Genomic DNA, 72,089 nt, shown 5'->3' on the forward strand with positions numbered 1-72,089 from the left:
TTTGAGAAACAGTTTAAGAAAGTGCATTGTTAAGTGCAGATCATGCGTTGGTCTGGATAATAGCAACGTTATTCTACAAACAGCGCACGACATGATCCGTTTGCAAGGATAATTGTTCCTACCTGTGAGTCTTTCAGAAATACTGAGTTCTATATGTTTATTTTTAGTTTGGATGTTTTTCTTCATTCCTTTCCCATTTAAAAGGTTAAGAGTCCCTTATTTTTTTTTGGTGTTATTTATGGATGACATATTTAGACTTTCAACTATAGGAAGAACAAGTAAAGGTTTATTCCATGCTGAAAAGAAACACAGCGTTTTGGATGTGGAGCCTCTCTACCTGTTCGACTTCCAGCTGCGTGCTGTGGATACAACATAAAGACAACACTGGTGCTGTTTCACCTCTGCAGTCCAAAGACATACAAAGGTTGCTTCTGGGAAAATTGACCATGGTGTTTGACCTGTGATGGACAGGTGTCCTGTCCAGGGTGTTTGAGTGTGTCCTGTGATGGACTGGTGTCTCGTCCAGGGGGTGTGTGTGTCCTATGATGGACTGGTGTCCTGTCCAGGGTGTGTGAGTGTGTGTGTGTCCTGTGATGGACTGGTGTCCTGTCCAGGGTGTTTGAGTGTGTCCTGTGATGGACTGGTGTCTCGTTCAGGGTGTGTGTGTGTCCTGTGATGGACTAGTGTCCTGTCCAGGGTGTGTGAGTGTGTGTGTCCTGTGATGGACTGCTGTCCTGTCCAGGGTGTGTGTGTCTGTGTGTGTCCTGTGATGGACTGCTGTCCTGTCCAGGGTGTTTGAGTGTGTCCTGTGATGGACTGGTGTCTCGTCCAGGGGGTGTGTGTGTCCTGTGATGGACTGGTGTCCTGTCCAGGGTGTGTGTGAGTCTGTGTGTGTCCTGTGATGGACAGGTGTCCTGTCCAGGGTGTGTGAGTGTGTGTGTGTGTCCTGTGATGGACTGCTGTCCTGTCCAGGGTGTGTGTGTCTGTGTGTGTGTCCTGTGATGGACTGCTGTCCTGTCCAGGGTGTGTGTGTGTTTGACCTGTAGTGGACTGTTGTCCTGTCCAGGGTGTGTGAGTGTGTGTGTCCTGTGATTGACTGCTGTCCTGTCCCAGGTGTATCCTGCTTCGCACTTGTTGCTTGCTGGGATAGACCCCAGTTTCCCAACGACCCTGTACTGGATAAAGGGTTAGAAAACGAATGGGTGGATATTTGCCCTTGCGGTTCTTGGCATTTGTAAAAGGCTGTTGTTTGCAAGCCTATTGACCAGTTTCTTCTGCGGATTTGTGTGTTGAAATAACTCCTGCATGGCACGATAGATAAAAGTAGATCTTCTGGGCTTTTTGGCGGGACAGGGGCATCCTGACCTTATCACTTTGGATTGACATTTTTATTCAGCTTCTCTATGGATGAGGGCAAACACCCACCTGTGCTACCATCTTCAGCAGCATAAAGAAAGTCGCAATAAAAAAAGACATGAATAATCACATCAATTAAATACAATTGTGGACACAAACTATTGTATAACCCTGTGTCACAGATCAGTTTTGAAAGTATCGATTCATAATATAAAGTTTAGAGAAACCTAGACACATATACAGCTGATATAGGAAAAAAATACTGTAATGTTAGTATAATTTTCATTTATTTATCATCAGTATACATATCGGTATAAAGTCAATGTAGTCTCCAGGGGATATTGCATACTCCTTAATACTCCAGTGTTTGACATTAGCTTGCCTGGCTGAGGAACCGAGAGCACTGACCGAAGATCAGCACTGTCACAACCCACCTCCTTCATGAGGAATGAACCAGGGAGCCAGCTCCAAGGGTGAAGTTGAGGTGCTAGGTTTTCAGCCAGGGGGCTATTATGTTAAACACTGTGAAGCGTTAAAGACAGTCACACAACCTTTACTGCAATCAATAAAGTATCTATTTAGATTCTCATCTTAAGCATCACGCCTTTTGGGTCAACATCTTTATTACACTTTTAGACACAAGTTATCAGACGAACTTAGGACCTCCCATTTACTTTCACTTGTAGTTGTTAGCAAGGGTCTGACAGCTCAGTTCATCACTCCTTATTCCTAGTCCTTATGAACGATTTATAACGAAAATAATTTAATAATAAATATATAAATAATGAAATTTGTTTTAGAAAATAGAAACTGCACATAAAATGAATATTTTATTTCGTAGCGCTAAAATGAGATGAACAGCTGAAATTGCTAGGACTCGTGTGCACGCATGAAGCTAAAATGGGAGATTTCCAGAGTCTCAGTCAGATGTCCGGATCGAGTTTGTCTCGCACGTTGCTCTGAGAACGCGTGACCTGTTTCGATCGCTAGGGCCCTGTTGCCCAGGCTGTGTGTGACATTTTTGGGTTCTCTGAAGGCTCACCCTTGGGCAGTGTACGAAAACAAATTCTAGATCAGCTCTGGCATTTCTCAGTGTAGCACAGAATACTGATCTATAATAGACACTGATTTATAAAAGAAGTGACGACATTTCCTGACAGTCCAGTTCCTAACCTTGTGAAAGGAGGAAACCTGTCCTTCACAACTCGGAACGTTGCGTCTCTAGGAACAATCACACATAAACAATTAATCATTACAATTTTGCAAATTAATAACACAATTAAAGCTGGGGAAACTAGGTAACACAATTTCAAAGAAATCCCATAAAGAGAAAGCACATAAACTATGCAGCTGCATGTCTCACAGCAAAAACTATTGATATTGATATAGGATTCGAGATTAGAGCTTGTGTGTCTGGATCAAGTAATGCTGTTTTTCGGACAGATACTCCGGGTGTTTGGACGAGAATAGTGTTCCAGTCCTGCTGGACAGTCCTGGTCATGTAGTGACGTCCATCAGGCTGGAGCTCAGTTGCCTCTGGAGACCCACTACCCTGTGGACAGGACACACATTGAATCACCCTGCGGTATGGATCTGGCACTGCACACCCTGGACTGCCAGAGCTGGACATCCTACTGTCTCACACACACACACACATCCTGGACTGCCAGAGCTGGACATCTTACTGTCTCACACACACACACACCCTGGACTGCCAGAGCTGGACATCTTACTGTCTCACACACACACACACACACACACACACACCTTGGGCTGCCTGGGCTCATCATGGGAAATTTGGCCAGGACACTGGGGTAACACCCCTACTCTTTTCGAGAAACGCCCTGGGATTTTTAACGACCACAGAGAGTCAGGACCTCGGTTTTACGTCTCATCCGAAGGACGGCGCCTGTTTACAGTCCAGTGTCCCCCATCACTATACTGGGGCATTAGGACCCACACGGACCGCAGGGTGAGAGCGCCCCCTGCTGGCCCCACTCACACCTCTCCCAGCAGCAGCCTTAGTTTACCCCCAGGAGGTCTCCCCTCCAGGTACTGACCAGGCTCACACCTGCTGTGCTCCAGTGGGGGGGGGGGGGATGGGGGGGGGCTGCCAGCTGGGGGAGCTGCAGGGTGATATGGCAGGAATGGCTAAGCGTGACTCCGGCCTGCTCGATCCCTTCTGTGTCACTCGTCCAGGGCAGGGGGCGCCTACGTCACTCAGTTCCACCTGGCCCAGAGGGGAGGATCTTCGCTAGACCCCCGTCTCACCTCCTCCTCCTCCTCCTCCTCCTCCTCCTCGGCTGTCCTCCTGCTGGTGGAAAACCAGCCCATCCGACTGCTCCCTCCAGCGCAGGCTGGTGTTCCCCATGGACACGGGCCGGAAGAGCTCGGTGCGTATCTGAAATAACAGCAGCGGGGGGTTGGAGTCCGAGCCCGGGTGCGGACGCGGTCCTGTTTTCCTACCGAGGCCGCATTTCCCTAAAGAACGTCCTGCAGCCCAGAAAAGTCTGTGGACAATAGCGACAGCGGGGATGCCCAGGAACAGAGGTGTAAACCTGTTCACATTGCCAGTCAGAGCCCTGAAACTAGTTCTATCAGCATTGTCTCCACATGACGGAGGGTGTTCATGCATAGCTGGGGCTTTGTAGCTTCACCAGTAAAGTAGTCGTAATCGTAGATTGCTTACAGTTATATAGCGCTTTTCTGGACACTCCACTCAAAGCGCTTTACAGGTCATGGGGAATCCCACTTCCACCACCAATGTGCAGCCCCCCCACCTGGATGATGCGCCAGTCTGCTTTACAGGTCATGGGGAATCCCACTCCCCCCACCAATGTGCAGCCCCCACCTGGATGATGCGACAGGTGGCTCTCAGTGGGGAGGAGAGCAGAGGGATGAAGCCAGTTCAGAGAGGGGGATTATGATGAGGAGGTCGTAATTGGTAAGGGCCAATGGGAAATGGGTCCATCCAACTGAGAATTGAAATTGGAAACCCGTGGAATGATTCTGATTGGTGCATCAACAGTCTCCTCTATAATTGATTTAATTGACCTTTTGAAGAGAAGATCACTTTATTGGCCCTATACAATTTCTTGCACGAGGAATTTATCTTGTCGCAGAGCCCAGCTGGCTCTCCACGAGACACACAGACGGGGAGAGAGAGAAGCTGGGGGGTCAGAGCGCAGGGACGGCCATTTATACGGCACCCCTGGAGCAGATGGGGTGAAGGGTCTTGCTCAGGGGGCCCGACGGAGTAGGATTCCTCTGCCGGCCGCGGGATTCGAACCGGCAAACCCTTCCAGCCCCAGGCGCAGATCCTGAGCCACAGTGCCACCCCACTTCTTACAGATCTGTAAGAAGGGATGAGCTAACCTTTCCCAATCTAGGCGTGCCACACGGGTACAGACCCGTCTGCACAGAATTATGCCTGTGATTTCAGATAACGAGGTACTTCCCCCGAGCACTAAAACTCAGGGGTGTAGACGCGTATCCAATCTGTTGCTCGACGTGTGTTTGTATGGAAGGAGTGTGCAGACCTTCTACAGACGTTGTGCTTTAAGGCGGGGTGTGATAAACTGATATGGCTCTTTAATGACAAGGAGTAGGATGAGGTTTGTAGTGTTAAAGAATGAGGGGATCCAGCAGGAGACCCGGTTTTTACCTACCTGGCCCAAGAGATGTTCCGTCATTTCAGGGTCATTCGGGTTCAGGCTTTTACCCAGAGAGAGTCTGACCTTCATCACCACCCTCTTCTCTGCAGAGACACGCAAACGGAATGTGAAGACACAACAGACAGGCAGGTGGCACAGCATCTGCATGGAGTTTGCATGTTCACGTCTGCTCACGGCAGACGGCGCCCCCCCGAGTCTGGAATTGAACCCAGGGCTCCCTCACTGCAGGGCAGCAATGCTGACCACTGTGCCACTATCGTTTCCTTAATGAGCTCGGTCTTCTTTTCTGCTTCCTGACGGTATGAGGCCACAGCCAGACGCGTGAGCCCGGACTCTCGGACTTGTTCCGCTGGCGTCACAACCTACGATATCACATTTTCCCCCTTGCAGTGCTTCTAGCTATTGCTTACTCCTTTGAACTCAAACTTATTTAATTTTCCCCGAACCGAAGCCGCGATCCGACTTCCAAGTTCCAACAGCTGGGTCAAATTCTAGTAACGGACAGAAGCAAGCCAACCCGCACGAGACGATGGGGTGCTTCCCACGTTGACGTCAACTAAGCGCCCCGAGAAGCGCCCCGAGCTGGCCGGGGAGCAGCACCGTCACGGCTCTCCCATTGCGATCACAAGGAATGAGCCAGGGAGTCAGCTGCGAGGATGACGCTGGAACGAAAGGAGGGGAGCTGGGGAAGAGGGGATCAGAGCTGTGAGCAGCCAGGGAAGGCTGATATGTTGGAGAACGGAAATGCACGTTTTGGACACCTCCCGAGTTTCTGAGCGGTAACACTCTTGGATGTGCAGCAGCAGCAGAGCGCGATCGCAGTTTTGTCTCCCCGCCTCAACTATCGTCTCCCCTCCTGCCCCCTCGCTGCTTCCTTTCCCTCTTTTCTGTCACGTTGGGCGGGACCAGGGCACGGTGCAGACACGGTCGAAACGAGCCCCCCAGACACCCCAGGGAAACACCGAGGGTGGTCCGCCCTACCCTTGGAACAGAAGAAGGAATACTCCTGGCTGCAGTTGTCGTCGCCCCACGTCCCCGTCGTCAGGTTCATCATTCCGCAGCTCTCGTTGCCCCCCTTGTTCAGGGGCTGCGCCCCGCCCCAGTGGCGGAAGCCGAGGCCCGCCCCATCGGGCCACCTCCAGGGGTCGAGGAACAGACCGATCCACGCCCTCGTGTCGGGCACCTGCTTGTTGACCGCCGCGTTGTCGCTCGGGTTCCTGACGACGGCCAGGTCGGTGTGTCGGCCCCGGCAGTACTTCCGCGCGTCGGTCCAGTTCTTCTCTTCCCGGATCAGGGTGTACTGGAGCGCGCCGCCAGTCACTGGAAACACCCGTGAGAAACATTTCGTTTCGTGAGCCGGCCCGCTTTTTCTTAAAAGCTCGCAGGGGAGGGCTTGGCCTGCTTCGCGTTCATAATGCCAGCAGCTATATCACCCTGCAACTCCCAGCTGGCAGCCCCCCCGACTGGAGCTCAGCAGGTGTGAGCCTGGTCAGTACCTGGATGGGGAGACCTCCTGGGAAAAACTAAGGTTGCTGCTGGGAGAGGGGTTAGTGGGGCCAGCAGGGGGCGCTCTCACCCTGCGGTCCGTGTGGGTCCTGATGCCCCAGTATAGTGACGGGGGACACTGGACTGTAAACAGGCGCCGTCCTTCGGATGAGACGTAAAACCGAGGCCCTGACTCTCTGTGGTCATTAACAATCCCAGGGCGTTTTTCAAAAAGAGTAGGGGTGTAACTTCCCAGTGGCCTTTACCAATAATAATAAACTGGCTTCATCACTCTGTTCTCCTCCCCACTGAGAGCCACAGGTCGCATCATCCAGGTGGGGGCTGCACATTGGTGGTGGGGGTGGGATTCCCCATTACCTGTAACCTGCTTTGAGTGGGGTGTCCAGAAAAGCGCTATAGAAGTGTCAGCAACTATTATTACTACTGGTTAAGCTACGGGGACAGTGAACTGTAAAAAGGTGCTGTCCATCGGATGAGACTCAAAAAGAGTAGGGGTGTAATTTCCCATTGGCCCTTACCAATCATGGCCTCCTAATAACCCCCCTCTCTGAACTGGCTTCATCCCTCTGCTCTCCTCCCCACTGAGAGCTGCTGTGTGGGGAGCGTTCTGGCGCACTATGGCTGCCGTCGCATCATCCAGGTGGGGGCTGCACACTGGTGGCGGTAGTGGGATTCCCCATGACCTGTCAAGCGCTTTGAGTGGAGTGTCCAGAACAGCGCTCTATAAGTGTAAGCAATTATTATTACTACTGGTGAAGCTACAGAGCCCTTTCCCAAGCTACGCATTAACACTCCCATTCCGGAGCGGGAATATTCACCCTGGTAGCAGACGAAGTTTTTCTGTTGCTCGCACGGGGCATCGTTCCACGTCCCGCTGCCCAGCATCTCCACGCAGTCCTCCTTGCCGCGGACGTTGTTGGGCTCGCCGACCATCCAGTTCCGAAAGCCGTAGCTCCCCTCGCCCGACGACCACCGCCAGCCGCCGTCGTCGCGGTGCAGTCCCAGCCAGGCCCGGCTCGGGGCGGGACCCCGGGCCAGCTCCAGGAGCCGGCGGGTGTCGGCCGGGCCCAGGACGGAGGCCAGGTCGCCGCGCCCGTCCCGGCAGTACCGGCGGGCTTCGAGCCAGGTCTTGGGGCTGCTCACGAAGAGGAAGGCGCGCCCGGGGCCGGGGGGCATCAGCGCCCACAGCCCTGGACCAGAGAGGCCCCGGGTTTAGTGCCTGCTGGCAGCCCTCCCACTGGAGCTCAGCAGGTGTGAGCCTGGTCAGTACCTGGAGGGGGAGACCTCCTGGGAAAAACTAAGGCTGCTGCTGGGAGAGGTGTGAGTGGGGCCAGCAGGGGGCGCTCACCCTGCGGTCTGTGTGGGTCCTGATGCCCCAGTATAGTGACGGGGGACACTGGACTGTAAGAAGGTGACATTCTTTGGCTAAGGCATGAAACCGAGGTCCTGACTCTTTGTGGTCATTAAAAATCCCAGGGTGTTTCTTAAAAAGAGTAGGGCTGTTACCCCAGTGTTGTGGCCAAATGTCCCCCCTGTCCTTTACCCATCATGGCCTCCTAATAACCCTCCCTCTCTGAACTGGCTTCATCACTCTGCTCTCCTCTCCTCTGAGCGGACTGGAGCATCATCCAGGTGGGGGCTACACATTGGTGGCGGTAGTGGGATTCCCCATGACCCGGAAAGAGCTCCGAGTGGAGTGTCCAGAAAAGCGCTATACATAAGTGTAAGGGTATTTTAACTATTTTATGACTGTTTCTCGCTCAAGGCTTACCAACGGCAAGCTCGGCCAGCCCCTGCCCATGTTGTCAATGTTGTGCACGATCAGCTTTAGAAAGCCGATAAGCCATCATCCTTCTCCAACGCCAGCCCCTCTGTGAGCCCCCAGGACTCAGACGCATGAAGTGAGGCACGCATCAACGCGCCGTCAGGGATGTAGCGTTGATCTCTGATGGTCTTGTCGAGTGTATGGAACAATGACTGCAACTGAAATCATCGTAATAATAACCGCTTACACGTATATAGCGCTTTTTCTGGACACTCCGCTCAAAGCGCTTTCCAGGTAATGGGGAATCCCACTACCGCCACCAATGTGCAATGATCCAACCCGAAACAATGATCGGAATACAGGAGGCACGAGTTCAGGGTACCGGCGATCGATCTGATCGGTCCTCAACGAGGCACTGACCTGTTAGAAGCAGGTGGCGGAGTACGGTCCTCTCCATCACTGGGAAGCACAAGAGCCAAATGGTTGCCAATGAGTTGCGTCTCTGCGCTGCCGGGAGAAACCGAAAATCCTTTCTTGAACTGGTTAATTAGATCGCAGGTTAACCGAATGCAACGGGCAAAACTTGCTACCCGTGGTGGGCAGCACAGTGGTGGAGTGGATTAGCATAGCTGCTTCACAGCTCTGGGTTCAATTCTGGACCTTGGAGCCTGGTCGCGTCCAGGGGGTGTGTGTGTCCTGTGATGGACTGGTGTCCTGTCCAGGGGATGTGTGTGTGTCCTGTGATGGACTGGTGTCCTGTCCAGGGAATGTGTGTGTGTCCTGTGATGGACAGGTGTCCTGTCCAGGGTCTGTGTGTGTGTGTCCTGTGATGGACTGGTGTCCTGTCCAGGGTGTGTGTGTGTGTGTCCTGTGATGGACTGGTGTCTCGTCCAGGGGGTGTGTGTGTGTGTCCTGTGATGGACTGGTGTCTCGTCCAGGGGGTGTGTGTGTCCTGTGATGGACTGGTGTCCTCTCCAGGGGGTGTGAGTGTCCTGTGATGGACTGGTGTCCTCTCCAGGGGGTGTGAGTGTGTGTCCTGCGATGGACTGGTGTCCTGTCCAGGGGGTGTGAGTGTGTGTGTGTCCTGTGATGGACTGGTGTCCTGTCCAGGGTGTGTGAGTGTGTGTGTGACTTGTAATGGACTGTTGTCCTGTCCTGGGTGTGTGAGTGTGTCTGTGTGTGTCCTGTGATGGACTGGTGTCCTGTCCAGGGTGTGTGAGTGTGTGTGTCCTGTGATGGACTGGTGTCCTGTCCAGGGTGTGTGTGTGTGTGTCCTGTGATGGACTGGTGTCCTGTCCAGGGCGTGTGAGTGCGTGTGTGTGTGTCCTGTGATGGACTGCTGTCCTGTCCAAGACGAGCTTGTCGTTCTGCAATCTTTAACCCGCTGATCGGAGTCTTTAAAGACCCGCTCGCTGGGACTCGAGCTGCACACGAGCAGGCGCGGTGCAGGACGCTCCCGCCCTCCAGTCTCGCCACCCGCCCCCGTTCGGTTTGCTCCCCGTGATCTCGCCCGCGGCTCCTGCAGGCAGCCGTCTGGGACAGCCGCTTCCTGAGCCGCGAAACCCCTGGATCGCGATGGACCGCAGGGCTGCGTCTCAGCGCGGCCAACGGTATCGATCAAATGCACAACAATACAGCGCAGTGGCCGGCACTGAAAGGTCTTTTCTGCGAGCTCGCAAGAATCACACAATTAAGGTTTCGAAAATAAGGTCACATGATAAGAGATGAGAATGTAATAAAAACTGAATAAAGCTCAGCGTGAAGAGAGCTGCTGTGTGTCCAGGGGGTGTGCGGTACGTTATGTCCAAGTAGTGCAGTTATGCTGAACACAGTGAAAACAGGAGCTGGAGGCTGTCTTACTGCCTGGAGGAAGAAGCTGTCCCTTAATAAAGTTAGACTCTGACCGAATGCTCCTTAACTGGAAACAGCCGAGTCGATTACAGTGACCTGCGGTCTGACCAGGTAATCCACACCAGGCAGTACCGCCGGCCGTCATTAAGAGAACTGATGCGAGGAGGTGGGAGCGCCCTCTGGCGGAGAGGAGGGGGGACCGTGACCATCAGAGCGCAGTAGAAACGGGATAAAATGAACTCCGCCCGGGCTCAATATCGATAGAGCTGCGATCTGTCCAGGGGGTGTGCGGTACGTTATGTCCAAGTAGTGCGGGTTCTGCTGAACACAGTGAAAACTGTGAGTCCCTGTAGCCATTACGGGTGATCTGCTGAAGGAGCCGCAGGCGGGCTGTTCAGCAGTCTTACTCTCCTCCTCTCATATTGAGTTTGGATCCTGATGGCTTTCCACCCGAGCGGATTTTGAGAAACACCTTTTGAGCTACGGGCGCCGGCACGCACAGTATACCCCCCCCCCCCCCGCCCGCCTTCCTCCTACCTGCCTGTCTCTGACCCCTCCCGGGTCTCTGCCCCGCTCCTCAGTCCGCGTTCAAACTCCTTCCTCCTACGGTGCGGGCTGCCCCTCTGCAAGCCAGCCTGGGATCAGCCAAGGCGACACCCTGACCCCCCCCCCGCTCCGGCTCGCTGCGTCACAGAGGGGCCGTTCAGATCGCCTCGGCCACCTGCCTGCCTCCCCCTCATGAACACGACAGGCACAGGGATTTTGTTCACCAGGCGCTGGTGTACTGAAGGTTGCTTTCTTAGCCGGGGTGTCGTTTTAGACGTCGCTAACTGCTCTGCGGGAACGTTTGCAAGGCAAAACATATGCAAAGGAGTTTTAAAAGAGCTTAAACTAATAGCAGGGAAGGGTGAAGTTGTTGGTTTTTTTTATTTTCTGGGTTATTACTGTCCGTTTTCTAACTGGTTTATCTAGTAGAGGGTCACAGGGGGGAGTTGGGACTATCCCAGTAAGCAACAGGTGCAAGGCAGGGTTCACCCTGGACAGGACACCAGTCCATCACAGGGACACACACACACACCCCGGACAGGACACCGGTCCATCACAGGACACACACTCATACACCCTGGACAGGACACCGGTCCATCACAGGACACACACAAACTCACACACCCTGGACAGGACACCGGTCCATCACAGGACACACACACACACACCCTGGACAGGACCCCGGTCCATCACAGGACACTCACACACCCTGGACAGGACCCCGGTCCATCACAGGACACACACAGACAGTCACACACTCACACCCTGGACAGGACACCAGTCCATCACAAGACATGCACAGAAACCACACACACTCACACACCCTGGACAAGATGTGCACAGATACAGACACACAAACACTAGGGCTTATTTTAATTATTCTTATGATTTTGCATTGGGCTACATAACCCTACGATTACTATTATGAACAGGCCGGTTAAATGAGACAGTGTGTTATTATTATTGAGAGACAGGCTCACTGTCTGTTCCTCAGGCTGGGACAGGAGATCACACACTGTATTATTATTATTGAGAGACAGGCTCACTGTCTGTTCCTCAGGCTGGGACAGGAGATCACACACTGTATTATTATTATTATTGAGAGACAGGCTCACTGTTCCTCAAGCTGGGACAGGAGATCATACACTGGATTATTATTATTGAGAGACAGGCTCACTGTTCCTCAGGCTGGGACAGGAGATCACACACTGTATTATTATTATTATTGAGAGACAGGCTCACTGTCTGTTCCTCAGGCTGGGACAGGAGATCACACACTGGATTATTATTATTATTATTGAGAGACAGGCTCACTGTCTGTTCCTCAGGCTGGGACAGGAGATCACACACTGTATTATTATTATTATTGAGAGACAGGCTCACTGTTCCTCAGGCTGGGACAGGAGATCACACACTGTATTATTATTATTATTGAGAGACAGGCTCACTGTCTGTTCCTCAGGCTGGGACAGGAGATCACACACTGGATTATTATTATTATTATTGAGAGACAAGCTCACTGTCTGTTCCTCAGGCTGGGACAGGAGATCACACACTGGATTATTATTATTATTGAGAGACAGGCTCACTGTCTTTTCCTCAGGCTGGGACAGGAGATCACACACTGTATTATTATTATTGAGAGACAGGCTCACTGTTCCTCAAGCTGGGACAGAAGATCACACACTGGATTATTATTATTGAGAGACAGGCTCACTGTCTGTTCCTCAGGCTGGGACAAGAGATCACACACTGGATTATTATTATTATTGAGAGACAGGCTCACTGTCTGTTCCTCAGGCTGGGACAGGAGGTCACACACTGTATTATTATTATTGAGAGACAGGCTCACTGTCTGTTCCTCAGGCTAGGACAGGAGGTCACACACTGGATTATTATTATTGTGAGACAGGCTCACTGTTCCTCAGGCTGGGACAGGAGGTCACACACTGTATTATTATTATTGAGAGACGGGCTCACTGTCTGTTCCTCAGGCTGGGACAGGAGATCACACACTGTATTATTATTGAGAGACGGGCTCACTGTCTGTTCCTCAGGCTGGGACAGGAGATCACACACTGTATTGTTATTTTTGAGAGACAGGCTGACTGTTCCTCAGGCTGGGACAGGAGATCACACACTGTATTATTATTATTATTGAGAGACAGGCTCACTGTCTGTTCCTCAGGCTGGGACAGGAGATCACACACTGTATTATTATTATTATTGAGAGACAGGCTCATGTTCCTCAGGCTGGGACAGGAGATCACACACTGGATTATTATTATTGAGAGACAGGCTCACTGTCTGTTCCTCAGGCTAGGACAGGAGGTCACACACTGGATTATTATTATTGAGAGACAGGCTCACTGTTCCTCAGGCTGGGACAGGAGGTCACACACTGTATTATTATTATTGAGAGACGGGCTCACTGTCTGTTCCTCAGGCTGGGACAGGAGATCACACACTGTATTATTATTGAGAGACGGGCTCACTGTCTGTTCCTCAGGCTGGGACAGGAGATCACACACTGTATTATTATTATTATTATTGAGAGACAGGCTCACTGTCTGTTCCTCAGGCTGGGACAGGAGATCACACACTGGATTATTATTATTATTGAGAGACAGGCTCACTGTCTGTTCCTCAGGCTGGGACAGGAGATCACACACTGTCTTATTATTATTATTATTATTGAGAGACAGGCTCACTGTTCCTCAAGCTGGGACAGAAGATCACACACTGGATTATTATTATTGAGAGACAGGCTCACTGTCTGTTCCTCAGGCTGGGACAAGAGATCACACACTGGATTATTATTATTATTGAGAGACAGGCTCACTGTCTGTTCCTCAGGCTGGGACAAGAGATCACACACTGGATTATTATTATTATTGAGAGACAGGCTCACTGTCTGTTCCTCAGGCTGGGACAGGAGGTCACACACTGTATTATTATTATTGAGAGACAGGCTCACTGTCTGTTCCTCAGGCTGGGACAGGAGATCACACACTGGATTATTATTATTATTGAGAGACAGGCTCACTGTCTGTTCCTCAGGTTGGGACAGGAGATCACACACAATATCACACTCTTATATTACATATAGTGCATATTATATTGGCCTTGTCTGAGTGCGTGCATGCCGGTGTGCATCTTAGCTGACACCACATTACACAGCTGTGTCGTCGGCAAACCAAAGTTGGTTTTGCCACCTGAAATGATCAACGAGACAATTTCTGGGCGTCATCCAGGCCCCTTTAACACAGCCCATGTCCGCGAGACCTGTCGCGACCTTCAGGGGCTGTTCACAGAAGAGAGCAGAGAGCCGGCGCTCAGAAAGGCCCCATTTAGAACCGGTGAATGAACTTAAAGCCCACGTACCTCCAATTAACCCCCCCTCTTTCAGTATGGAAACGGCTCTCCTCGTCGGCCTGTGACCAGGGCAGTCCATTCAAATAACTGGAGATAAGCATTCAAATCCGTATCCAAATCACTGTTCCTCAGGCTGGGACAGGAGATCACAGACTGGATTATTATTATTGAGAGACAGGCTCACTGTTCCTCAGGCTGGGACAGGAGATCACACACTGTATTATTATTATTATTGAGAGACAGGCTCACTGTCTGTTCCTCAGGCTGGGACAGGAGATCACACACTGTATTATTATTATTATTATTGAGAGACAGGCTCACTGTTCCTCAAGCTGGGACAGGAGATCACACACTGGATTATTATTATTATTGAGAGACAGGCTCACTGTCTGTTCCTCAGGCTGGGACAAGAGATCACACACTGTATTATTATTATTATTGAGAGACAGGCTCACTGTCTGTTCCTCAGGCTGGGACAGGAGATCACACACAATATTATCACACTCTTATATTACATATAGTGCACATTATATTGCCCTGGTCTGAGTGCGTGCATGCCGGTGTGCATCTTAGCTGACACCACATTACACAGCTGTGTCGTCGGCAAACCAAAGTTGGTTTTGCCACCTGAAATGATCAACAAGACAATTTCTGGGCGTCATCCAGGCCCCTTTAACACAGCCCATGTCCGCGAGACCTGTCGCGACCTTCAGGGGCTGTTCACAGAAGAGAGCAGAGAGCCGGCACTCAGAAAGGCCCCATTTAGAACCGGTGAATGAACTTAAAGCCCACGTACCTCCAATTAACCCCCCCTCTTTCAGTATGGAAACGGCTCTCCTCGTCGGCCTGTGACCAGGGCAGTCCATTCAAATAACTGGAGATAAGCATTCAAATCCGAATCCAAATCACTGTTCCTCAGGCTGGGACAGGAGATCACACACTGTATTATTATTATTATTGAGAGACAGGCTCACTGTCTGTTCCTCAGGCTGGGACAGGAGATCACACACTGTATTATTATTATTATTATTGAGAGACAGGCTCACTGTTCCTCAAGCTGGGACAGGAGATCACACACTGGATTATTATTATTATTGAGAGACAGGCTCACTGTCTGTTCCTCAGGCTGGGACAAGAGATCACACACTGGATTATTATTATTATTGAGAGACAGGCTCACTGTCTGTTCCTCAGGCAGGGACAGGAGGTCACACACTGTATTATTATTATTGAGAGACAGGCTCACTGTCTGTTCCTCAGGCTGGGACAGGAGATCACACACTGTATTATTATTATTATTGAGAGACAGGCTCACTGTCTGTTCCTCAGGCTGGGACAGGAGATCACACACTGGATTATTATTATTATTATTGAGAGACAAGCTCACTGTCTGTTCCTCAGGCTGGGACAGGAGATCACACACTGGATTATTATTATTATTGAGAGACAGGCTCACTGTCTGTTCCTCAGGCTGGGACAGGAGATCACACACTGTATTATTATTATTGAGAGACAGGCTCACTGTTCCTCAAGCTGGGACAGAAGATCACACACTGGATTATTATTATTGAGAGACAGGCTCACTGTCTGTTCCTCAGGCTGGGACAAGAGATCACACACTGGATTATTATTATTATTGAGAGACAGGCTCACTGTCTGTTCCTCAGGCTGGGACAGGAGGTCACACACTGTATTATTATTATTGAGAGACAGGCTCACTGTCTGTTCCTCAGGCTAGGACAGGAGGTCACACACTGGATTATTATTATTGTGAGACAGGCTCACTGTTCCTCAGGCTGGGACAGGAGGTCACACACTGTATTATTATTATTGAGAGACGGGCTCACTGTCTGTTCCTCAGGCTGGGACAAGAGATCACACACTGGATTATTATTATTATTGAGAGACAGGCTCACTGTCTGTTCCTCAGGCAGGGACAGGAGGTCACACACTGTATTATTATTATTGAGAGACAGGCTCACTGTCTGTTCCTCAGGCTGGGACAGGAGATCACACACTGGATTATTATTATTATTGAGAGACAGGCTCACTGTCTGTTCCTCGGGCTGGGACAGGAGGTCACACACTGGATTATTATTATTTAGAGACAGGCTCACTGTTCCTCAAGCTGGGACAGGAGATCACACACTGTATTATTATTATCTAGAGACAGGCTCACTGTCTGTTCCTCGGGCTGGGACAGGAGATCACACACTGGATTATTATTACTGAGAGACAGGCTCACTGTCTGTTCCTCAGGCTGGGACAGGAGATCACACACTGTATTGTTATTTTTGAGAGACAGGCTCACTGTTCCTCAGGCTGGGACAGGAGATCACACACTGTATTATTATTATTGAGAGACAGGCTCACTGTTCCTCAAGCTGGGACAGGAGATCACACACTGGATTATTATTATTGAGAGACAGGCTCACTGTCTGTTCCTCAGGCTGGGACAGGAGATCACACACTGTATTATTATTATTATTGAGAGACAGGCTCACTGTCTGTTCCTCAGGCTGGGACAGGAGATCACACACTGTATTATTATTATTATTGAGAGACAGGCTCACTGTCTGTTCCTCAGGCTGGGACAGGAGATCACACACTGGATTATTATTATTATTATTGAGAGACAGGCTCACTGTCTGTTCCTCAGGCTGGGACAGGAGATCACACACTGGATTATTATTATTATTGAGAGACAGGCTCACTGTCTGTTCCTCAGGCTGGGACAGGAGATCACACACTGTATTATTATTATTGAGAGACAGGCTCACTGTTCCTCAAGCTGGGACAGAAGATCACACACTGGATTATTATTATTGAGAGACAGGCTCACTGTCTGTTCCTCAGGCTGGGACAGGAGATCACACACTGGATTATTATTATTATTGAGAGACAGGCTCACTGTCTGTTCCTCAGGCTGGGACAGGAGGTCACACACTGTATTATTATTATTGAGAGACAGGCTCACTGTCTGTTCCTCAGGCTGGGACAGGAGATCACACACTGTATTATTATTATTGAGAGACAGGCTCACTGTCTGTTCCTCAGGCTGGGACAGGAGATCACACACTGTATTATTATTATTATTGAGAGACAGGCTCACTGTTCCTCAAGCTGGGACAGGAGATCATACACTGGATTATTATTATTGAGAGACAGGCTCACTGTTCCTCAGGCTGGGACATTAGATCACACACTGTATTATTATTATTATTGAGAGACAGGCTCACTGTCTGTTCCTCAGGCTGGGACAGGAGATCACACACTGGATTATTATTATTATTATTGAGAGACAGGCTCACTGTCTGTTCCTCAGGCTGGGACAGGAGATCACACACTGGATTATTATTATTATTGAGAGACAGGCTCACTGTCTGTTCCTCAGGCTGGGACAGGAGATCACACACTGTATTATTATTATTATTATTATTGAGAGACAGGCTCACTGTTCCTCAAGCTGGGACAGAAGATCACACACTGGATTATTATTATTGAGAGACAGGCTCACTGTCTGTTCCTCAGGCTGGGACAAGAGATCACACACTGGATTATTATTATTATTGAGAGACAGGCTCACTGTCTGTTCCTCAGGCTGGGACAAGAGATCACACACTGGATTATTATTATTATTGAGAGACAGGCTCACTGTCTGTTCCTCAGGCTGGGACAGGAGGTCACACACTGTATTATTATTATTGAGAGACAGGCTCACTGTCTGTTCCTCAGGCTGGGACAGGAGATCACACACTGGATTATTATTATTATTGAGAGACAGGCTCACTGTCTGTTCCTCAGGTTGGGACAGGAGATCACACACAATATCACACTCTTATATTACATATAGTGCATATTATATTGGCCTTGTCTGAGTGCGTGCATGCCGGTGTGCATCTTAGCTGACACCACATTACACAGCTGTGTCGTCGGCAAACCAAAGTTGGTTTTGCCACCTGAAATGATCAACGAGACAATTTCTGGGCGTCATCCAGGCCCCTTTAACACAGCCCATGTCCGCGAGACCTGTCGCGACCTTCAGGGGCTGTTCACAGAAGAGAGCAGAGAGCCGGCGCTCAGAAAGGCCCCATTTAGAACCGGTGAATGAACTTAAAGCCCACGTACCTCCAATTAACCCCCCCTCTTTCAGTATGGAAACGGCTCTCCTCGTCTGCCTGTGACCAGGGCAGTCCATTCAAATAACTGGAGATAAGCATTCAAATCCGTATCCAAATCACTGTTCCTCAGGCTGGGACAGGAGATCACAGACTGGATTATTATTATTGAGAGACAGGCTCACTGTTCCTCAGGCTGGGACAGGAGATCACACACTGTATTATTATTATTATTGAGAGACAGGCTCACTGTCTGTTCCTCAGGCTGGGACAGGAGATCACACACTGGATTATTATTATTATTGAGAGACAGGCTCACTGTTCCTCAAGCTGGGACAAGAGATCACACACTGGATTATTATTATTATTGAGAGACAGGCTCACTGTCTGTTCCTCAGGCAGGGACAGGAGGTCACACACTGTATTATTATTATTGAGAGACAGGCTCACTGTCTGTTCCTCAGGCTGGGACAGGAGATCACACACTGTATTATTATTATTATTGAGAGACAGGCTCACTGTCTGTTCCTCAGGCTGGGACAGGAGATCACACACTGGATTATTATTATTATTATTGAGAGACAAGCTCACTGTCTGTTCCTCAGGCTGGGACAGGAGATCACACACTGGATTATTATTATTATTGAGAGACAGGCTCACTGTCTGTTCCTCAGGCTGGGACAGGAGATCACACACTGTATTATTATTATTGAGAGACAGGCTCACTGTTCCTCAAGCTGGGACAGAAGATCACACACTGGATTATTATTATTGAGAGACAGGCTCACTGTCTGTTCCTCAGGCTGGGACAAGAGATCACACACTGGATTATTATTATTATTGAGAGACAGGCTCACTGTCTGTTCCTCAGGCTGGGACAGGAGGTCACACACTGTATTATTATTATTGAGAGACAGGCTCACTGTCTGTTCCTCAGGCTGGGACAGGAGGTCACACACTGTATTATTATTATTGAGAGACGGGCTCACTGTCTGTTCCTCAGGCTGGGACAGGAGATCACACACTGTATTATTATTGAGAGACGGGCTCACTGTCTGTTCCTCAGGCTGGGACAGGAGATCACACACTGTATTGTTATTTTTGAGAGACAGGCTGACTGTTCCTCAGGCTGGGACAGGAGATCACACACTGTATTATTATTATTATTGAGAGACAGGCTCACTGTCTGTTCCTCAGGCTGGGACAGGAGATCACACACTGTATTATTATTATTATTGAGAGACAGGCTCATGTTCCTCAAGCTGGGACAGGAGATCACACACTGGATTATTATTATTGAGAGACAGGCTCACTGTCTGTTCCTCAGGCTAGGACAGGAGGTCACACACTGGATTATTATTATTGAGAGACAGGCTCACTGTTCCTCAGGCTGGGACAGGAGGTCACACACTGTATTATTATTATTGAGAGACGGGCTCACTGTCTGTTCCTCAGGCTGGGACAGGAGATCACACACTGTATTATTATTGAGAGACGGGCTCACTGTCTGTTCCTCAGGCTGGGACAGGAGATCACACACTGTATTATTATTATTATTATTGAGAGACAGGCTCACTGTCTGTTCCTCAGGCTGGGACAGGAGATCACACACTGGATTATTATTATTATTGAGAGACAGGCTCACTGTCTGTTCCTCAGGCTGGGACAGGAGATCACACACTGTATTATTATTATTATTATTATTGAGAGACAGGCTCACTGTTCCTCAAGCTGGGACAGAAGATCACACACTGGATTATTATTATTGAGAGACAGGCTCACTGTCTGTTCCTCAGGCTGGGACAAGAGATCACACACTGGATTATTATTATTATTGATAGACAGGCTCACTGTCTGTTCCTCAGGCTGGGACAAGAGATCACACACTGGATTATTATTATTATTGAGAGACAGGCTCACTGTCTGTTCCTCAGGCTGGGACAGGAGGTCACACACTGTATTATTATTATTGAGAGACAGGCTCACTGTCTGTTCCTCAGGCTGGGACAGGAGATCACACACTGGATTATTATTATTATTGAGAGACAGGCTCACTGTCTGTTCCTCAGGTTGGGACAGGAGATCACACACAATATCACACTCTTATATTACATATAGTGCATATTATATTGGCCTTGTCTGAGTGCGTGCATGCCGGTGTGCATCTTAGCTGACACCACATTACACAGCTGTGTCGTCGGCAAACCAAAGTTGGTTTTGCCACCTGAAATGATCAACGAGACAATTTCTGGGCGTCATCCAGGCCCCTTTAACACAGCCCATGTCCGCGAGACCTGTCGCGACCTTCAGGGGCTGTTCACAGAAGAGAGCAGAGAGCCGGCGCTCAGAAAGGCCCCATTTAGAACCGGTGAATGAACTTAAAGCCCACGTACCTCCAATTAACCCCCCCTCTTTCAGTATGGAAACGGCTCTCCTCGTCGGCCTGTGACCAGGGCAGTCCATTCAAATAACTGGAGATAAGCATTCAAATCCGTATCCAAATCACTGTTCCTCAGGCTGGGACAGGAGATCACAGACTGGATTATTATTATTGAGAGACAGGCTCACTGTTCCTCAGGCTGGGACAGGAGATCACACACTGTATTATTATTATTATTGAGAGACAGGCTCACTGTCTGTTCCTCAGGCTGGGACAGGAGATCACACACTGTATTATTATTATTATTATTGAGAGACAGGCTCACTGTTCCTCAAGCTGGGACAGGAGATCACACACTGGATTATTATTATTATTGAGAGACAGGCTCACTGTCTGTTCCTCAGGCTGGGACAAGAGATCACACACTGTATTATTATTATTATTGAGAGACAGGCTCACTGTCTGTTCCTCAGGCTGGGACAGGAGATCACACACAATATTATCACACTCTTATATTACATATAGTGCACATTATATTGCCCTGGTCTGAGTGCGTGCATGCCGGTGTGCATCTTAGCTGACACCACATTACACAGCTGTGTCGTCGGCAAACCAAAGTTGGTTTTGCCACCTGAAATGATCAACAAGACAATTTCTGGGCGTCATCCAGGCCCCTTTAACACAGCCCATGTCCGCGAGACCTGTCGCGACCTTCAGGGGATGTTCACAGAAGAGAGCAGAGAGCCGGCACTCAGAAAGGCCCCATTTAGAACCGGTGAATGAACTTAAAGCCCACGTACCTCCAATTAACCCCCCCTCTTTCAGTATGGAAACGGCTCTCCTCGTCGGCCTGTGACCAGGGCAGTCCATTCAAATAACTGGAGATAAGCATTCAAATCCGAATCCAAATCACTGTTCCTCAGGCTGGGACAGGAGATCACACACTGTATTATTATTATTATTATTGAGAGACAGGCTCACTGTCTGTTCCTCAGGCTGGGACAGGAGATCACACACTGTATTATTATTATTATTATTGAGAGACAGGCTCACTGTTCCTCAAGCTGGGACAGGAGATCACACACTGGATTATTATTATTATTGAGAGACAGGCTCACTGTCTGTTCCTCAGGCTGGGACAAGAGATCACACACTGGATTATTATTATTATTGAGAGACAGGCTCACTGTCTGTTCCTCAGGCAGGGACAGGAGGTCACACACTGTATTATTATTATTGAGAGACAGGCTCACTGTCTGTTCCTCAGGCTGGGACAGGAGATCACACACTGTATTATTATTATTATTGAGAGACAGGCTCACTGTCTGTTCCTCAGGCTGGGACAGGAGATCACACACTGGATTATTATTATTATTATTGAGAGACAAGCTCACTGTCTGTTCCTCAGGCTGGGACAGGAGATCACACACTGGATTATTATTATTATTGAGAGACAGGCTCACTGTCTGTTCCTCAGGCTGGGACAGGAGATCACACACTGTATTATTATTATTGAGAGACAGGCTCACTGTTCCTCAAGCTGGGACAGAAGATCACACACTGGATTATTATTATTGAGAGACAGGCTCACTGTCTGTTCCTCAGGCTGGGACAAGAGATCACACACTGGATTATTATTATTATTGAGAGACAGGCTCACTGTCTGTTCCTCAGGCTGGGACAGGAGGTCACACACTGTATTATTATTATTGAGAGACAGGCTCACTGTCTGTTCCTCAGGCTAGGACAGGAGGTCACACACTGGATTATTATTATTGTGAGACAGGCTCACTGTTCCTCAGGCTGGGACAGGAGGTCACACACTGTATTATTATTATTGAGAGACGGGCTCACTGTCTGTTCCTCAGGCTGGGACAGGAGATCACACACTGTATTATTATTGAGAGACGGGCTCACTGTCTGTTCCTCAGGCTGGGACAGGAGATCACACACTGTATTGTTATTTTTGAGAGACAGGCTGACTGTTCCTCAGGCTGGGACAGGAGATCACACACTGTATTATTATTATTATTGAGAGACAGGCTCACTGTCTGTTCCTCAGGCTGGGACAGGAGATCACACACTGTATTATAATTATTATTGAGAGACAGGGTCATGTTCCTCAAGCTGGGACAGGAGATCACACACTGGATTATTATTATTGAGAGACAGGCTCACTGTCTGTTCCTCAGGCTAGGACAGGAGGTCACACACTGGATTATTATTATTGAGAGACAGGCTCACTGTTCCTCAGGCTGGGACAGGAGGTCACACACTGTATTATTATTATTGAGAGACGGGCTCACTGTCTGTTCCTCAGGCTGGGACAGGAGATCACACACTGTATTATTATTGAGAGACGGGCTCACTGTCTGTTCCTCAGGCTGGGACAGGAGATCACACACTGTATTATTATTATTATTGAGAGACAGGCTCACTGTTCCTCAAGCTGGGACAGGAGATCACACACTGTATTATTATTATTATTGAGAGACAGGCTCACTGTCTGTTCCTCAGGCTGGGACAGGCGGTCACACACTGTATTATTATTATTGAGAGACAGGCTCACTGTCTGTTCCTCAGGCTGGGACAGGAGATCACACACTGGATTATTATTATTATTGAGAGACAGGCTCACTGTCTGTTCCTCAGGCTGGGACAGGAGATCACACACAATATTATCACACTCTTATATTACATATAGTGCACATTATATTGCCCTGGTCTGAGTGCGTGCATGCCGGTGTGCATCTTAGCTGACACCACATTACACAGCTGTATCGTCGGCAAACCAAAGTTGGTTTTGCCACCTGAAATGATCAACAAGACAATTTCTGGGCGTCAACCAGGCCCCTTTAACACAGCCCACGTCCGCGAGACCTGTCGCGACCTTCAGGGGCTGTTCACAGAAGAGAGCAGAGAGCCGGCGCTCAGAAAGGCCCCATTTAGAACCGGTGAATGAACTTAAAGCCCACGTACCTCTAATTAACCCCCCCCTCTTTCAGTATGGAAACGGCTCTCCTCGTCGGCCTGTGACCAGGGCAGTCCATTCAAATAACTGGAGATAAGCATTCAAATCCGACATCGGATCTCGCCCTTTGTCCCCACAGACTCCAGTGCCTCTCAAAGCACCAAAATGATGCGGTATTCAGGAATTCATAGCTGTGATGTGTAGCTGTTTTCATTCACCCTTGCTAGGCTACAGTCAGTTGTTTTCCCTGGAGACCCACACGACTGTCCTGAGCAATGTGCTCGTGATTCGATTCGATTCAATTTCAAGCTGTAGTGTCCCCTGGGGGGGGGGGGGGGATTCGTTTTCCGGCCCAGTCAAACACAACACAATGACAAACGCGCACCATCAATAGGGATGAGAATATAGCAGTGTCACAGGAGATAAGAGACAGGAGACGGGGTAGTTCAATTCAATTCAATTTTTCAATTCAAGGGGCTTTATGAGCATGACCGATGGGTACAATCAGTGTTGCCAAAGCAGATCAAAATAATAACATTAACATGGAGCAAAACACAAAAGAAAAGCCAAATAAAATCTACAGACCAATTACAGACTTTTGCAACAGAGACATGTCATAAAATATTTACATAGACTGTAAACATTCAGTATTGAGCATTATTGGGAGACAGGCTCACTGTTCCTCAGGCTGGGACAGGAGGTCACACACTGAATTATTATTATTATTGAGAGACAGGCTCACTGTCTGTTCCTCGGGCTGGGACAGGAGGTCACACACTGGATTATTATTATTGAGAGACAGGCTCACTGTTCCTCAGGCTGGGACAGGAGATCACACACTGTATTATTATTATTATTGAGAGACAGGCTCACTGTCTGTTCCTCAGGCTGGGACAGGAGATCACACACTGTATTATTATTATTATTGAGAGACAGGCTCACTGTCTGTTCCTCAGGCTGGGACAGGAGATCACACACTGTATTATTATTATTATTGAGAGACAGGCTCACTGTTCCTCAAGCTGGGACAGGAGATCACACACTGGATTATTATTATTGAGAGACAGGCTCACTGTCTGTTCCTCAGGCTGGGACAGGAGATCACACACTGTATTATTATTATTATTGAGAGACAGGCTTACTGTCTGTTCCTCAGGCTGGGACAGGAGGTCACACACTGTATTATTATTATTGAGAGACAGGCTCACTGTCTGTTCCTCAGGCTGGGACAGGAGATCACACACTGTATTATTATTATTGAGAGACAGACTCACTGTCTGTTCCTCAGGCTGGGACAGGAGATCACACACTGTATTATTATTATTGAGAGACAGGCTCACTGTCTGTTCCTCAGGCTGGGACAGGAGGTCACACACTGTTTTATTATTATTATTGAGAGACAGGCTCACTGTCTGTTCCTCAGGCTGGGACAGGAGGTCACACACTGTATTATTATTATTGAGAGACAGGCTCACTGTCTGTTCCTCAGGCTGGGACAGGAGATCACACACTGGATTATTATTATTATTGAGAGACAGGCTCACTGTCTGTTCCTCAGGCTGGGACAGGAGATCACACACAATATTATCACACTCTTATATTACATATAGTGCACATTATATTGGCCTGGTCTGAGTGCGTGCATGCCGGTGTGCATCTTAGCTGACACCACATTACACAGCTGTGTCGTCGGCAAACCAAAGTTGGTTTTGCCACCTGAAATGATCAACGAGACAATTTCTGGGCGTCATCCAGGCCCCTTTAACACAGCCCACGTCCGCGAGACCTGTCGCGACCTTCAGGGGCTGTTCACAGAAGAGAGCAGAGAGCCGGCGCTCAGAAAGGCCCCATTTAGAACCGGTGAATGAACTTAAAGCCCACGTACCTCTAATTAACCCCCCTCTTTCAGTATGGAAACGGCTCTCCTCGTCGGCCTGTGACCAGGGCAGTCCATTCAAATAACTGGAGATAAGCATTCAAATCCGACATCGGATCTCGCCCTTTGTCCCCACAGACTCCAGTGCCTCTCAAAGCACCAAAATGATGCGGTATTCAGGGTAGTTCAATTCAATTCAATTTTTCCATTCAAGGGGCTTTATGAGCATGACCGATGGGTACAATCAGTGTTGCCAAAGCAGATAAAAATAATAACATTAACATGGAGCAAAACACAAAAGAAAAGCCAAATAAAATCTACAGACCAATTACAGACTTTTGCAACAGAGACATGTCATAAAATATTTACATAGACTGTAAACATTCAGTATTGAGCATTATTGGGAGACAGGCTCACTGTTCTTCAGGCTGGGACAGGAGATCACACACTGGATTATTATTATTATTGAGAGACAGGCTCACTGTCTGTTCCTCAGGCTGGGACAGGAGATCACACACTGGATTATTATTATTATTGAGAGACAGGCTCTCTGTCTGTTCCTCAGGCTGGGACAGGAGGTCACACACTGTATTATTATTATTGAGAGACAGGCTCACTGTCTGTTCCTCAGGCTGGGACAGGCGGTCACACACTCTATTATTATTATTGAGAGACAGGCTCACTGTCTGTTCCTCAGGCTGGGACAGGCGGTCACACACTGTATTATTATTATTGAGAGACAGGCTCACTGTCTGTTCCTCAGGCTGGGACAGGAGGTCACACACTGTACTATTATTATTATTGAGAGACAGGCTCACTGTCTGTTCCTCAGGCTGGGACAGGAGATCACACCCTGTATTATTATTATTGAGAGACAGGCTCACTGTCTGTTCCTCAGGCTGGGACAGGAGGTCACACACTGGATTATTATTATTGAGAGACAGGCTCACTGTCTGTTCCTCAGGCTGGGACAGGAGATCACACACTGGATTATTATTATTATTGAGAGACAGGCTCACTGTCTGTTCCTCAGGCTGGGACAGGAGATCACACACTGTATTATTATTATTGAGAGACAGGCTCACTGTCTGTTCCTCAGGCTGGGACAGGAGATCACACACTGTATTATTATTATTGAGAGACGGGCTCACTGTCTGTTCCTCAGGCTGGGACAGGAGATCACAAACTGTATTATTATTATTGAGAGAGGGGCTCACTGTCTGTTCCTCGGGCTGGGACAGGAGATCACACACTGTATTATTATTATTATTGAGAGACAGGCTCACTGTCTGTTCCTCAGGCTGGGACAGGAGATCACACACTGTATTGTTATTATTGAGAGACAGGCTCACTGTCTGTTCCTCAGGCTGGGACAGGAGATCACACACTGTATTATTATTATTATTGAGAGACAGGCTCACTGTCTGTTCCTCAGGCTGGGACAGGAGGTCACACACTGTATTATTATTATTGAGAGACAGGCTTACTGTCTGTTCCTCAGGCTGGGACAGGAGGTCACACACTGTATTATTATTATTGAGAGACAGGCTCACTGTCTGTTCCTCAGGCTGGGACAGGAGATCACACACTGTATTATTATTATTGAGAGACAGGCTTACTGTCTGTTCCTCAGGCTGGGACAGGAGGTCACACACTGTATTAATATTATTGAGAGACAGGCTCACTGTCTGTTCCTCAGGCTGGGACAGGAGATCACACACTGTATTATTGTTATTATTGAGAGACAGGCTCACTGTCTGTTCCTCAGGCTGGGACAGGAGATCACACACTGTATTATTATTATTATTGAGAGACAGGCTCACTGTCTGTTCCTCAGGCTGGGACAGGAGATCACACACTGTATTATTGTTATTATTGAGAGACAGGCTCACTGTCTGTTCCTCAGGCTGGGACAGGAGATCACACACTGTATTATTATTATTATTGAGAGACAGGCTTACTGTCTGTTCCTCAGGCTGGGACAGGAGATCACACACTGTATTATTATTATTATTGAGAGACAAGCTCACTGTTCCTCAAGCTGGGACAGGAGATCACACACTGGATTATTATTATTCAGAGACAGGCTCACTGTCTGTTCCTCAGGCTGGGACAGGCGGTCACACACTGTATTATTATTATTGAGAGACAGGCTCACTGTCTGTTCCTCAGGCTGGGACAGGCGGTCACACACTGTATTATTATTATTGAGAGACAGGCTCACTGTCTGTTCCTCAGGCTGGGACAGGAGATCACACACTGGATTATTATTATTATTGAGAGACAGGCTCACTGTCTGTTCCTCAGGCTGGGACAGGAGATCACACACAATATTATCACACTCTTATATTACATATAGTGCATATTATATTGGCCTGGTCTGAGTGCGTACATGCCGGTGTGCATTTTAGCTGACACCACATTACACAGCTGTGTCGTCGGCAAACCAAAGTTGGTTTTGCCACCTGAAATGATCAACGAGACAATTTCTGGGCGTCATCCAGGCCCCTTTAACACAACCCACGTCCGCGAGACCTGTCGCGACCTTCAGGGGCTGTTCACAGAAGAGAGCAGAGAGCCGGCGCTCAGAAAGGCCCCATTTAGAACCGGTGAATGAACTTAAAGCCCACGTACCTCTAATTAACCCCCCTCTTTCAGTATGGAAACGGCTCTCCTCGTCGGCCTGTGACCAGGGCAGTCCATTCAAATAACTGGAGATAAGCATTGAAATCCGACATCGGATCTCGCCCTTTGTCCCCACAGACTCCAGTGCCTCTCAAAGCACCAAAATGATGCGGTATTCAGGAATTCATAGCTGTGATGTGTAGCTGTTTTCATTCACCCTTGCTAGGCTACAATCAGTTGTTTTCCCTGGAGACCCACACGACTGTCCTGAGCAATGTGCTCGTGATTCGATTCGATTCAATTTCAAGCTGTAGTGTCCCCTGGGGGGGGGGGGGGGGATTCGTTTTCCGGCCCAGTCAAACACAACACAATGACAAACGCGCACCATCAATAGGGATGAGAATATAGCAGTGTCACAGGAGATAAGAGACAGGAGACGGGGTAGTTCAATTAAATTCAATTTTTCAATTCAAGGGGCTTTATGAGCATGACCGATGGGTACAATCAGTGTTGCCAAAGCAGATCAAAATAATAACATTAACATGGAGCAAAACACAAAAGAAAAGCCAAATAAAATCTACAGACCAATTACAGACTTTTGCAACAGAGACATGTCATAAAATATTTACATAGACTGTAAACATTCAGTATTGAGCATTATTGGGAGACAGGCTCACTGTTCCTCAGGCTGGGACAGGAGGTCACACACTGAATTATTATTATTATTGAGAGACAGGCTCACTGTCTGTTCCTCGGGCTGGGACAGGAGATCACACACTGGATTATTATTATTGAGAGACAGGCTCACTGTTCCTCAAGCTGGGACAGAAGATCACACACTGTATTATTATTATTGAGAGACAGGCTCACTGTCTGTTCCTCAGGCTGGGACAGGAGGTCACACACTGGATTATTATTATTATTGAGAGACAGGCTCACTGTCTGTTCCTCAGGCTGGGACAGGAGATCACACACAATATTATCACACTCTTATATTACATATAGTGCATATTATATTGCCCTGGTCTGAGTGCGTGCATGCCGGTGTGCATCTTAGCTGACACCTCATTACACAGCTGTGTCGTCGGCAAACCAAAGTTGGTTTTGCCACCTGAAATGATCAACAAGACAATTTCTGGGCGTCATCCAGGCCCCTTTAACACAGCCCATGTCCGCGAGACCTGTCGCGACCTTCAGGGGCTGTTCACAGAAGAGAGCAGAGAGCCGGCACTCAGAAAGGCCCCATTTAGAACCGGTGAATGAACTTAAAGCCCACGTACCTCCAATTAACCCCCCCTCTTTCAGTATGGAAACGGCTCTCCTCGTCGGCCTGTGACCAGGGCAGTCCATTCAAATAACTGGAGATAAGCATTCAAATCCGAATCCAAATCACTGTTCCTCAGGCTGGGACAGGAGATCACACACTGTATTATTATTATTATTGAGAGACAAGCTCACTGTTCCTCAAGCTGGGACAGGAGATCACACACTGGATTATTATTATTGAGAGACAGGCTCACTGTCTGTTCCTCAGGCTGGGACAGGAGATCACACACTGTATTATTATTATTATTGAGAGACAAGCTCACTGTTCCTCAAGCTGGGACAGGAGATCACACACTGGATTATTATTATTGAGAGACAGGCTCACTGTCTGTTCCTCAGGCTGGGACAGGAGATCACACACTGTATTATTATTATTATTGAGAGACAGGCTCACTGTCTGTTCCTCAGGCTGGGACAGGAGATCACACACTGGATTATTATTATTGAGAGACAGGCTCACTGTCTGTTCCTCAGGCTGGGACAGGAGGTCACACACTGTATTATTATTATTGAGAGACAGGCTCACTGTCTGTTCCTCAGGCTGGGACAGGAGATCACACACTGTATTATTATTATTGAGAGACAGGCTCACTGTCTGTTCCTCAGGCTGGGACAGGAGATCACACACTGTATTATTATTATTGAGAGACAGGCTCACTGTCTGTTCCTCAGGCTGGGACAGGAGATCACACACTGTATTATTATTATTGAGAGACAGGCTCACTGTCTGTTCCTCAGGCTGGGACAGGAGGTCACACACTGTTTTATTATTATTATTGAGAGACAGGCTCACTGTCTGTTCCTCAGGCTGGGACAGGAGGTCACACACTGTATTATTATTATTGAGAGACAGGCTCACTGTCTGTTCCTCAGGCTGGGACAGGAGATCACACCCTGTATTATTATTATTGAGAGATGGGCTCTCTGTCTGTTCCTCAGGCTGGGACAGGAGATCACACACTGTATTATTATTATTATTGAGAGACAGGCTCACTGTCTGTTCCTCAGGCTGGGACAGGAGATCACACACAATATTATCACACTCTTATATTACATATAGTGCATATTATATTGGCCTGGTCTGAGTGCGTGCATGCCGGTGTGCATCTTAGCTGACACCACATTACACAGCTGTGTCGTCGGCAAACCAAAGTTGGTTTTGCCACCTGAAATGATCAACGAGACAATTTCTGGGCGTCATCCAGGCCCCTTTAACACAGCCCACGTCCGCGAGACCTGTCGCGACCTTCAGGGGCTGTTCACAGAAGAGAGCAGAGAGCCGGCACTCAGAAAGGCCCCATTTAGAACCGGTGAATGAACTTAAAGCCCACGTACCTCCAATTAACCCCCCCTCTTTCAGTATGGAAACGGCTCTCCTCGTCGGCCTGTGACCAGGGCAGTCCATTCAAATAACTGGAGATAAGCATTCAAATCCGAATCCAAATCACTGTTCCTCAGGCTGGGACAGGAGATCACACACTGTATTATTATTATTATTGAGAGACAAGCTCACTGTTCCTCAAGCTGGGACAGGAGATCACACACTGGATTATTATTATTGAGAGACAGGCTCACTGTCTGTTCCTCAGGCTGGGACAGGAGATCACACACTGTATTATTATTATTATTGAGAGACAAGCTCACTGTTCCTCAAGCTGGGACAGGAGATCACACACTGGATTATTATTATTGAGAGACAGGCTCACTGTCTGTTCCTCAGGCTGGGACAGGAGATCACACACTGTATTATTATTATTATTGAGAGACAGGCTCACTGTCTGTTCCTCAGGCTGGGACAGGAGATCACACACTGGATTATTATTATTGAGAGACAGGCTCACTGTCTGTTCCTCAGGCTGGGACAGGAGGTCACACACTGTATTATTATTATTGAGAGACAGGCTCACTGTCTGTTCCTCAGGCTGGGACAGGAGATCACACACTGTATTATTATTATTGAGAGACAGGCTCACTGTCTGTTCCTCAGGCTGGGACAGGAGATCACACACTGTATTATTATTATTGAGAGACAGGCTCACTGTCTGTTCCTCAGGCTGGGACAGGAGATCACACACTGTATTATTATTATTGAGAGACAGGCTCACTGTCTGTTCCTCAGGCTGGGACAGGAGGTCACACACTGTTTTATTATTATTATTGAGAGACAGGCTCACTGTCTGTTCCTCAGGCTGGGACAGGAGGTCACACACTGTATTATTATTATTGAGAGACAGGCTCACTGTCTGTTCCTCAGGCTGGGACAGGAGATCACACCCTGTATTATTATTATTGAGAGATGGGCTCTCTGTCTGTTCCTCAGGCTGGGACAGGAGATCACACACTGTATTATTATTATTATTGAGAGACAGGCTCACTGTCTGTTCCTCAGGCTGGGACAGGAGATCACACACAATATTATCACACTCTTATATTACATATAGTGCATATTATATTGGCCTGGTCTGAGTGCGTGCATGCCGGTGTGCATCTTAGCTGACACCACATTACACAGCTGTGTCGTCGGCAAACCAAAGTTGGTTTTGCCACCTGAAATGATCAACGAGACAATTTCTGGGCGTCATCCAGGCCCCTTTAACACAGCCCACGTCCGCGAGACCTGTCGCGACCTTCAGGGGCTGTTCACAGAAGAGAGCAGAGAGCCGGCGCTCAGAAAGGCCCCATTTAGAACCGGTGAATGAACTTAAAGCCCATGTACCTCTAATTAACCCCCCTCTTTCAGTATGGAAACGGCTCTCCTCGTCGGCCTGTGACCAGGGCAGTCCATTCAAATAACTGGAGATAAGCATTCAAATCCGACATCGGATCTCGCCCTTTGTCCCCACAGACTCCAGTGCCTCTCAAAGCACCAAAATGATGCGGTATTCAGGGTAGTTCAATTCAATTCAATTTTTCAATTCAAGGGGCTTTATGAGCATGACCGATGGGTACAATCAGTGTTGCCAAAGCAGATAAAAATAATAACATTAACATGGAGCAAAACACAAAAGAAAAGCCAAATTAAATCTACAGACCAATTACAGACTTTTGCAACAGAGACATGTCATAAAATATTTACATAGACTGTAAACATTCAGTATTGAGCATTATTGGGAGACAGGCTCACTGTTCCTCAGGCTGGGACAGGAGGTCACACACTGGATTATTATTATTATTGAGAGACAGGCTCACTGTCTGTTCCTCAGGCTGGGACAGGAGATCACACACAATATTATCACACTCTTATATTACATATAGTGCATATTATATTGCCCTGGTCTGAGTGCGTGCATGCCGGTGTGCATCTTAGCTGACACCACATTACACAGCTGTGTCGTCGGCAAACCAAAGTTGGTTTTGCCACCTGAAATGATCAACGAGACAATTTCTGGGCGTCATCCAGGCCCCTTTAACACAACCCACGTCCGCGAGACCTGTCGCGACCTTCAGGGGCTGTTCACAGAAGAGAGCAGAGAGCCAGCGCTCAGAAAGGCCCCATTTAGAACCGGTGAATGAACTTAAAGCCCACGTACCTCTAATTAACCCCCCCCTCTTTCAGTATGGAAACGGCTCTCCTCGTCGGCCTGTGACCAGGGCAGTCCATTCAAATAACTGGAGATAAGCATTCAAATCCGACATCGGATCTCGCCCTTTGTCCCCACAGACTCCAGTGCCTCTCAAAGCACCAAAATGATGCGGTATTCGGGGTAGTTCAATTCAATTCAATTTTTCAATTCAAGGGGCTTTATGAGCATGACCGATGGGTACAATCAGTGTTGCCAAAGCAGATAAAAATAATAACATTAACATGGAGCAAAACACAAAAGAAAAGCCAAATAAAATCTACAGACCAATTACAGACTTTTGCAACAGAGACATGTCATAAAATATTTACATAGACTGTAAACATTCAGTATTGAGCATTATTGGGAGACAGGCTCACTGTTCCTCAGGCTGGGACAGGAGATCACACACTGGATTATTATTATTATTGAGAGACAGGCTCACTGTCTGTTCCTCAGGCTGGGACAGGAGGTCACACACTGGATTATTATTATTGAGAGACAGGCTCACTGTCTGTTCCTCAGGCTGGGACAGGAGATCACACACTGTATTATTATTATTATTGAGAGACAGGCTCACTGTCTGTTCCTCAGGCTGGGACAGGAGATCACACACTGTATTATTATTATTGAGAGTTGGGCTCACTGTCTGTTCCTCAGGCTGGGACAGGAGATCACACACTGTATTATTATTATTATTGAGAGACAGGCTCACTGTCTGTTCCTCAGGCTGGGACAGGAGATCACACACTGTATTATTATTATTATTGAGAGACAGGCTCACTGTCTGTTCCTCAGGCTGGGACAGGAGATCACACACTGTATTATTATTATTATTGAGAGACAGGCTTACTGTCTGTTCCTCAGGCTGGGACAGGAGGTCACACACTGTATTATTATTATTGAGAGACAGGCTCACTGTCTGTTCCTCAGGCTGGGACAGAAGATCACACACTGTATTATTATTATTGAGAGACAGGCTCACTGTCTGTTCCTCAGGCTGGGACAGGAGATCACACACTGTATTATTATTATTGAGAGACAGGCTCACTGTCTGTTCCTCAGGCTGGGACAGGAGATCACACACTGTATTATTATTATTGAGAGACAGGCTCACTGTCTGTTCCTCAGGCTGGGACAGGAGGTCACACACTGTTTTATTATTATTATTGAGAGACAGGCTCACTGTCTGTTCCTCAGGCTGGGACAGGAGGTCACACACTGTATTATTATTATTGAGAGACAGGCTCACTGTCTGTTCCTCAGGCTGGGACAGGAGATCACACACTGGATTATTATTATTATTGAGAGACAGGCTCACTGTCTGTTCCTCAGGCTGGGACAGGAGATCACAGACTGGATTATTATTATTATTGAGAGACAGGCTCACTGTCTGTTCCTCAGGCTGGGACAGGAGATCACACACAATATTATCACACTCTTATATTACATATAGTGCATATTATATTGCCCTGGTCTGAGTGCGTGCATGCCGGTGTGCATCTTAGCTGACACCACATTACACAGCTGTGTCGTCGGCAAACCAAAGTTGGTTTTGCCACCTGAAATGATCAACGAGACAATTTCTGGGCGTCATCCAGGCCCCTTTAACACAGCCCACGTCCGCGAGACCTGTCGCGACCTTCAGGGGCTGTTCACAGAAGAGAGCAGAGAGCCGGCGCTCAGAAAGGCCCCATTTAGAACCGGTGAATGAACTTAAAGCCCACGTACCTCTAATTAACCCCCCCTCTTTCAGTATGGAAACGGCTCTCCTCGTCGGCCTGTGACCAGGGCAGTCTATTCAAATAACTGGAGATAAGCATTCAAATCCGACATCGGATCTCGCTCATCGGATCTTCATCCCTCTGCTCTCCTCCCCACTGAGAGCTGCTGTGTGGGGAGCGTTCTGGCGCACTATGGCTGCCGTCGCATCATCCAGGTGGGGGCTGCACATTGGTGGTGGTAGTGGGATTCCCCATGACCTGTACAGGGCTTTGAGTGGGTGTCCAAAAAAGCGCTCTATAAGTGTATTATTATAAAACCCAGGGTGTTTCTCGGGAAGAGTAGGGTTGTTACCCTGGTGTCAAACAACTGCTCATTGTTCTCGGCTTTGTGAGCGAGGTCCTGGGCACAGAGTCAAATCGATATGCAAACCGGCACTCCCACTGGCCCATAAATGGTGTCAAGGAGTTAAAAAAAAAAACGGTTAGGTACACTTCAAGACTGAGCACACACCCAGCCCATGACCTTAAACAAAGGAGGACAGCGCTAGAAGAAAAGATCGATACTTTATTGATCCCCTGAGGGGAAACTGCAGTGCAACAGCACCACAGTCAACACAGCGACAGTGTAACGCAATGATACAACAATACAATACATAGGGCTGGGGGGGGGTGGCGTGGTGGTGCTGTGGCTCAGGATCTGCGCCTGGGGCTGGAAGGGTTTGCTGGTTCAAATCCCGCGGCTGGCAGAGGAATCCTACTCCGTTGGGGCCCCTGAGCAAGGCCCTTCACTCCAGCTGCTCCAGGTGGCGCTGTACAATGGCTGACCCTGCGCTCTGACCCCCCACCTTCTCTCTCTCCCCGTCTGTGTGTCTCCTGGAGAGCCAGTTGGGGTCTGCGACAAGACCAGTTCCTCCTGCAAGAAATTGTATAGGGCCGATAAAGTGATCTGATCTTATACAATCCAGTCAGTACAGTCAGTGAGAAGTGCACTCAGAAGAGTCGCTCACAGTCCAGAATATACAAAGAACAAACCAGAACAGCGCACAACATGTTGTAAACAGAGGAAAAACCCGATGGAAGCAGAGAGTTTACCGTTTAGTCCAAAACCAGGTCAGTGTCAGTGCTGCCCCTGCCCAGACGCACAGTGGAGGAGCGGTACAGTCTGATGGCAGGAGGTACGAATGACCTCCTGTGGCGCCCCCTGTCGCACCGCGGGTGGATCGGCCTGTCCTCTTCTCCCGAGCGTGTCATAGAGGGGGGGTGGGGAGACGTCGTCCGTGATGGCCTCTAGTTTGGACACCATCCTCCTGTCCGCCGCCACCTCCAGGGGGGTCCAGGCCAGACCCAGTGACAGAGCTGGCTCTCCTGATGAGCCCGTTCAGCCCTGTTAGCATCCCCTGCCTCTAATCCCAGAGCCCCAGCACACCACCGCCACCACCGGCTGATAGAACATCCGGAGCATCTTCCTACACACGTTGAAGGACCCGAGCCTCCTCAAGACGCAGAGCCATAACTACAAGACAGGACCGCGATTGAAGGAGCTGAAAATCTCCCGGATTTAAGCATATTGACCCGTTCTTGTTTTTTTTAAAGATATAGGTTTTAAAAGCCAGACCTGGGGGCTGTCCTGAAGATCCATCATTCCTTCTCCAGCTCTTCTCCACTTCCGGGTTGGGGTGGGATGTGTCACCATGGGTGTGCATACATACGGAACATCTTACTGCACACGTTGAAGGACCCGAGCCTATACAAAAACATTTTTATTCTCCTTAAAACTTTGGGATCCAACTTTTCAGCAGCTGGTCAGAAAGTCAAGTTGCCCAGTGAGGCTGATCGAACGTTCCCTTCCAAACATACGCGAGAGAAACATACACCAAAGCAAACAATTCTCAAATAGTATTTCCTTGGATCTGAATACTACAACTACATTTAAATGTGATAGTATATATATTCATCAAACAACTCTGAATGCATTTTCACTGTACGGAGACCAGCCCTTCATGTTTAAACAGAGAACCACTCATAAAGAAAATCTTAAACTACATTTCCATAGATATTGAACCTTAATATGAATGTTACGGTATTTGAAGTTGAACGTTTTTGTATAGTTGATGGTGGAAGACATTGAAGCCACAGATCAGAATAGGTGGACCTACAGTAAGTGGAATATGATTTAAACGTCAGATTGTCAATGTCGATGGCTTAGAGACTAACAATAGACTGAACAGATTATGAACATCTGTTCTACACGGGGGGGCACAGTGGGATCTTTGTAAATTATTCCTTGTATTATAAGTACATGTGTACAGAACAAACACTGAGCTCTAATGGGCTGAATTGTCTATTGGTATCATTAACCTTTCAAATGTTCTTAAGTAATTTGATTTGTTATAAAAAATAATAATTGCTGACACTTCTATAGCGCTTTTCTGGACACTCCACTCAAAGCGCTTGACAGGTCATGGGGAATCCCACTACCGCCACCAGTGTGCAGCCCCCACCTGGATGATGCTCCAGTCCGCTCAGCACACAGCAGCTCTCAGTGAGGAGGAGAGCAGAGGGATGGAGCCAGTTCAGAGAGGGGGGTGATTAGGAGGCCATGATGAGTCAAGACCAGGGGGGGAATCAGGCCAGGACACTGGGGTAACACCCCTACTCTTTTCCAGAAACGCCCCAGGAAGGTGCCTTTTTGTAAGGATTATGACTTTATTAAACATATCAATGTTTTGTTCTTTGATTTAGTCTCTTCATTAATCACACACTTCCAAAACGTAGCAGTATTCCCAAACTCGCAGTGCTCCTAATTTTGTATTTAATATTGATCAACTAAGAACTTAGTTTGCCCCACTGAGATAATCACGTTGGCAGGCATCATGGCTCAGTACCTGCCATCGTACAGTTTGGGGGAAAAAAATCAGATTCCTAAATGTTATCGAAGCAACAACTAGGTGTCATATGTGTTGGCAAAACTAGACAGCTTGCATTCTTGCCAGTGGAATGAAGCCACATAACGTTCTGAGACGACAGACATTGACAACATAACAGAGCACAGAGAAATGCATTGCTTTTGCCAGCTTTGAAGTTGCAAAGCTTTCGCACACCACAAAACTTCCACAATAAAGCGAACTGTGAATTTGGGGACAGTATGTCCCTCAGAGGGAGGTAGCTGGGGTTTGCAGACTGTTAAAGGTTTGTTTCGGTAGGTTTACACAGACCGGCCCTGCCTCGGACATGTGATTGTATCACGCACGATACACTCTCAGCCACACAGATAATTACAGGATATGTACAGCGTGTTCACTGCGCTGAAGGTGTGTGCGTCGTAACAGTGTCGAGGCGAGACGAAAGACGAAATGTTATAGTGCGTTTGTCCACCATTAAGGACACTTTTAGGCTGACTCAAGGACAGCTGCAAAGCTATTGGGATATTTCGAGGTTAGGAAGAATCGACACTGATGAGCGCATTTCGAACCACAACGAACGTAGTACGGAAGCAGTCACCTGTGTAATTTCTCCCATGTACATCACAAAATCTCCGGGCCGGCGCGGAGACATGCTCTGGGATTTCAGAACGAGCCACCCAACCTCCCAGGGAGGTGGAGCTGCCCCTGTGACGCTGTAAATAGGCTTGTAGATCCATCTCTTGTAATCCCACAGTAATAATAAGAATTGCTGACACTTATATAGCGCCTTTTCTGGACACTCCACTCAAAGCGCTGTACAGGTCAGGGGGAATCCCACTACCGCCACCAATGTGCAGCCCCCACCTGGATGATGCGACGGCAGCCATAGTGCGCCAGAACGCTCCCCACACACCAGCTCTCAGTGGGGAGGAGAGCAGAGGGATGAAGCCAGTTCAGAGAGGGGGGGTTATTAGGAGGCCATGATTGGTAAGGGCCAATGGGAAATTTGTCCAGGACACCGGGGTGACACCCCTACTCTTTTCAAGAGACGCCCTGGGATTGTTAACGACCACAGAGAGTCAGGACCTCGGTTTGACGTCTCATCCGAAGGACGGCGCCTGTTTACAGTCCAGTGTCCCCCGTCACTATACTGGGGCATCAGGACCCACACGGACCGCAGGGTGAGAGCGCCCCCTGCTGGCGCCACTAACACCTCTCCCAGCAGCAACCTTAGTTTTTCCCAGGAGGTCTCCCCATCCAGGTACTGACCAGGCTCACACCTGCTGAGCTCCAGTGGGGCTGCCAGTTGTGAGTTGCAGAGTGATATGGCTGCTGGTTATGGTTAGTATCACTCTCGACTTTCAGGTGGGTTTTGTTGATAAATACTACTTCCTTGTTAACGGCTTGCAGATCACATTGGAACGTTTCTGCGCCACAGCCTGTACTTGTTCACTTGTACACCACTTTACATCCAGACGTCACTAGGGACTAGGGAGCGGGAAGGGCTCATGAAGTAGTCATATTCAGAAACCCTCATAATCAGCCAATCGAATCCAGTTAAAAGCCGCCTTGTCAACAATTGGATAAGCTGACGGAGAGGATAGGGCGCATGACACAGGGCAGTTCAGTAAGAGGGAGAAGAAATTGTGAAGACATCCCCTGAGCTGGCTCTGTTAATGACTAATGACTAGTGTCGGTAGATCCACTACTGAGAGTGCACAGGAGTGTCTCCCTCTTGTGGCTGCAGGTGGTATTGCAGGTCTGGTCTCCCGTTCAAGGGACTTGAGTACATAGAAGTTCAATTCGACCTTGCCTGCGCTGATGAACAGGCGCCAGTCCTGGGCGTGACATTGAGTCTTGAGTGTCTCCCTCTTGTGGCTGCAGGCGGTACAAGAGGCACACACTTACAGCCCTAGTCTCTTCAAACTTATCAGTGTGTTGAAGAATGACACTGAAAACAAACCACAGGTCTCCTGGAGGATTTGAACCCACAACCAGTCAGCCACAAGCCCAGACTCTTAACCTCAGGGGCATCAAGCTCAACCCCTATCTGTTTACTTAGCAATGTGTTACTGTTGCTAAGAATTATACTGAAAAACAACATGCAATCACAGCCAGGATTTGAACCCACAACCAGGTGACTGTGAGCCCACAGTTGTAACCTGTGAGGTACAGAAGCACACACTCACAGGCCCCATGAGTCACATGCACTCTCTGGATCAGACTGCTGCGCGCTGACAGCACTGTCACACCTGGAGTGGATCAGACTGCTGTGCACTGGGAGTCTGACAGCACTGTCACACCTGGAGTGGATCAGACTGCTGTGCACTGGGAGTCTGACTGACAGCACTGTCACACCTGGAGTGGATCAGACTGCTGTGCACTGGGAGTCTGACTGACAGCACTGTCACACCTGGAGTGGATCAGACTGCTGCGCACTGGGAGTCTGACAGCTCTGTCACACCGGGAGTGGATCAGACTGCTGCGCACTGGGAGTCTGACAGCACTGTCACACCTGGAGCGGATCAGACTGCTACACACTGGGAGTCTGACAGCACTGTCACACCTGGAGTGGATCAGACTGCTGCGCACTGGGAGTCTGACAGCACTGTCACACCTGGAGTGGATCAGACTGCTGCGCACTGGGAGTCTGACTGACAGCACTGTCACACCAGGAGTGGATCAGACTGCTGCGCACTGGGAGTCTGACAGCACTGTCACACCTGGAGCGGATCAGACTGCTGCACACTGGGAGTCTGACAGCACTGTCATACCTGGAGCGGATCAGACTGCTGCGCACTGGGAGTCTGACTGACAGCACTGTCACACCTGGAGCGGATCAGACTGCTGCACACTGGGAGTCTGACTGACAGCACTGTCACACCTGGAGTGGATCAGACTGCTGGGCACTGGGAGTCTGACAGCACTGTCACACCTGGAGTGGATCACACTGCTGCGCACTGGGAGTCTGACTGACAGCACTGTCACACCTGGAGTGGATCAGACTGCTGGGCACTGGGAGTCTGACAGCACTGTCACACCTGGAGTGGATCACACTGCTGCGCACTGGGAGTCTGACTGACAGCACTGACACACCTGGAGTGGATCAGACTGCTGCGCACTGGGAGTCTGACAGCACTGTCACACCTGGAGTGGATCAGACTGCTGCGCACTGGGAGTCTGACAGCACTGTCACACCTGGAGTGGATCACACTGCTGCGCACTGGGAGTCTGACTGACAGCACTGTCACACCTGGAGTGGATCAGACTGCTGCGCACTGGGAGTCTGACTGACAGCACTGACACACCTGGAGTGGATCAGACTGCTGCGCACTGGAAGTCTGATTGACAGCACTGTCATACCTGGAGTGGATCAGACTGCTGCGCACTGGGAGTCTGACAGCACTGTCACACTTGGAGTGTGTGACTCCACATCTAATTGATGTATTATTTTGATGTTGTATCTCACTACTGCTGGTCCTACAGAGACTTATTTAATTTTTTACTATTTAAAAGGAGCGATTTTACCTTTTTTTATACTTGCACTTTTCTGTGTTTTCTCCCAAGTGACTCAAGTTCTGAACTCGAGATCAGACTGACGCTCTCTTTTTTAAAGATGTGTGTTATTTAACTCGTTGTTGCTGCTGCTGCTATGTGTTAATGTTTTTGGTGTTGCCTCAATATCTCTGTCCTGGAGCCTACACGCACAGAAGCCTTTCATTGCGCTTGTGCAGATGACCGTGGACTGAGCTGAGTTCTTAATGAGAAACAGGTTGGAAAAACAAAGCGGGCGGGCGCGCTATGGAGACCAGTCTCTGATTGGTCCGAAGTCTCTGAGTGACAGAGGTTTCCACCTATTAGAGGAGCTGTTGCCACAGCCGGGCTATTTGAACCGGTGGGAGGGGCTTTGTTGTCATTTTGGCTGTAATGTGTGTTGGAGCAAACAGGTGTTTTACCTTTACCTTTACCGCAAGAACAAACGTGTGGTTTTCAAGGCAAGGGGAAGAGTTTTTATGCGATTTAGCGGACATTTGCTTTTGCGGTTGCATTTTGGTGGAAAGCTGATGAATAAGCGATATGCTTTGGCGTTTTTTAAACTGGAACGCGAGGTAAATATTGATATGAAAAAGAGGTTCGTTTGCTTCATGTTGATGTATCTGGTTACAAAACACAGGTCTGAAAAGCTTAGGCTGTCTTGCGTTTTGGGATATATAGTCCGTGGTGTTGTGTTTTGCTTTTGCGGGTAAAAATGTATCTCATTTGCCCGTTTTTGGCTGAAGTGGCTTTGTCGTAATTTGTTTATTAGGAAATATAGTTTGATTGCTTTGAAAACAAACTTAATGTTCGTGTTTAGAGGCATGCGTGTTATTCTGAGAAACGATTACAAAATGTTTGGGGAACTGAGAAGTGTGGCGTTGTACACACGTGTAGTCTGAAATGTTTGTTACGGGCTCTATCAAGTTAAAGACCCAACAGTGTGCGTCTGTACTTCTTGATATTGTTGAAGTCTTAAAAGGGATGTGCAGATTTTGATATTTCAGCTCGGGTGAGTTTTATACACAAAATCCATCTTTTGGTTCCGTTTTTTAGTTCTTATGTGATAAACCAATGCTTTAACACTACTGTTCAACGCTCATTAAATGCTACAAAGAAAGTATTTTTTGTTGTCCAATGCCATTTACAACCCTGGATATAATGGTGACCCACACAAATATCCAATGAGTTTATAATAGAAAATTATATTTGTTTATGGCATTAAATAGCAAATGATACACACAGCTGCTCTTGAAGTAATCAATAAAACGGGCCTCTGACATTATTTCTTTGAAAGATGGTGTTTGTGTTATCTGTGCTGGTATAATGTAAATAGTTCGTTATATAAAAACAACCGAAAGATGAAAGCAATAGACTTTATTTTGTGTGGTATTTGTAAATCCTTTCATTGTTAAAGAAAAACATTTAAGCAGAGGCAGCTACATGACACCCTCTCAAAACAACAACAGATTTTGCTGATACACTAACATGAGCGAGAGTCAGAGAGAGTGTAGCTGGGACAGAGGGACTGTTCTCAGTTCTGTTTCTCTGTCTGGAGTCATTTTCACTCCACAGCTTTTCCCTGAAAGCTGAGTCCTGCCAGGTTTGTTTTACAGGCTGATCTTATAAAACAACACCCGGACTGTAGATGTGTGCTGTTTCTTCTTATTTCAGGGGGAGATCTCATCATTTAAAATATTAGTGTATTTGCTAGTAAGACTGCTTCAGTTAGAACCACAGTTTTCTAGACGCCAGGCCCTGTTTTGCACGAATGTCGGTTATTTTGAGAGACGTCGGTGTGAAATGGCGAGTGTGGAGTGACCAGGGCAGGCTGTGGTTCTAGTGGTGGATGGGGGTGCACCTGCAGGCAGTGGGTTGGTTAGTGGGGGTCTGGGTGGGGCTGTGTCTGTGGGCTCATGTGTTCACGTTTGAGGATGGGTGTCTCAGAAGGGCCTGCCAGCAGATTCTCAGGATGCTCTTCAGGAAGAGAGCCGGCAGAGGTCTGAAGTGGATCTCACCCCTGACCGGTCTGCTCCCAGTCCTGGCCTGGACTCTGGGATTTGCTGTGGGAGGTGAGTCTTGGATCAGCACTCGAACCCTGGACCCTGTCGCTGGGTGATGGTGGGGGGGAGTCGGGGGCTGTTTCTCAGCTTCCTGGTGCGAGTTGAGCCAGAGCCTCCATTGAGAACCTCAAGGCCACCGTCTTCACAGCAGGAGGAAGAGCCGGGTTCGAGGAGCTGGCTTGTACCGGATCCTGCACTGCGGGGGGCTCCAGCACCTCTACGAGACCCGTGAGCAGGACCCCAGAGAGAACAGGGCGTCCCCAGGGAGGGGGAGACCACCGTCTACGCTGACCTCAGGACATGTCTTGTGCAGGGGGCAGCACAGCTCAGACTGACCCAGTGTTCCCTGTAATAGGAGATTACTGGCTGTTCACTGTGCTGCTTATACTGTGTGATGGACAGACACTGTACTGGGTATTCAGTATAATAATCGCTTAACTCTGTTTTCATTATGAGGGACAATGACTGTACTGTGTGTTCACTGGAATAATCACCATACTGAGTTTTCAGTGTAATAATCACTGTACTGGGTATTCAATATACTAATTACTGAACTGTTTTCATTGAGGGACAATCGCTGTTCTGGGTATTCAGTATAATCACTGTTCTGGGTATTCAGTATAATAACTGAACTCCATATTCACTATGACGGTCACTATACTGGGTGTTCACTGTAATAATTGCTGCACTGGGTATTCACTAATAGTTATTCAACTGGATATTCACTGTAATATTCACTGCACTGGGTGTTTGCAGTAATATTCACTGCACTGGGTGTTTGCAGTAATAATCACTGTACTGGGTATTGATCATCACTGTACTGGGTGTTCACCACTGCTCGGTGTCTTCAGTGTGCTGTCTGTTATTCACTGTACAGATCAATCCCTGTGTTTTGGTAATAGGGGGGCTCCTGAGAAGACTGCCGAACCCAGAAGAGGGAATGTAATTAGAGAGGAGGGTCAGGTGAGGTGAGCTGTTTAAATCGCCTGTGTGAGACACTGGACTCTGTAAAAATGACCAGGTCACTGCTGGGAGCCCACGGACTGCACCCCACCCATCGCAGTGCGTGATTATTCCTCATCTCCGTGTATCACTGGAAAACAAGACCGCAGTTCGGAACAGAGCAGTGGGAAGTCGGCAGCTGTAGCTTATTGAAGGGACTTTTTTTAAATGTGTAACAATTTAAAACCTGACAAAAGTTATAATCGGGGACCCCTTGCATGGACATGAACCATACTAGACCGTTGGGTGTCTTTCCTGAATGATTACTCTACAGTGTGTTCACACTAAGGGCTGCTTATTAAACATGTTGGGTTCTTTCCTGTGTGTTTATAGTGTTGGATATTCACGGTGTTGGTTTGTCACTGTATTGGCACTTAAACGTTCTCCATATTGCTCACTGTACACCTGAGTCCCGTTGATCAGTCGCAGGAGGGTTCCTGAAACAACGAGCAGCGGAAACAAGTGTAACTTGGAGAGGAGGGACAGGTGAGGTGAGCTCTTTAAACCTGTGTGGGGCTGTCAGGGACTGTGGTGCAGGGAGACACTGGGGGACTGTGGGGGCTGTCGGGGACTGTGGTGCAGGGAGACACTGGGGGCTGTCGCAGGGAGACAGTGGGGGCTGTCGGGGGCTGTGGTGCAGGGAGACTGTGGGGGCTGTCGGGGACTGTGGGGACTGTGGGGGACTGTGGTGCAGGGAGACTGTGGGGACTGTGGGGGACTGTGGTGCAGGGAGACACTGGGGACTGTGGGGGACTGTGGTGCAGGGAGACACTGGGGACTGTGGGGGACTGTGGTGCAGGGAGACACTGGGGACTGTGGGGGACTGTGGTGCAGGGAGACTGTGGGGACTGTGGGGGACTGTGGTGCAGGGAGACTGTGGGGACTGTGGGGGACTGTGGTGCAGGGAGACACTGGGGACTGTGGGGGACTGTGGTGCAGGGAGACACTGGGGACTGTGGGGGCTGTCGGGGACTATGGTGCAGGGAGACACTGGGGGACTGTGGGGGCTGTCGGGGACTGTGGTGCAGGGAGACACTGGGGGACTGTGGGGGCTGTCGGGGACTGTGGTGCAGGGAGACACTGGACTCTGTAGGGGCTGTGGTCCAGTGAGGCACTGGGGACTGTGGGGGCTGTCGGGGACTGTGGTCCAGGGAGACACTGGGGGACTGTGGGGGCTGTCGGGGACTGTGGTGCAGGGAGACACTGGACTCTGTAGGGGCTGTGGTCCAGTGAGGCACTGGGGACTGTGGGGGCTGTCGGGGACTGTGGTCCAGGGAGACACTGGGGGACTGTGGGGGCTGTCGGGGACTGTGGTGCAGGGAGACACTGGGGGACTGTGGGGGCTGTCGGGGACTGTGGTGCAGGGAGACACTGGGGGACTGTGGTGCAAGGAGACACTGGGGACTGTGGGGGCTGTCGGGGACTGTGGTGCAGGGAGACACTGGGGACTGTAGGGGCTGTCAGGGGCTGTGGTCCAGTGAGGCACTGGGGGGCTGTCGGGGACTGTGGTGCAGTGAGACACTGGACTCTGTAGGGGCTGTGGTGCAGTGAGACACTGGACTCTGTAGGGGCTGTGGTGCGGTGAGACACTGGACTCTGTAGGGGCTGTGGTGCGGTGAGACACTGGGAGGAAGAGCTCAACGTTGTCCCCATGCAGGTACCTCTCACTCATCCCTGATGCAGCTCTGTGTGCAATTCACAGGACAACAGTGGGGAGCTCAGAGCAGTGGACGTCAAACTCCTGCTGGTGCACCTGCCTCAATATTCTGTACAAACCAGGCAAAGAAACGACATGGAGCCCTTCTCTTGGATATTAACTGTGCTATTTAGTTGGTAAACTTTTTTTCCTTGGTTAATTATTTTGTGATGTTTGCTGTTTATTCAGTGGAATTGTACTCCCTTACAGTTTATTGAATTGCGATACTGCATATTCACTGTGCTGGGTGTTCACTATAATGGTTAATCACTTCTGCAGTCTCTTTCTTGAAAATTTACTGGAAATGCACTGTACTATAGATTTTCACTGTAATGTTTAATTGCTCAACTAGACAGTTTCGTTCCTGAATCATTACTGACTTGACTCTACTGGGTCTTCACCATAATTGTTCAACACTAAGCCAGTGTTTCTTGAATGGTTATTGTACAAGTTTGCTGTAATTGCTAGTCAATCTCTGTCCTGAATATTTTTTTTTTTACTGGATATTCAATGTACTAATGTTTATTGTAGTTGTTAATTATTAAGCTAATGATTGTCTTGATGAGAGCAGGAGGTCTTGGGGTATCTGCCGGGGGAGAGCAGTAGGAATTGGGGGTACCAGCTGGCTGAGAGAGAGAGAGTGGGGGTGTCAGGCTATGGAATTATTTGTGGAACCCTGAAGAGGAAAATTTCAAGTCAAGAGGAAGGACAGACACCCCGACATCGGAGCTCTCTCCCAGTCGGACAGCAGGAGCCCCAGCGCCCACATCCTCCCCCATCGGCTCCGTCTCGCCGGTCGTGTCGTCTGGACGTCGGACTCCAGGATCCCGGGGAAGGTTCCCTCCTCCCAGCCCGGCTCAGGCCTGAGGGGTCTGGAAGATCTGGGAGAAGCCAACGGGAAGAAACTCCTCCTGGACCTCGACTCTGGGAGGAGCCCCAGTGCCTGGACCCCCCGAAGACTCAGGCTGACCAGGAGGAGGAGCCCCAGCGCCTGGACCCCCCGAAGACTCAGGCTGGCCAGTAGGAGCCCAGAGGTGTCAGAATGAGGAGGAGCCCAGTGGTGCCACAACAATGAAGGGGAGCCCAGGTGTGTCAGAACCCCCGAACGAGGTGAGAAAGGGGGAGAGAGCCTGTGGACAACACACCTGTGTTTTTCCAGGACGGGTCACCAGAACAGCAGCTCTGGACCGGAGCAGTCGGGACTCGGTGGAGCTCAGGCTGCCTTCAGGCATGTTTATTCCCACCAGATGCAGCTCCTGCAGGAGGAACTCGTCCCCCGCAGGCAGGGAGAGGGCAGGGAGGCTGTGGGACAGGTGAGGAGGGAATGGGAGTGTGGGAGCTGCCCCCCGTGTTGGGAAACGGGATCAGGCAGCCAGGGGTGCAGTGGGGGCAACACTGTACCAGGCTGGAGAGGGTGCCCCCAGACGTGCAGTTAGAGGACAAGGGGACGGGGGACCCCCCCCCCCCACCATCAGCCAGGCAGGTAAGTGCAGAGCAGGTGAGTCTCTCCTTCACTGGATATCCCTCACAGGTGATGCTGGTCTTCATCTCGAGCTGTGTCCCTCGGTTCTGACAGTCCTGTCTGCTTCAGGGTCTTCCCCCTGATCTCCATGACCGCAGCGCAGGTCTTCCCAGCGGCTGTGTGCTGTCAGATCCTCCCGCGGTCGTCACTGGGAGGAGACCCTCTCTGGAGTTAGAGGATCGCTTGTGTCACCTGGGTGTGTCAGGTGTGGGACGTATCTGAGTACCTTTCACTGTGGGGACGGGACACAAACTGGGGGACTTTCAATGTCCCTTCTGTCCACATCCAGAGCACACAGGGGCTGTTTCCTTGCTTTCGGGGCCACTGTGGTCTGCAGAGAGCTGCCCTTCTCTACACTCTACAGAGCGGGTTACCAAGCCTGGGAGCTGTCCAGGTCTGAGGTCAGTAAGCATGTCAGTTCACAACAAGTATGGATGGAGAGATCAGACATAGGTTGGACTTTCTGCTGAATTATTTTCCTTAATTCTCCAGGATGTCCAGAGACAAACACTAGGAAGACTGGTACTGGGGAGTTGGAATGGAAGTGGGATACTCTCTTGTCCCATGTTTTCCAAGATGTCCAGAGGCTGCCAGTGAAGAGCCAGGTATGGATGGGAAGATAAATTGGGAGTTAGGTGCTTCCTCCCATCCCTTTTCCTAGTTTTCCAGGTTGTGTTGGTATTGACATTGGACTGTGTTTTCCTTCATTTTCCAGGCTGCCCAGAGGCAGCCAGTGGTAAGACGGATATGGCTGGGAGTTGGGATGGAGTTGAGAAGCTCTCCTTCACTGGCTGTCCCTCGCACGTGACGCTGGTCTTACATGATCGGGGCTGATCGGACCGATCTGGGATCCACAGACTCCGAGGGGACAGAGTAGGAGTCGTCTCGGGGAGACATCCAGGGTGCCCCGGTCTCCTGCTTGCTGGAGCCTGTGAGGATGACCATGATGACGAAGAGCTGCAGGTGACCCTGATTCAGGCTGCTCCTTGGAGACGAGCTCCAGGCGGAGAGTCAGTGGACTCCTCCTATCGGGGCTCCAGGGGGTGACCCTCAGGGCTGTGTCCTGACCTCCTGCTGTCTCTCGCTCACAAGATCCTGGTCAGTGTGCTGTTGACACTACACTCTCATACCCGAGTCCAACACCAGCCTCCAGCACGAGCACAGGGTCAGGTTAGTCCTGTCACTCCTGTGTCACACTCAGGGCATGAACACGCAACCCTACTAGTGAGAGAGGAGAACTTATAAAGTTACTAGCATTGATATTGGAGCCTGGGGAAGTATTGTTATTGTTGAATTAACACAATCTTGAGTGAGAGGTGAGCGCTGGGCTGAATCCAGATGACGAGGCACAGAGAGACTGCAGAGCCAGACTGCTGCCCTCAGACGCACGAACCAGCTGTCACAGCTGTGCAGCCTACAGCAGCGTGTCCTGGAATTGAGGTGGGATGCTCTCTCCTGTCTCTTTTCCCTTTTCCATTTTCCAGTAAGTCCAGTGGCTGACACTGGGAAGACCTGTATGAAGACTGAACCCTCTCCTGTTTCCTTTTGCCTAATTTTCCAGGATGTCCAGGGGCAGACAGTGGAGAGATGGGTATGGCTGGGATAGAGGTTGGATGTTCTCTTCTATAATCTTTTCCTTGCTTTTTTAGGGTGCCCATAAAATTGACAGTGGGAAGATGGGTATGGAGGAGGGGTTGGAATGGAGGTTGATGCTCTCTCCCGTCTCTCTTTTTCCCTAATTTTCCAGGATGTCCAGAGGCTGACACTGGGGAGACGGGTATGGATTGATGGTCTCTCCCGTCTCCAGCAGCATCTCCAGCAGGGGCAGCCAGTGGGAAGACCAGTGTGGATGGAGGTTGACGCTCTGTCCTGTGTTCATTTCTGTAGTTTTCCCAAAATGTCCAGTGGGAAGACGACGGGCTATCCAGAGGCTTCCAGTGGGAGGTGTTGGGATTGTCATTGGACTGTGTTTTCCTTAATTTTCCAGGTTGGCCAGAGACTGCCAGTGGGAAGACGGGTATGGCTGGGAGTTGGGATGGAGGTGAGGAGCTCTTTCCTGTTTTTTTCTTCCTCCTTGTGTCGGTCTCTGTGACATCTCTATGCCTGTCTCTTGAACTGTGCGTCTTTCTCTCAGTCCAGCTGCTTGTAGTGTTTTACAGAGCACACTTCTGCAGTATTAAACAGGGCTTTTTGACTGTGGATTGCAGGTTCGATTCCAGAGGGGGGGACAGTCTTGTACCCCAGAGTGAGATACTTTGCTCAGATAGACTGTTCTGAGATCATGGTTATCAGTGGCTGTACTGTAGGGAGTGGAGTGTTGACAATGGTGTACTCAATTCTCGAGAGTATTGTACCTTAATACACTGACACATCTGTGTGCTGAACGTTCACCTGAACTGAACTTCGGTACTCAATGATACACCAGTGTGCTGATTTCTTTCCTATCTCACAATTTAATACCATCACCTGTGTGTTGTACTCTCATCTGCACTAAGTATTAATACAGAATAATACTGGAACTACTCAAATGTGTTTACTAAACTCTCTCCTGTACTGAGCTTTAATTCTCAATGACAGACCTGTGTGCTGAGCTATCCTGCGGACTGTACTATCATACTTAAACCAGGGTGCTGAACTCTCACTTGTACTGAGCGTTAATTCTTATATTGACATATGAGTGCTGAACTCTCACCTTCACTGTGCTTTCATACTCAAAAGTGTGTAGCGACCCCTCATGTGGACTGTACTATCATACTTAAACCAGTGTAACCAGTGTGCTGAACTCTAGCTGGTACGTGGGGTTTAATACTCAAACTCTGTGCTTGGCTCTCACCTGGACTGCACTAAAATTTTTAAACCACTGTGCTGATCCCTAACTTGAAATAGAGCTTTAATATTCAGTGACACACCAGTATGCTGGACTTGAACCTGCAGTGTTCTTTAAATCTCAAATCTGTGAGCTACACTCTTACCTTGATTGAGTTTTAATACTCGATGACACACCTGTGTGCTTTACTCTCACTTGTTTTAAATTTCTTAATTCTCGGGTCTGTGTGGTCAGCTCTGGACTAAAACTTAATCCAGTGCTTTTTCCTGTGCTTCAGTACTGATACCTGTGTGCTCATCTCTCACCTGGAGTGTACTCAACATAACGGGTACTTTTCTGTGTTTAATACTGAAACCTGTGTTCTGAACTCTCATTGAACATTGACTGTGCTTTAATACTTCAATCTGTGTCATCAGGTCTCACCTGGACTGTGCTGAAATACTTAAACCAGGGAGGTGAGCTTGTACTGAGCTTTAATCAGTCAAAATCTGTGTGCTACAGTCTTGCCTTTACTGTGTTTAATACTCAATGACCTGTGTGCTTTACTCTCACTTTTTAAAAGGTTTTTAATTCTCAGATCGGTGTGGTCAGCTCTCACCTGGACTGTACTAAACTACTTAAACCAGTGTGCTGAACTCTGACTTGTATTGAACTTTAATACTCAGTGATGCAACAGTTTGTTGAACCTTCACATGCAGTGTCTTTTTTTTAATACTCACTTTTGTGTGCTGAACTGTCGGCTGTACTATTAGAATACTCAGTCCTGTGTGATGAACTGTAGCCTGTACCCTGTTGTAATACTCAGGTATGTGAACTCACATGTCTGACTGGTACTATGTTGTAGTGCTCAGACCTGTGAACTGAACTCTCACTAGTACTGAGCTTTAATACTCAATAACAAACCAGTATGCTGAAGCTTCATCGGTAGTGTACTTCAATACTCAATTCTGTGTGCTACACTCTTACCTTTACTGACTTAATACTTAATGACACACCTGTAGGGTTCCCTCTGGCCTGGACTCTACTGAAATGGTAAACAAGTGTTCTGAACTCTGGCTTGTACTGAACTTTCGTTCTCAATCTCACAACTGTTTGGTGAACATTCACATGCAGTGTGTTTTAATACTCACATCTGTGTGCTTGACTGTGACCTGTACTATTAGAATACGCAGCCCTGTGTGATGAACTGTAGCCTCTATTGTGTTGTAATACTCAGATACAGTATGTAACCTCGCATGTCTGATTGGTATTAGTTGTTGGTGCTCAGGCTTGTGTACTGAACTCTCACCAGCACTGAGCCTTAATATTCATTGACACAGCTTTGTGCTGAACTCTGTCCTGTACTGTATTATAATACTCAGACCAGTGTGCTGAACTCACTTGTGCTGAGCTTTAACACTCAGCGTCACACTCCAGGTGAAGGTTCAGCACACTGTTGTATTTTAATATTCAGATCTGGGTGCAGAACTCTCAGCTTTCTGTGCTTTAATACTGAAAGCTGTGTTCTGATCTCTCATCTCCACTGAGCATTAATAGAAAACTGTGTCCTTAAGTCTTGTCTGTAAGGTGTGGTGATACTTTAACTTGTAAATTTAACTCTTACCTTTCCTGTTCTTTAATACTTAATTCAGTGTGGTGAGCTCTTACCTGGCCTGTACTAATCTACTTCAACCAGTGTGCTGAACTCTACATTGTACTGAACTTGACCAGTGACGTAACCCTTTGTTGAACCTTGACCGGCAGTGAGGATTAATACCTTAATCTGTGTGCTGAACTCAGAACTGTACTATTATATGGTTTATAGTCTAACATTCAGTCCTGTGTTGTAATTTATGGACTGCTGTACTGAACTGTCACTTGTACAATGTTGTAACACTCAGCCCTCTGTTGTGTATTTCAGTGCAAGACTTACACTTATCCCAATCTGATCCCTGTACTCTATTGTAATACTCAGCCCTGTGTACTGTACTGTGTTGTAAATTATGGACTGCTGTACTAAATTGTCATTTGTACAATGTTGTAACAGTCACTCTCTGTCCTGTATTTCAGTGTAATACTCATCCCAGTGTACTGTACTGTGAACTGTTACTTATATTGTGTTGTGATACTCAGAAGTGTGTATTGTCACCTTGATTATGGTGTAATACTCAGCCCTCTGTGCTGTAGTGTGTTGTAATACATGTACTGTGGTACTAAACTGTCACTTGTACACTATTGTAATACTTAGCCTTCTGTTCTATGTTGCAGTGGAAGACTCGGACTTGTGTCCCAAACTGTTACCTGTACTTGATTTGTAATACTCAGACCTGTGTATTGTGGTGTGAACTGTGACCTGGATTGTATTGGAATACTCATCCCAGTGTACTGTACTGTGCTCTGTTACCTATATTGTATTGTAATACTCAGCACTGTGTACTATATTGTAATTCATGTACTACTGTAGTGAGCTGTCACTTGTCCACTATTGTAAGAGTCAGAGCTGTGTACGGTGTTGTGAACGGTTACCTGGATTGTGTTATACTTAGAACTGTATACTGTACTGTTGGAATATATGGTCTGCTGTACTGAACTCACTTGTACAATGTAGCAACACTTATCCCTCTGTCCTGTATTTCAATCTAACATGGATTTCAATGGGAGGAGGTCACCTGTACTTAATGATAATACTCAGCCCTGTGTACTCTACTCCCATCTGCACTGTTACTTCTGCTGTCTTGTAATACGTAGACCTCTGTCCCGTGGGGGGCGTGTAATACTCAGACCTGTGTCCCAAACTCCCACCTCTACTCTATTGTAATACTCAGACTTATGTACTGTTGTAACACAAGGATGAGAGTACTGCACTGTCATGTGTAGTATGATGTAATACTTCCTTGCCAGTGGGCTTTAGAGAAATATTCATGCCTCTGTCCTGTAGTGTAAACTGTTACCTGTATTGTGCAGTAATACTCGGCACTCTCGCCAGTGTTGTGAACTATCATCTACATGCTGGTGTAAGAGGTGGATCTGTGTCCTAGTCTGTCGCCTGTATTTTAACAGGTAGGGGCCAGACGTGTGTACTCAACTCTTCCTAGCACTAGTGTGATCTTCAACCCTGAACTTCCAGAAGTAGGGTGCTATAATTGAGAAAAGGGCTGCAGAAATTTCACCTCTGGTCCATTTTAGGATTTCCACCCTGACTGACTTATTTTTATGCTAAGTGCTTACCTACCTCTTGCTATAGTACCCAAAGTCATCATTTCTTAGCATATGGGCTCAAAGCTTCTATCAAGGTGTTGTGTATATGTACCGTGTGTCAATTTTTGTCTGTATCTGTTCCCCAGCACGGAGCTGTCCTGGCTGTTGTGTGCCTCTTGAGGGAATAGGTCTGCTGTTGTAGTTGTGCCTAGGATCCATCACAAACTATGAACAAACACAGCAGCACCAAGTCTGGAGCAGAAGGGAGCAGGCTGTCCTTGGAGTAAAGTTGGTAGGGGGAGGACTGTGGAAGATATCAACCCACCTGCTTCCTGTATCCACCCAGTCTTATCTGTTCAAGAGTAAAGCGCTGAACTCAGTCAGCCATGATCCAAACTAACGGGCGGGAAAGGAGGGCGAGTCTTGTGCTGTCCCAAGTTTGGAATCTACTGCTGCTCTTGTCAGCGTAAGGGTCGATCAGCTCTGTTTGATTTATAAGACCCTGAAGGTTTTACCTTTTTCACCCTTAGCAGAGTCATGGTTTCATTTCCAAACTGGGGATCACGTTTCTAGGGCGGGAGCTGAGGGACAGTTACACTGTTTATCCACTAGAGGGCAGTGTGTGAGTGTATGAGAACAAGATCCTTGGTTCTTTTACAGTCTACTGCATCACTCTGGGCCATGCTGCAGTTAGCTGGTCCAGGCTGGACTCGTCTTGCACTGAGACATACAGGTGGGGCAGGGTTAGACTGGGTGTGAAATGGGCCAAGGGAGGGGAACAGTCTCAACCCTCTGTTACGCTCTCACCGGGACTGCTGCAGGATTTCAGGAACTACATTTCCCAGCAGGCCATGAGGATGATTGTGGCCAACAGACTCCCTCCCCTGGGTGGGTAAGGTGCAGGTGTTGCCATTTCAAACCTGCGGCCAGTTTGAATTCCAGCAGAGGGCTGGAGCCTGGTGGTACAAGTTCATACATTCTGTGTAGGTTTGTTGGTGGGAAGGAAATATTTTAAGTGCAGGAAAGCTGCAAGAGCCTGTTTTTTTTTTTTAACGAGGCTATAACCTTTAACTCACTCTCCACAACTGCCGTCAGTATTTTGCTTCTTTCCAACACTCCAGCTCACAGCTGGGCTCCACGATCGTCCTTGCCACAACTGCATTACCCAGACTGCAGTGGAGCTTTTGGTCAGCTGACCAACTGGAGAAACATGATTGGTCAGGGGAGGTTTAAAAAGCAGGAAGTGGAGGCTCCCACTGTTGCTGCAGGCAGAGCAGCGGGTGGAGGAAGGAGCTGCTGGAGAAGAAAGACCAGTTCACAGCTTTGTCTGTCCTTCACAGCACAACCCCCCTGCTCTCCTACTGTCAGGGCAAGAGTTTCATCTCTCCCTTTCACAGAGCTCAGCAGGACTGGTTTGCTTTGGCCAGCTTTAAAATAAAACAAGATCTTGGATATGTTACATGTAGTCTATGTATTTCTCCTGTTTTTTGCATTGTTCTGTATTAGAAGTTTGCTGCTGACCCTGTGGCAATTCATAGATTCTCCCCTCATGAGGATCAGCCTTTCCCACCAGGCCCACAGGCTCTGGCTGACCAGAAGATCAACCCAGTTGTTTTCCAGCTCAAAGGGGACAAGATGCCTGTCCTGTCCCCATGTACAGTTAAGAGTCCCCACCCTCCACCTCCTCCACTTGAGACACAGGTGGACAGCTCTCAGAACAAACACTTTCACAGCCATGAGGTAAGGAAACAGTGCTCTTTATTCACAGTTTGGGAGAAAGCAGTCCAGAAACCACAAGACAAAACTCAGTTCTTCTCTGAGCTCTAGGTAGACTTGCAGTTGTCTTCAAAGCAGGTCTCTGTGAAGACAGCCAGACTCACAGCTCCCAGGCTCAGCAGTCAGACCTCCTCCCCCTGACGCAGCTCAGCGCTGCAGCTCTTCCCTCCTGCTCTGCTCAGCACAACTGACCTCTGTCCCCAGGCAGCACCAGATTGAAGGCCTCCCCTCCTGCCTTTTAACTGTCTCCCTACCAATCGTCTTTCCCCAATTAGGCAGGTAATTATAGACAGCAGGTTGTTCTCCTTGGCCTCATTGGGGATGAAGGTCAGACAAGTGCCACTGTCTTGCCTGAACCTGCTGGGCTCTTACAGTGTGGAAATCCAGTGGTTTGGGAGAGGCGTGTGACGGGAAGGTTAAGCTGTTTTGTGGGTCTTCCTGATCAAATATAAAGATCAGAGTGTTAAATCATTGCTGTAGTTTGTTTTGGGTCTCGGGAATAATCTTGCTGGATGTCTTACAGGCTCACCCTCCTCATCCTCTGTGTTGGGGCTCAGTTGTTCCTGAAATCAATAAAAATAAATCCAATTCAACTAGAAAAACTGTGTGATTAGTTTTCCAGGATGAGTAAAAGCATAAATGTTAAAATATGCAGAAAATTAAATGAAAACAAACAGCTTGTTTTCCAGAGGTTTTGATCCCACAGCCCCTGTGTTAGAAGCCCAGAGCTCTTCCACTGAGCCACAGTGTCTCTGTGAGTCTGGGGCTCCTGTGTGCTCTTGGTCTTCCCAGCTCAGGGTTCGAAATTGAGGGATAAGAGACAGACTGAATAAGCTCTCCTTCAGGACAGGAGCCAGTGGAGGAGTGGAGATGGTGCTGAGCTCATGACCAGGAGGTTGTGGGTTCAAGTCCTGGTTAAGAGCTGAGGTGGGTTTGCAGTGTGATCCTCCCCAGCAGTGACAGGTTGAGAAGTAAAATCCTGCAGCCCTCAGGTCTTTATTTATCAGTGTGTTACTGTCCACAAGAATTAAATTAACAAAAGCTCCTGATCCTCCCAGGATTTGAACCCACAACCTCCAGGCAGCAGTCCAGAGCTCTTCCCCAGAGCCACAGCGTGTCTTCGTAGGGTTGGGGCTCCTGTGGGCTCTTGGTCTTCTTCCCAGTTCAGGGCTGAAACAGAGGGATAAAAGACAGACCGAATCAGTTCCTCCTTGGGGTGGCAGATGGAAGATTGGAGACAGTGCTGGGCTCATAACCGCAAGGTTGTGGGTTCAAATCCTGGCTGGTCCCTGGTAAGTATCACCCAGGTGAGTATCCAAGGTAAGTATTGGGGTGGGGTAGATAGAGGGAGGGGGTGGGTAGACAGGGCCAGTGAGCAGGTGGGGTAGTGAGGAAGAGGAGTTAGGGCAGGCCAGTGTGGGGGGTGGGTTAGGTAGAAGAGAAGGGTAGATAGGGCTGGTGGTGGGGTAGATAGGGAGGGTAGACAGGTGCAGGCAGCAGTAGATGGGTGGGCAGGAGGTGGACTGGGCAGAGGAGGAGAGAGGAAGAGAAGGAGCTAGGAGGAGCCTAGGCCCCAGGGGGGTGGGACAGGTAGGGAGGAGAGGCAGGTAGGATAGCTAGTGGGGGGGGGGGGGTAGACAGGTCCAGGGAGGGTAGAGTAGACAGGGTCAGGTGAGGCAGGAGGTGGCCTGGGCTGAGGAGGAGGAGGAAGAGAAGGAGCTAGGAGGAGCCCAGGCCAGAGGAGGGGTTAGGTAGGGTAGAGGAGAGAGTAGGCAGGGCTGGGTGAGGCAGAAGGTGGGGGGGTGGGAGGAAATTTAACTTTTACTGGTTCCCCCTCCCTATTAAATAACACTTGTTTAATTACACTAGAAAATAAGAATTTAATAGGGGGAAGATAGTAAAGTTGAATTCCTCCCCCGGCCCTGCCTCCTCTCTCTCTCTCTCTCTCTCCCCTCTACCCTACCTCACCCCCCCCTGCCTACTCTACCTGCCCCACCCCCCCCCAGTGGGCTGGGCTCCTCCTTCCCTTCCACCTCAGCCCACCTCCTCTCTGTCCTACCTAACCCCCCCCTGCTGCTGTATACCCTGTTCCTGCCTGCTCTACCCACCCCTCTGTGGCCTGGGCTCCTCCTAGCTCCTTCTCTTCCTCTCTCCTCCTCTGCCCAGGCCACCTCCTGCCTCACCTGACCCCACCTACCCTCCCTACTCTACCCAACTACTGCTGCAACCTGTCCCTGCCTACTCTACCTGCCCCACCCCCCAGTCACCACTGGCCTGGGCTCCTCCTCAACTCAGGCCCCCTCCTGCCTCCTGCCTCCTCTACCCCCTCCATCTACTGCTGCCTGCACTTGTCTACCCCTCCTATCTACCTGACCACCAGCCCTATCTACCCTTCTCCTCTACCTACTCCTACCTAACCCACCCTCACACTGGCCCTATCTACCCCTCCTACCTGTCTGCCCCACCCCCTCACCCTCACTGTCCTGTCTACCCAGCCCACATACTTACCTTGGATACTTACCAGGGTGATACTTGCCAGAGATCGGCTAGGATTTGAACCCACAACCTTGCAGTCATGAGCCCAGCACCATCTCCACTCCTCCATCTGCTGGCCCGATGGGAGAGGGAGTCGGTCTGTCTCTTATCCCTCTGTTTCAGCCCTGAACTGGGAAGAAGACCAAGAGCCCACAGGAGCCCCAGCCCTACAAAGACATGCTGTGGCTCAGGGGAAGAACTCTAGACTTCTGGCTGGAGGTTGTGGGTTCGAATCCTGGAAGGACCTGGAGCTTCTGTTAATTTAATTCTTGTGGACAGTAACATGCTGCTAAATAAAGACACGAAGGCTGTGGATTTTTACTTCTCAACCTGTCACTGCTGGGGAGGATCACACTGCAAACCCACCTCAGCTCTTAGCCAGGACTTGAACCCACAACCTCCTGGTCATGAGCTCAGCACCATCTCCACTCCTCCACTGGCTCCTGTCCTGAAGGAGAGCTCATTCAGTCTGTCTTTTATCCCTCAGTTTCGAACCCTGAGCTGGGAAGACCAAGAGCACACAGGAGCCCCAGACTCACAGAGACACTGTGGCTCAGTGGAAGAGCTCTGGGCTTCTAACACAGAAGCTCTGGGATCAAAACCTCTGGAAAACAAGCTGTTTGTTTTCATTTAATTTTCCACATATTTTAACATTTATGCTTTTACTCATCCTGGAAAACTAATCACACAGATTTTCTAGTTTAATTGGATTTATTTTTATTGATTTCAGGAACAGCTGAGCCCCAACACAGAGGATGAGGAGGGTGAGCCTGTAGGACATCCAGCAAGATGAATCCCGAGACCCAAAACAAACCACAGCAATAATTTAACACTCTGATTATGATATGGGATCAGAAAGACCCACAAAACAGCTTAACCTTCCCATCACACACCTCTCCCAAACCACTGGATTTCCACACTGTAAGAGCCCAGCAGGTTCAGGCAAGACAGTGGCGCCTGTCTGACCTTCATCCCCAACGAGGCCGAGGAGAACAACCTGCTGCCTATAATTAGCTACCTAATTGGTGGAAGACGATTGGTGGGGAGACAGTTAAAAGGCAGGAGGGGAGGCCTTCAGTCTGGTGCTGCCTGGGGACAGAGGTCAGTTGTGCTGAGCAGAGCAGGAGGGAAGAGCTGCAGAGCTGAGCTGTGTCAGGGGGAGGAGATCCGACTGCTGAGCCTGGGAGCTGTGAGTCTGGCCGTCTTCACAGAGACCTGCTTTGAAGACAACTGCAAGTCTACCTAGAGCTCAGAGAAGAACTGAGGTTTGTCTTGTGGTTTCTGGACTGCTTTCTCCCAAACTGTGAATAAAGAGCACTGTTTCCTTACCTCATAGCTGTGAAGGCGTTTGTTCTGAGAGCTGTCCACCTGTGTCTCAAGTGGAGGAGGTGGAGGGTGGGGACTCTTAACTGGACACAGGGACAGGACAGGCCTCTTGTCCCCTCTGAGCTGGAAAACAACTGGGTTGATCTTCTGGTCAACCAGAGACTGTGGGCCTGGTGGCAAAGGCTGATCCTCATGAGGGGAGAATCTATGAGTTGCCACAGGGTCAGCAGCAAACTTCTAATACAGAACAATGAAAAACACGAGAAATACATAAAGTACATGCAAACTATCCAAGATCTTGTTTTATTTTAAAGATGGCCACAGTAAACCAGTCCTGCTGAGCTCTGTTAAAGTGAGAGAGATGAAACACTTGCCCTGACTGTAGGAGAGCAGGGGGGTTGTGCTGTGAAGGACACAGACAGAGCTGTGAACTGGTCTTTCTTCTCCAGCAGCTCCTTCCTCCACTCGCTGCTCTGGCTGCAGCAACACTGGGAGACTCCACTTCCTGCTTTTTAAACCTCCCCCTGACCAATCATGTTTCTCCAGCTGGTCAGCTGACCAAAAGCTCCACTGCACTCTGGGTAAGGCAGCTGTGACAAGGACGATCGTGGAGCCCAGCTGTGAGCTGGAGTGTTGGAAAGAAGCAAAATACTGACAGCAGTTGGGGAGAGTGAGTTAGAAATGAAAGTTATAGCCTAGGGGGAAAAAAAATCAGGTTCTTAGAACAGCTTCCAGTTTCAAAAATAACCCAGCTTGTTGATAAATATAAATATTCCTTTCTCAGACCCTCGTGCAGCTTGGCGGCACTTAAAACATTTCCTTCCCACCGACAAACCCACACAATGTATGAACTTGTACGCCCAGGCTCCTGTCCTCTGCAGGAATTCAGACTGGCTGCAGGTTTGGATTGACAGCACCTGCACCTTATCAACCCAGAGGAGGCAGCCTGTTGGCCACCATCGTCCTCATGGCCTGCTGGGAGATGTAGTTCATGAAGTCCTGCAGCAGGATAGGCCCAGTGGGAGAGTAACAGAGGGTGGAGACCGTACCCCTCCCTTGGCCCATCTTACACCCGCTAACACTGCCCCACCTGTATCTCTCAGTGTAAGAGGAGTCCAGCCTGGAGTGGATGACAGCACCAGGGAGCCAAGAGCAAGGAGGTGCATTATATTGAAGAGAAAGCAGACTGGTTGTCCCTGTGGAATAGGAACCCGCTCTCTCCCTCTTGACCAGTTAAGAGCTCCTGCTCAATCTCGATCACTCGTGCCCAGAGGCAGCAGGTGGATTAATATTCACTCACAGCTCAGTCAGCTCTCTCGCCTTTCAGCCAGAGGGGTGGTGTGTTTACACAGAGGCTACATTTCCACCGGGAGACATATTCCTTCTACCAGCCCACAGCCACCCCACAGAGCTCTGTCCTGGGGCACAACTCCAGCCAAGAGTCACACGCGTCTCTAGTAACCTAATCGCAGCTTAGAGCAGTTAAACCAGGGAGTGTTACAACCTTAAAAACACATCTAGGGTCCCCCCCTCCACAGTCTCACCACCAAAGAACACCCCAGAGATCAGCCTTCCCCCTTGAAACAATTTAACCTCCTGATGACCACAGAACAGAACCAGGGCCCTGGAGGTGCATGATCACATTCCCATTGAGAAGGGAAACACCAAGCAAGGGGGGGAAGACGCCAGCTGAAGCCTCAGAGTGAGTAAAAGAGAGGAACCAGCTCCACCCCTCCGCAGGTCAACCCCGAGAAAGAGGTGAAGGTGCAGTAGGCCAGTTTGTCCAAAGGGCAGGGTTGACGATGATAATACTGGGCAGAGGTTAGTACAGAGGTCTGCCCCCTTACACAACAGAACAGGTCAGACCTACAAGTGCACAACCCTGACTGTCACAATATCGTACTAGTGACAGTCGAGGACACATGGCTCTGTATTACAACAGAATCCAGGTGATATTTCACACTCCCGTACACACCTAAGGGTATTACAACACTACTAATGAGCACACTACATTACACGTTTGACTACTACACGCGTGTACAATTGACACTATGGGACAGAACTCTGCAGCACAGGACGCGCAGCTGTATTACAGCAGAAGTTCACATTACAGTACACAAATCTGACTATTATGGTAAAGGTATCCGTTTTAGACAAAAAGGGAGAATTACACTCTGGCACAGGCCTGTATTACAACAAAATTGGTAACAGAGCACAGTGCAGTACAGTACACAGGGTTAAGTACTACAAGCAAGTACTGATGAGATTTTCAGATTGTCCACAAGCCATCCATGATCCTGAAAAACAACACCGTGCCAGTTCAGTACAATACACACGTCAAAATATTACAACACACTAAAGATTACAGGTAGAGGACAGTACACAGGGCTGAGTATTACAATCAAGTACAGGTGACATTTTAGGACAGAAATACATGTGTTACACTGCAATACAGTACAGAGAGTGACTATTACAACAGTGTACAAGGGACAGTTCAGAACAGCAGTCCAATTACAACACAGTATGGTACACAGTTCTCATTATTACAACACGATCCTGGGAACAGTTCAGAACACAGGCCACAGGTCTGAGTAATACAACACAATCCAGCTGACAGTTCACAACACAGTACCCACGTCTGGATATTACAATAGAGTACAGGTGGCAAAGTAGGACAAGGCTGAGTCTTACACTGAAATACAGAACAGAGGGCTGAGTGTTATAACATTGTACAACTGACAGTTTAGTACAACACTACAACTATTACAAGACAGGACAGAGGGCTGAGTATTACAACAATTATTATAATAGAGTACAGGTGACAGTATGGGACAGTGGTTGTGTTATGACAGTGTAGTACAGTACACATGGCTGGAAATTACAGCACAATACAGGTGACAGTTCACATCACAGTACAGTACACAGAGCTGAGTATTACAATAGACTACAGGTGACAGTTTGGCACACTGCTGTGTTTATTACATTGTCGTACAACAGACAGGGCTGGGTATTACAACACAATACAAGGGACAGTTCACATCACCATACACTACACAGGTCTGCGTATTACAATCAAGTACAGCTTGAACTTTTGGGCAGAAGTCAATTTCAGTGTAACACTTAATATGAAAAGGAAATGTTACAACATTGTACAAGTGACAATTCAGTACACCAGGCCATGTATTATAACAGCACAGTACACAGGGTGGAGTATTATAATAAGACAGTTGAGATTTCAGCACAGAGCTTTGAGTATTAAAATACAGTACAGGTGAAGATTTAAGAAACAGTTGTGTCACTGTGTATTAAAGTTCAGTCTGAACAAGAGACCAAACACTGGTTGACGGAGGTTGGTGCAGGCCAGGTGAGAGTTGAGCACACAGGTTTGAGTATGAAAGCAGAGTAAAAGTGAGAGCTCAGCACACAAGTTTAAGTAGTTTAATACAGTCCAAGTGAGAGCTGAACACAGATCTGAGTTTTTTTTTTATTAAGGAGGTGAGAGTAAAGCACACAGGTGTGGCATTGAGTATTGAAACTCAGTCAAGGTAAGAGTGTAGCACTCACAGATTCGAGTATTAGATGAAGGTTTAGCATGCATGTCACTGAATATTACAGATGCATACAAGTGAGTTCAGCACACTGGTTTAAGTATTAAAGCTCAGTACTAGTGAGAGTTCAGTACACACGTCTGAGCACTGCAAAATAGTACCAGTCAGACATGCGAGTTCACAGATCTGAGTATTACAACACAGTACAGGGTACAGCTCATCACACAGGGCTGAGTATTCTAATAGTACAGTTGACAGTCCGGCCCACAGATTTGAGTATTAAAATACACTGCTTGTGAAGGTTTAGCATGCGCATCACTGAGTATTAAAGCTCTCTTACAAGTTAGGGATCAGTACACTGGGTTAACTTTTATAGTACAGCAAAGGTGAGAGTAAAGTACACAGGGGTGTCATTAAGTACTGAAACTCAGTAGAGGCTAGAGTGTAGCACACAGATTTGAGTATTGAAGTACACTACAGAAGAGTCAGCATGCACATCTCTGAATATTAAAGCTCAGTACAAGCTCACCTCCCTGGTTTAAGTATTTCAGTACAGTCCAGGTGAGACCTGACGACACATATTGAAGTATTAAAGCACAGTAAGAGTTAAGTTTACAGGTTAAAGTATTACCACACATTACAGCTCAGTGGAGCTGAGAGTTCAGAGCACAGGCTTCAGTATTAAAAACACAACGGGTACTTTTTTCCCCATGTTGAGTACACTCCAGGTAAGAGATGAGCACACGGGTTTCAGTATTGAATCACAGGAAAAAGCACTGCTTTAAGTTTATTCCGGAGCTGACCACACCGATCCAAGAATTTAAAAATTTAAAACAAGTGAGAGTAAAGCTCACAAGTGCGTCATCGAGTATTAAAACCCAGTCAAGGTAAGAGTGTAGCTCACAGATTTGAGATTTAAAGAACACTGCAGGTTCAAGTCCAGCATACTGGTGTGTCACTGAATATTAAAGCTCTATTTCAAGTTAGGGATCAGCACAGTGGTTTAAGTATTTTAGTTTAGTCTAGATGAGAGCTGAGCACAGAATTTGAGTATTAAAGCCCACGTACCAGCTAGAGTTCAGCACACTTGTTACACTGGTTTAAGTATGATAGTCCAGTCCACATGAGGGGTCAGTACACTTTTGAGCATGAAAGCACAGTAAAGATGAGAGTTCAGCACTCATGTGTTAGTGTGAGAATTAAATTCAGTACAAGTTCAGCACGCTGGTTTAAGTATTACAGTACAGTCCACAGGATAAAGTTCAGCCCACAGGTCTGTCATTGAGTATTAAAGCTCAGTACAGGAAAGTTTTGTATACACATGTGAGGATTACCAGTATTAACACTCAGTGGAGATGGGAATACAGTACACAGGTTTGGGTGTTAAAGTATTATATAGGAAAGACTTCAGCACACTGGTATATCATTGAGTAACAAAGCTCAGTACAGGTGAAAACACACAGACTTGTCAGTGTATTAAGGTACAATACTCTTGAGAATTAAGGACACCACTCCCTACAGTACAGCCACTGATAACCATGATCTCAGAATGGGCTATCTGAGCAAAGTACCTTACTCTGGGGTACAAGACTGTGCCCCCCTCTGGAATCGAACCTGCAATCCACAGTCAAAAGCCCCGTTTAATACTGCAGAAGTGTAGTGTTTTACAGAGCACAAGCAGCTGGACTGAGAGAAAGACACACAGCTCAGGAGACAGGCAGAGAGACATCACAGAGACCGACAAGGAGGAAGAAAAAGACAGGAAAGAGCTCCTCACCTCCATCCCAACTCCCAGCCATACCCGTCTTCCCACTGGTAGCCTCTGGACAACCCAGAAAATTAGGGAAAATAGACACAGGAGAGGGTTTTAATTTTCTGGACATCCTAGAAAATGAGGGGAAAAGATTAAAGGAGTGAGCATCCAATCTCTATCCCAACCATACCCGTCTTGCCACTGGCCACCTCTGGTCAGCCTGGAAAATTATACAGTAGAGAGAGTTCAGCATCAGTCCCAACACCACACCTGCCTCTCGACTGTCTGCTTGTGGACATCCTGGAAAATTAGGGAAAAGAATTTAGGACAGGGTTCAATCGTCATACGTACATGTCTTCCACAGTGTCAGCCTCTGCACTTTTCCTGGAAAATAAAGAAAAAAAAACAAGGAGGGAGCAGCTAACCTCTATCCCAACTCCTCATCCATACCATCTTCCCACTGGCAGCCTCAGGACATTCTGGAAAACTACAGAAATGACCACAGGATAGAGTGTCAACCTCCATCCCAACACTTCATCCACACTGGTGTGGTGTTCCCACTGACTTTTCTGGACATCCTGGAAAATGAGGGAAAAGAAACACAGGAGACAGCATCCAACCCCCAATCCATCATCCCATCTATACTGGTCTTCCCACTGTCTTCCTCAGAACATCCTGGAATGTTAGGGAACAAGAGTACAGGAGAGGGTTCAATCTTCATACATACCTGTCTTCCCACTGGCCAGCCTGGAAATTTAAGGAAAATACAGTCCGATGTCAATCCCAAAGCCTCTTTCATACCCATCTTCCCACTGGCAGCCTCTGGACTCTGGAAAATTACGGAAAAGAGAGACAGGAGTGAGCATCCAAGCTCCATTCCACCTCCTCATCCATACTGGTCTTCCCACTGTCAGCCACTGGACATTCTGGAAAACCACATAAATGAACACAGGACAAAGCATCAACTCCTCATCCACACTGGTCTTCCCCACTGGCGGTTTCCTGGACGTCCTAGACAGCATCCAAACTCCAATCCATCTTCCCATCTATACCGGTCTCCCCACTCTCAATTCTTTTGGACATCCTGCAAAATTAAGGAAAAGTTACAGGAGAGAGCATCCAACCTCTATCCCAACTTCTCATCCATACTGGTCTTCCCACTGTCAGCCACTGGACAACCCGTCTTCTGTCTGCCTCTGGACATTCTGGAAAACTACAGAAATGAAAACAAGAGAGCGTCAACCTCCATCCACACTGGTCTTCCCCACTGGCTGCCCCTGCACTGGAGTCCATCTTGACCTCTGACCCCTGACATTTTGGTGTTTGAGCTCAGAGAGCAGGAGACGCTGCTGGAGGCAGGAGAGACCATCAATCCCCATTCCATCTTCCTATCCACACCCGTCTCCCCAGTGTCAGCCTCTGGACATCCTGGAAAATTAGGGAAAAAGAGAGACCGGAGAGAGCATCAACCTCCATTCCAACTCCTCCTCCATACCCGTCTTCCCTCTGTCAATTTTATGGACATCCCAGAAAAGGAGAGAACATCCAACCTCTATCCCAGCCATACTTGTCTCTCCACTGTCTGCCCCTGGACATCCTGGAAAATCAGGGAAAAGGAAACAGGAGAGGGTTCAATCTTCATACGTACGTCATCCCAGTGTCAGCCGCCGGACTTATTGGAAAAGGGGAAAGAGACAGGAGAGAGCATCCCACCTCCATTCCAGGACACACTGCTGTAGGCTGCACAGCTGTGACAGCTGGTTCGGGTGTCTGAGGGCAGCAGTCTGGCTCTGCAGTCTCTCTGTGCCTCGTCATCTGTGTTCAGCCCAGTGTTCACTTGTATTACTAGTTACAGTATTACTGTTAATTATACAATAAAAATACTTCCCCAGGCTCTAATATCAATGCTAGTAACTTTATAAGTTCTCCTCTCTCACTAGTAGGGTTGCGTGTTCATGCCCTGAGTGTGACACAGGAGTGACAGGACTAACCTGACCCTGTGCTCGTGCTGGAGGCTGGTGTTGGACTCGGGTACGAGAGTGTAGTGTCAACAGCACACTGACCAGGTTCTTGCAGGGGAGAGACAGCAGGAGGTCAGGACACAGCCCTGAGGGTCACCCCCTGGAGCCCCGATAGGAGGAGTCCACTGGCTCTCCGCCTGGAGCTCGTCTCCAAGGAGCAGCCTGAATCAGGGTCACCTGCAGCTCTTCGTCATCATGGTCATCCTCACGGGCTCCAGCAGGCAGGAGATCAGGACACCCTGGATGTCTCCCCGAGACGACTCCTACTCTGTCCCCTCGGAGTCTGTGGATCCCAGATGGGTCCGATCAGCCCCGATCATGTAAGACCAGCGTCGCCTGCGAGGGACAGCCAGTGAAGGAGAGACTCACCTGGTCTGCACTCACCTGCCTGGCGCCTCGTGCCCTTCAGTGCTGATGGGGTACCCTGTCCCCTCCTGTGCTGACCAGTCAAGCACACCCTCTTGACTTCTAACTGCAGGTCTGGGCGTGCCCTCTCCTGCGTGGTACAGGGTCTGACCTGGCTCCTGTTGGGAATAAACATGCCTGAGGGCAGCCTGAGCTCCACTGAGTCCTGACTGCTCCGGTCCAGAGCTGCTGTTTTGGTGACCCGTCCTGGAGAAACACAGGCATGTTGTCCACAGGCTCTCTTACCCCTTCCTCACCTTGTTTGGGGGGTTCTGACACCCCTGGGCTCCCCTTCATTGTTGTGGCACCACTGGGCTCCTCCCCCTCCTTATTCTGATACCCCTGTGCTCCTCCTGGTCAGCCTGAGTCTTCGGGGGGTCCAGGCGCTGGGCTCCTCCTCCTGGTCATCCTGAGTCCAGGGGGGGGTCCAGGCGCTGGGGCTCCTCCTCCTGGTCAGCCTGAGTCTTTGGGGGGGTCCAGGCACAGACATGTTGTCTACAGACTCTCTTACCCCTTCCCCACCTTGTTTGGGGGGTTCTGACACCCCTGGACTACTCCACCTTATTCTGATATCCCTGGGCTCCTCCTGGTCAGCCTGAGTCTTCAGGGGGGGGTCCAGGCGCTGGGGCTCCTCCTCCTCCTGGTCAGCCTGAGTCTTTAGGGGGTCCAGACGTTGGGGCTCCTCCTCCTCCTGGTCAGCCCGAGTCTTCGGGGTTCCGGGCACTGGGGCTCCTCCCAGAGTCGAGGTCCAGGAGGAGTTTCTTCCTGTTGGCTTCTCCCAGATCTTCCAGACTCCTCAGGCCTGAGCCGGGCTGGGAGGAGGGAACCTTCCCCGAGATCCTGGAGTCCGACGTCCAGACGACACGACCGGCGAGACAGAGCCGATGGGGGAGGATGTGGGCGTCGGGGCTCCTGGTGTCCGACTGGGAGAGAGCTCCGATGTCGGGGTGTCTGTCCTCCCCCTTGACTTTTCCTCCTTCAGGATCCCACAGAGATCTCAGCTGAGCGTGTTCACTGTCACACAGGAATGTTCCTTGGCTTCAAGTGTCTGGTACCCCACTCCTCCAGCTCTCACCTGGCTGGTACCCCACTCCTCTCACCATTCCAGTGAACACAGAGAGACCCACTGGTTCAGTGACTCACCATTCCAGTGAACCCCCAGCACAGTAACTATGTAGTACAATAATTATTCACAAAATAAATTGATGGTTTTTGTAGAGTCATTGCTGAACACCCAGCGTAGTGAAGACCCAATAACTATTCATAGTAGAGTGACTGGTTTAGTGTCCAACCATTACAGTGAACATTCTGTACAGTGAATATTTAATAAAATAATAAGCAAAGACACCAACGAGTGTAGTGACTTACCATTTCAGTGAATATCTTGTAAACCATTACTGTGAATTTCCCAATACAGGAAATTATCTAATGACAGTGAATCTCCAGTACAGGGACTATCAGTCTCAGAGAATAATCATGACAGGGCTTATCTGTTACAGTGAATACACAGTAACTATCAGTTAAAGTGAATAATCATATGTAATCATCTATTACAACCCATACCAGTAATAGTGACTGGCCACTACAGTGAATAAGAGGGAATATTCAGGACAAAGACTGTTGTGACTAACCATTACAATTACTATCCAGTAAACTGAATATCCAACACAAAATATTCAGGAAAAAAAGACTGCCTGGATTAGAGACTAACCATTAGAGAGAAAAACCAGGACAGTGCAGACGCAAGAGAGTTTAGTGACCTACCATTCCAGTGAACCCCCAGCGTAGTAAACAGGCCAATAAACTAATTATTCAGGAAGCAGACTGAAGAGACGGTCTGGTTTAGTGGTTAACGCGTACAGAGAATATCCCAGAAAAGGAGTCCTCGTTAATTCTCCGTCAGGTTTTCAGTTGTTTTGGTACAAAACCAGCCTTCATTAAAGGGACACCTGCAGACTTCTGCTGAACTGTTCCAAACCTCCGTCTGCGTTTTCCCAGGGAGTCATGTGGGCTTGCGAGGAGAATTGGAGACGAACAATGATAAACTATTGACATAATATCTGACCAAGTATGAATAATTTTAACATCATCGGCTCCAAATAGCTGGTGATACTCAGGTCTACAACCACACTAAACCCGACAGTGAAGTAGCCGTCTCTGCTCTGCACCGCGCGTCTCTGTCCTGTACAAATACAGGACAGGGGCGTCTCTATCCTGTACAAATACAGGACAGGGGCGTCTCTGGACTGCACGTCTCTATCCTGTACAAATACAGGACAGGGGCGTCTCTGGACCGTGCGCCTCTAGACTGTATAGATACAGGTCAGGTGGGACTCTGTACCGCGTGTCTCTAGACTATACAAATACAGGTCAGATGTGACTCTGGACCGCGCGTCCCTAGACCGTATAGATACAGGACAGGTGCGTCCCTAGACCGTATAGATTCAGGTCAGGTGCGTCCCTAGACCGTGCGTCCCTAGACCATATAGATACAGGACAGGTGCGTCTCTGGACCGTGCCTCTCTAGACTGTATAGATACAGGACAGGTGCGTCTCCGGACCGTGCGCCTCTAGACTGTATAGATACAGGACAGGTGCGTCTCCGGACCGTGCGCCTCTAGACTGTATAGATACAGGACAGGTGCGTCTCCGGACCGTGCCTCTCTAGACTGTATAGATACAGGACAGGTGCGTCTCCGGACCGTGCGCCTCTAGACTGTATAGATACAGGACAGGTGCGTCTCCGGACCGTGCGCCTCTAGACTGTATAGATACAGGACAGGTGCGTCTCCGGACCGTGCCTCTCTAGACTGTATAGATACAGGTCAGGTGCGTCTCCGGACCGTGCCTCTCTAGACTGTATAGATACAGGTCAGGTGCGTCTCTGGACCGTGCGCCTCTAGACTGTATAGATACAGGTCAGGTGCGTCTCTGGACCGTGCCTCTCTAGACTGTATAGATACAGGACAGGTGCGTCTCTGGACCGTGCCTCTCTAGACTGTATAGATACAGGACAGGTGCGTCTCTGGACCGTGCCTCTCTAGACTGTATAGATACAGGACAGGTGCGTCTCTGGACCGTGCGCCTCTAGACTGTATAGATACAGGACAGGTGCGTCTCCGGACCGTGCCTCTCTAGACTGTATAGATACAGGACAGGTGCGTCTCCGGACCGTGCCTCTCTAGACTGTATAGATACAGGTCAGGTGCGTCTCCGGACCGTGCCTCTCTAGACTGTATAGATACAGGACAGGTGCGTCTCCGGACCGTGCCTCTCTAGACTGTATAGATACAGGACAGGTGCGTCTCCGGACCGTGCCTCTCTAGACTGTATAGATACAGGACAGGTGTGTCTCACTCACCTCTCTCTCCTGCTCAGTGACTAAGCCAGTGGACACATGCAGAAGCAGAGGAGAGAACAGGGATTAGATCAGACTCACTCGTGCTGGGATCTCCCATCAGGGTGGGCAGGGCTCTGGGTTCAAGAGGTGGGTGGGCTCTTTTTCCTTTTCCTCTAAACTACAGGAAGGAAGATCAGAAACCCTTCAGCACAGGCAGTGAGTTCTCCTCCTCAGTCTCATTATTAATTTCATGCCCCTGCCCAGCTTGTATTCAGTAAACAGGAACGTGAGGGTGGATGAGACTGAGGAAGAACTACAATGAGCTGTTTTTTTCTACTACAAACAAGACAGATCACAGAGAAGAAGGAGTCATCTGGCCCATCTTACCCTTCTGGCAGTTAGGAGTTACATGTTTGGAGGATCTGGAGAGAAGCCAGGGTTCGACAACATGGCTGGGCAGCTTGTTCCCCACCCCCACCACCCTTTGTGTAATGAAGCGTAGCTATGACCCATCCAAGAGCAAGCTCAAACTTCCCCCACCTGCTGGGAATAAACACTTTCACAAGGACTTAATGCAACCAACATCTGAATTTTTTTCCAGAGGATACAGACTGATTTCACACACCTCCTTAATCTGCCCTTGACCTACCGTCAGGACGTCCCACACAGAGCACAAGCCGTCTCACAGAAACACTGTTCTCTCCTCCTTGAGGCAGCAGTCTGGCTCTCTTCCCAATTTGCATGCCGACCAACTTCCTGAACTGAACCCTACACAGCTGCAGGAAAATCTGCACATTTTTTACATGAATATTTTCCATGTTCTGACAGATTTCATCTCTAAATATTGAGATCACATCCCGCCACACCCCACATAAAGAAAAGAGTGTGATTTGTCCCCACCTGTAAGCAGTCTGGTTGGATCTCTCCTCCGTCTCTGGTGGTGCAGTAGTACAGTCCGTCTCTCCGAGCCTCTCGATTCACAGACTGGGAGAGCTAGTGGAGCTGGAAGACCATCAGGACTGAGAGGGATACAAGAACCCCCTCTGTCAGGAGTGTAGACCCCTCTAGTGACCCTACTGTAGACCCGCTCACCTCCCACAGTGACGATAGTGTTTCCCTGAAGGTCCCTCACTGTGCAGCTCCCCCGATCAGACGCCCTCGGGTCCTTGCAGACGCATACAAGCGAAAAATAAAACCGGCCGCTTCCATACGAAAGACCTCCGTCTTCATCGAAATCGTTCATCAGCGAAAATAAAAGGCGCTATAATTGGATTCGCGTTCAGATCAAACTCAAACCCGCAACTGCTGCTCTCGTTTGTGTCGTGACTAATTACACTTGAGTATCGCGCTTGTAGTCTCATCTGGTATACAAAAATGCCCTTTTTAAAACTAAAAACAAGAACATCCCGTTATACATAAACACGACACAAAGTAATTCTATATTAACGTGCCCTACATGTTCATTCACGGTTTAAATTAATTGAAATGCTCCGAATCAGAGCGTCTTGTAGTCCGTGCTAATTAGGACAGCAATGCTGAGCCCTTTGTGTATGAAGCACAAGTTCAGCTGGTCTCCAACTTCACACAAATTAAAAACAAACTTCGATAAACTGCAACACGTCGCCCCTAAACGTGCAGACACAAATGTATATATTGTACACACAACCGAACAAAAAAAAACGTTCGCTTACCTATGAAGGATCTCCGTAAGAATCTTCATCACTTATCAGCGCAAATAAAAGCCGCAACTGCTGCTCTCGTTTGTGTCGTGACGAATTGACGTCGAGTATGGCGTTAGTCATCTCGTACACTCATCTGGTATGATTTAGCATGAATGACCTTCTTAAATTAAAAACAGGAACATCCCGTTATACATAAACACGACACAAAGTAATAGTTCTATATTAACGTGACCAACATTCATTTACGGTTTAAATTAATTGAAATGCTCCGACTCGGAGCGTCTTGTACTTCGTGCTAATTAGGACAGCAATGCTGAGCCCTTTGT

General features: G+C 48.7%; 1 protein-coding gene across 1 annotated transcript; it reads right to left on the reverse strand.

The window, feature by feature from the left end:
• Window positions 1–3,610: 3,610 nt before the first annotated feature.
• Window positions 3,611–36,292, reverse strand: LOC148813377 (putative C-type lectin domain family 20 member A). Its single transcript, XM_088907973.1, has 9 exons — window positions 36,269–36,292; window positions 35,813–35,974; window positions 10,261–10,331; window positions 9,732–9,850; window positions 7,355–7,726; window positions 6,012–6,350; window positions 5,588–5,692; window positions 5,025–5,113; window positions 3,611–3,757 (listed from the first exon to the last, which is right to left on the reverse strand). The coding sequence occupies exons 1-9, from the start codon at window positions 36,290–36,292 to the stop codon at window positions 3,611–3,613; spliced, it is 1,428 nt and encodes a 475-aa protein (XP_088764099.1).
• Window positions 36,293–72,089: the final 35,797 nt, after the last annotated feature.

The sequence above is a fragment of the Atractosteus spatula genome, assembly GCF_055471065.1.
Source record: "Atractosteus spatula isolate fAtrSpa1 chromosome 10 unlocalized genomic scaffold, fAtrSpa1.hap1 SUPER_10_unloc_1, whole genome shotgun sequence".
NCBI classification, from domain to species: Eukaryota; Metazoa; Chordata; class Actinopteri; order Semionotiformes; family Lepisosteidae; genus Atractosteus; species Atractosteus spatula.

Bases quoted from the DNA above. Each gene is read 5' to 3' on its own strand.
- LOC148813377 (XM_088907973.1), bottom strand. From the start codon at position 36,292: ATGGATCTTCAGGACAGCCCCCAG. The intron at 5,693-6,011 runs GTAGGGCGGACC...CTTTCGTTCCAG, and splicing joins TTCCTTCTTCTGTTCCAAGG to CGTCATCCTCGCAGCTGACT. The intron at 5,114-5,587 runs GTTGACGTCAAC...GTGTCTCTGCAG, and splicing joins GGCGCTTCTCGGGGCGCTTA to AGAAGAGGGTGGTGATGAAG.